The 67,830-nt window shown below is 39.6% G+C and overlaps 7 protein-coding genes and 1 non-coding gene across 9 annotated transcripts; 5 read left to right on the forward strand and 3 right to left on the reverse strand.

Moving 5' to 3' along the window:
• Positions 1–8,200: 8,200 nt before the first annotated feature.
• On the forward strand, positions 8,201–9,834 carry LOC117622708 (putative [ribosomal protein S18]-alanine N-acetyltransferase). The gene is made up of 2 exons (XM_034353472.1): positions 8,201–8,760; positions 9,311–9,834. Exons 1-2 carry the CDS (start codon positions 8,517–8,519, stop codon positions 9,541–9,543), a joined length of 477 nt encoding a protein of 158 aa, XP_034209363.1. The 5' UTR covers positions 8,201–8,516; the 3' UTR covers positions 9,544–9,834.
• A 189-nt stretch (positions 9,835–10,023) lies between these two features.
• TRNAV-UAC lies at positions 10,024–10,096 on the reverse strand. The gene has a single exon. It is a non-coding gene; the product is annotated as a tRNA-Val (tRNA).
• An 84-nt stretch (positions 10,097–10,180) lies between these two features.
• On the forward strand, positions 10,181–15,794 carry LOC117623461 (tetraspanin-19). The gene is made up of 6 exons (XM_034354454.1): positions 10,181–10,547; positions 12,419–12,518; positions 12,632–12,712; positions 12,825–12,929; positions 14,933–15,121; positions 15,492–15,794. The coding sequence occupies exons 1-6, from the start codon at positions 10,378–10,380 to the stop codon at positions 15,501–15,503; spliced, it is 657 nt and encodes a 218-aa protein (XP_034210345.1). The 5' UTR covers positions 10,181–10,377; the 3' UTR covers positions 15,504–15,794.
• Positions 15,795–21,350: 5,556 nt separating this feature from the next.
• On the forward strand, positions 21,351–23,782 carry LOC117623189 (expansin-B3-like). Its single transcript, XM_034354076.1, has 4 exons — positions 21,351–21,667; positions 21,972–22,272; positions 22,482–22,611; positions 23,234–23,782. Exons 1-4 carry the CDS (start codon positions 21,496–21,498, stop codon positions 23,429–23,431), a joined length of 801 nt encoding a protein of 266 aa, XP_034209967.1. The 5' UTR covers positions 21,351–21,495; the 3' UTR covers positions 23,432–23,782.
• A 17,306-nt stretch (positions 23,783–41,088) lies between these two features.
• On the forward strand, positions 41,089–46,674 carry LOC117623154 (UPF0481 protein At3g47200-like). The gene is made up of 2 exons (XM_034354024.1): positions 41,089–41,108; positions 45,333–46,674. The coding sequence occupies exons 1-2, from the start codon at positions 41,089–41,091 to the stop codon at positions 46,672–46,674; spliced, it is 1,362 nt and encodes a 453-aa protein (XP_034209915.1).
• A 231-nt stretch (positions 46,675–46,905) lies between these two features.
• LOC117622410 (clathrin light chain 1) lies at positions 46,906–48,992 on the reverse strand. Its single transcript, XM_034353073.1, has 3 exons — positions 48,403–48,992; positions 47,843–47,996; positions 46,906–47,720 (listed from the first exon to the last, which is right to left on the reverse strand). Exons 1-3 carry the CDS (start codon positions 48,876–48,878, stop codon positions 47,109–47,111), a joined length of 1,242 nt encoding a protein of 413 aa, XP_034208964.1. The 5' UTR covers positions 48,879–48,992; the 3' UTR covers positions 46,906–47,108.
• A 6,820-nt stretch (positions 48,993–55,812) lies between these two features.
• LOC117621336 (B-box zinc finger protein 24-like) lies at positions 55,813–57,388 on the forward strand. The gene is made up of 3 exons (XM_034351753.1): positions 55,813–56,168; positions 56,406–56,708; positions 56,951–57,388. Exons 1-3 carry the CDS (start codon positions 55,980–55,982, stop codon positions 57,200–57,202), a joined length of 744 nt encoding a protein of 247 aa, XP_034207644.1. The 5' UTR covers positions 55,813–55,979; the 3' UTR covers positions 57,203–57,388.
• Positions 57,389–57,754: 366 nt separating this feature from the next.
• Positions 57,755–60,687, reverse strand: LOC117621335 (protein YIF1B-like). Of its 2 annotated transcripts, none has more exons than XM_034351752.1 (5): positions 60,432–60,687; positions 60,106–60,278; positions 59,414–59,512; positions 59,163–59,314; positions 57,755–58,285 (listed from the first exon to the last, which is right to left on the reverse strand). In XM_034351752.1, the coding sequence occupies exons 2-5, from the start codon at positions 60,274–60,276 to the stop codon at positions 57,898–57,900; spliced, it is 810 nt and encodes a 269-aa protein (XP_034207643.1). In that variant the 5' UTR covers positions 60,277–60,278; positions 60,432–60,687; the 3' UTR covers positions 57,755–57,897. The 2 variants fall into 2 exon arrangements, with proteins under 2 accessions (XP_034207643.1, XP_034207641.1); XM_034351750.1 differs by having other exon boundaries at positions 60,406–60,654.
• Between the last annotated feature and the right edge of the window lie 7,143 nt (positions 60,688–67,830).

Here is a 67,830-nt window from a genome sequence, read left to right on the forward strand (position 1 = left end):
CACTTTCGGCGTTTTCAAGAATTATTTTCGTCAAAGCCGATCTTGCTTTACGGATTTCATGGAGCTACTTTTTCAAAAGTGTCCCGAGAATCTCGCAATTTTCCTATGGTTAATTTGAAATTCACCGGTTCTACCTATTCATTGTATTTGTGTATAAATGTGTTACTAACGAAATTTTCTTTGTAGAAGATATCCAATTTTCTTCATACCTAGTGATGCGATATCTACTTGTTTTTCTTATCAGTGAGCACTCAATATGCCCGAGAAGCAAGACTATCTCTGATCATCCATTCAGGAAGCGAGACTATCCCTGATCACGTTTCTGCTACATCAGGGAACTGTGAAGGCGACATTATGCTCTAATCTCCTAAGGTCCTTCTAGACTAGGAGAAATGAGAGCTTGTTGTTTGCTCCCACCAGCTTCCTTCCTTGATTGCTTACCTAACCTTGCAATCAATATCACAATTTTTGTATCTTTTCTTTCTTTTTATAACTCTCTGTTCATAAGGGATTTTATTTCTTTAGAATGAACATCCGAAGAAAGAATCCATGCAGTGATCCTAACTCTAAGGGTTATTTGTTTTTGACAGAGAGAAGAATTGTGACTTTTGCTCTTGCAGGATATAACTAGATCATCAAGCGCTACTTTATATTTACTGGGCCGATACGAGCTTGAATGATACTTGAGAAAAGTTTCTCCCACCTAAGGGTGTAAGCAATACTTGTGTTATTTTATGCTTATATACTTATTTGATATTTTATCTTGAAAGGTAACCAAATGGGGAGATAAGTCCGTTCCAAAAGAATGGCTTGTATGTATCCATGAATTATTAATGCAAAATTTTACAGATTGCAAGTTGGATACATTGATAATACACTGCACAGATTAAAGTCTCATAAGAACAAAATATGGGTATAGTAGTGATCAATATGATGCACGCCTGTTGCGTAGCAAATGATGTGGATTGAAGTCCCGAAAGGACAATCCTTTGACATGTCAATATTGATATTGTGCACGCTTAATGCGTAGCAAATTGTATGGGTTAAAGTCCCAGAAATTAATTGACATGTATGTATTAATCTGTAGCATGCCTGCAGCATGACAGATATATGGGTTCTAAATGTTCCAACTCCCTAAATGGAGATTATCCACGCCCTACTATAAAATAACGCTCCGTTGGAGGTTATAATCCACATTCTCATATAATAAAAACCCCTTGCAGTGGCTTGGGTACCCAAAAGCAAAGAAATGTTTATAATTGATGTATGCGCATGCACATGAGAATGGTGGGATCATGAATTGATGAATGACAAATTTTGATTTTGGAGTAGCTACTCAAATCATCAATGGGCTGTGTTGATTGGAACCACGTTCAATTATTAAATGTCGACAATATCATTAGCCAAAATGGAATGAGGTAATTCCATTATAGATAAGAATGAACATGAAAGAACAAACCCACAATACGAACCCCAAAATTTGTTAATACTGAAAGTTATACTTGGGTGTTCGGAATAGAAGGGAATATAACTACTTTGTATGACACAATGTTTTTGGCATAAACAAGGAATGTTGGGTTTTCACCATATTTACAAATTCAATTGTGCCCCCTTATTGCACATTTACGGAGACCAACATGTTTTCTTTAAAGGTTATTAAAGGCACGGAGCATATTGCCAGAAGCGATTTCCTAAAGATGTATAAATAGCTAGGTTAAAGCTATATAATGTGTCATAAAGTTTAATCCCTTTAAACAAAATCCTTGAAAGGATTGAAATTACATGAAGCAAGTCCCTGAATGACATGTGCCTGAAGCACAAAATCTGTACTCAATGTTAATGTACATAAATTGCCTCAGTGAGTATATTGATTATAATGTGTTTGCAACACATTAAAGCTTCTCAAGAGTTCCAGAAATATTTGTCTCGACTTAAAGATCGAGCATTATGCCAACGAGATTCTTGCTTATACTAAGAAAGTATTGAAGCATTTTTATGAGGATTATCCGTTGGACACTTTAAGGATTTTCCGGAAGTCTATTGGACCGGACATCATATTTTCTAGATAAGGCTCAACTCCATCACCATCATCTTGGGATGATGTGAGGTATATTTGATGCTATTTCCGCATAACACCATGTACGGGCATATTCTTTCAAGTGAACTTACAAATAGCCCAAGTTTTGTTGGAAACGCGGACTCTGAAAAAATTTTATGATTTACATAGAGATAGCTCACTGGAAATATATTTACTTACTCAACTACGAGAATTATTAATGGCTACATCCTCCACTCACTCCGAAAGATTCTCACTCCAAAAGATAGTCATGAAGACATCAGGGGGAGATATTAATTAGGGGGAGCATCCAGAAGTATGCTATACAGATTGTTGTACTCTTCTTTCTTCCTTCCATTAGTTTTCTACCTCACTAGGTTTTCTCCAAGCAAGGTTTTAATGAGGCAACCAATCTAGGGACATGTGGTCTCCAAGGGGGAGTGTTGTAAAGAAGAATGGGTGAAGCCCACATAGCCAACTAGCATTCAAGTTCAACACAAAATCAAACCACACACCCACCAAATCAAACCACACACCCACCAAACAAAACCACACACCTACCAAACCATATCACACACCCACCAAACCAAGCCATTTGCTTTGCCTATAAATAGGCATTATATTTGCTTGTAATGTGTGATAAAAAGAGAGAAGAGGAAGAGAAGGAAGAAAGAGGGTGAGTGAGTAGAGAGGAAAGAGAGCAGAGAGAAATTCTCCTAGAGAGAAAATTCAGTGAGCATACATATTGTAAATACTAAAGTTGTAGCCCTATTATGTTATATAGTGAAAGGTTACTGCTGCTGCTCTCCGAGGACGTAGGCATAGCCGAACCTCGTTAAATGCTATGTCTCATCTACTTTACGTGCAACTCAATATTCGCACATATCCCAGTTCATTTTATAACACATAATACATATGTAATGAAATCTTTTCCTTCTTTTTTTCTTTTGATAATCTACAAATTAGTTGAAAGATCCAGTGAACTCAATACTCATGGTGGTTTTCTCATGAAATTGGAGCCTGAACTGAAAATAAAGACCGGTTCGGTCCAGTCTAGTTTTGACAAAAATTCATAAGCAAGACCCAAACAACCCGAACTGCCCTGTTTTGGTTCGGTTTCTTGTGGTTTCCAGTTTTTGGCCTAAGCCTAAAATTGTATTATATAATTTATATTACAGATCTTCCCAAAATTACATTATATTATAGACCTGCCCAAAATATAATTATATTATAGACCTGACTAATTTGTTCATTATCAAATAGGCCAAGCCCAAATTTAAACTTTCACCAAGCTTTTAACACATCAAAATCAATCCAACTTCAGCAAATATAAATTACAATCCAACTTCAGCAAAACATAAACTACAATCCAAATTCATCAAAATAAGCTCCAAAATAAATTAAAATCCCACTGCAACAAAATATAAACAAAATACAAGCATGCAAAAACTCCACAGAGGCATGTAGTCCCAAGTGTTGCAACTTTATTAAATTCCTCATAACATTTAAAAGTAGTTGGGGCAAACTTGGGAGGTGTGGATGAACTCATAATATCTATATATAAAAAATATAAACCCATTAAAACATTAGTGAAACATACAAACTATATAATACATTGATAAAGCACATAAAATTACAAAGAAATACCTTATTCAATGGATTCATAGAACTCCATCTCTTGAATTGTTGGCTCATTTTGTAAATAGGATATGTCATCCGACCTTAACCAATTTTCAGAGCAAATTAAGGCCTCCACAATCTTAGGAGTCAAAGAAGCACAAAATCAATTAACTACCCGACCACCTGTGCTAAAGCATGATTCTGAAGTCACCGTTGATATCGGGATGGCAAGCACATCCTTTGCAATAACTGTCAAACTCGAATACTTAACCTCATTCAATTTTCACCACTTTAAAACATCGAATTCGTGAACCACATCTTTAATAGGGTCGGTGATGTACCTATCAATCTCATGCTCCAATATCACAACATCATTTGCTCGAGTCTCTTTTCTCCAATTTTCATTCATTTGCCTTCGTTTCTTTCCTACTCGGCTTAAGCTACTACTTGTTGTATTCATGCTAGTAGTATCACTAGAACAAAAACTACTACTTTGAGTCGATGGTGGTGGTGGTAGTGGTAGTGGCAGCATGGCATACTCCTCATGAAGCTTCTTTAAAATCTCTTTAATCTCATTCTTCTTCTTAACTGTATCTTCCGGGTTTTCAAACCAACTCTTCAAGATAAACTCCAAGTTCCCCAATTTGTATCGAGGGTCAAGAACAAGAACAACCATCAAAATTTGGTTCAATTTATCAAAGTCACCCCAATACTTTTTAAATTTCATCTTTATGTTGAGGGATCGGTACAGTGGGTAAAGGTGTTGATGCGGATGCGGATACGGATGCGGATGACGAACCAACTTCACTATTAGTAGTGGCATGCACCTCTTCAAATGAGTTCGACTCATTCATGAATTCTTTAAGAAACAAAAAACAGCAACTTAAACATGGTATTAACCTCAATTAAAAAAAAACATAAATTTAAACATTATACAATCTAACAAAACAAAACAAAACAAAATCTTAAACATTAATGCTAATTTCATGCTAATTTAAACATGATATTAACCAAAAACAACACCTCAATTAAAAAAAAACATAAACTTAAACATTATACAATCCAACTAGGGCAGAATCCTCAATACTCATGTGGCTAGGGAATAAGCAGTTCAACCGGGGGACTATTGCTCCCCAGACACGCACGGTAGAATCCTCAATACACGTGTGGCTGAATATCCCTCCTAAGCGCGCAAACTACCGGTCAAGACCTTCGGTACACCCAATCAAGGGTGCCTGGTATCTCGACACACCTCCGAAGTGTTACCGTGTATCTAATATATCAAGTATCAATAACATGGGAGGTACATATCATAGTGCACATCATGTACCAGGGGAAAACAATCCAACACAGTAATTGGTTTACTAGACAACATGGCAGAATCCTCAATACTCATGTGGCCAGGGAATAAGTAGTCCAATCGGGGGACTATTACTCCCCAGACATGCACGGTAGAATTCTCAATACACGTGCGGCTGAAACAAGTCTTACACCCGCGGAATGCCGGTCAAGGCCTACGACACACCCCGCCAAGGGTGCCTTGGTCATCAACATCGCACACGTCAGAAAATACCTCAACGCACGTGTGGTTATCATCCAAATAGAATCGGAGAAGGTACATATGATGGTGAAATTCACAGACCCATATTCCAATATTTTATATGTATAATATACATATACATAGCCCCATTTCCCACTCAACATGCAAGTCTTTATACATAATAATGATAACGACAATAATGGTAATAATAACAATAATAATAACAATAGTTATGTATTCCCAAGTCACAGTGTAAAAGCCATAACCAATCCGATAGCACATTTTCAAAACTCAATTAACCAAATACTAAATTCCAAACCATTCAGTTTTCCACCATCAAATTTGAATTTCAGGCTTGCACAGATAATATCCTTATTTAACATTAAGTCATGCATCAATTCACACCATCCCCATGTCCCAATCTATAACACAAATAACACACACATATATATAACAAAATTCCGAAAGCAATGCACACTTAAAACAATTGTCCAACTATCACAACTTAGTAAACGACCTCAGCCACGAATTAAAATTCAAAACCCTAGTTTCCGGAAACTTAACCTGTGTACACAACTTTAGAAAGATCCTAAGGCCATTCTAGTACTTTCCCCAAAGGATGAGATGGTCTCAAAAGACCCGTGGCCAACAGTTTGGTAAAACTTCCCCTTTTTTGGTCAACCTGGTCCGTGGGGCCCACCACCTCTAATTTCTTATCCGAAAGTTCCTATAGGTCCAACAATGTCTATTAACCAAGTCCCGAGGGTTTAGGCTCGATCGAGGGGTCGGATCTCTCTCAATCGCACATCAGAAGGTAGCCGGTTTACCTAACCCCAAATTCATTGACTCGGAGTTTCCAAGACTACGATTCTCAATCCACAAGTTTCTACACGATCCTAAAGATATGAGGAATGACATATTTGAAAATGAGACCGATCGGACGGTCCGACCCTATCAAACCCAGATATCACCTAACAGGCGTAATATCTGTTCAATCGTCAAACGGTATCAAATTTATAATCCGAAAATACGGTCATGCTCGGGACAACATGGAGAGTATTTTGGAACTCAATGAACCACCAAAAAGTGGCTCACGAGCCGCCACCAGCCACCGGCAGTGGTGGGTGGCTTGAATAAATTTTGGAGATCGGAAAAGTGGCCGAAGCTAGCAAAAACGCACCTCACAGTCAGACAAAAACCTAGGTTTTAGATCAAACTCTAAACACTCCAAATTGATCCTAACTAACCATACCATTAGCTAGAGCACATTGAGTAGATGAAGAATCATACCTTGATCAATGGATTTGGCCATCGGAGTCGCTGGAAATGGCATTGGAAGAACTAAGAACTGTTGGGCCTTTTTTGACCTCTCGGCAACGCTGGAGGGCCTGGGTTCGTCGGAAGAGGTGAGGGATGGGAAGAGGAGGCCGGCCTGATTCTTTTGGGTCTAGTCCCTTGGCTTGAGCTGGCTGGACGACGCTGCTCCACTCTTTGAAGCGCGCGGCTATCGCATGTAGTGAGAGAGAGAACAAGGGTCGGGGAGAGAGAAAAACAGAGGAGAGAGAGTGACACGCCCGTGATAGAGAAAATTGGGTATTTAAGGTTTTTTGGCAAATTTCAAAATTCCTTTTACTTCTTTTCGGTTTTCTGACCTTTGGGGGCTCATTACAACTCAGTATTGAGCATGTTGCCTGTCTACGAACTCGTATTGGCAAGCTCTACGCAACGGTGCCACTCAATTCCCTAAAATTCTTTCGGATTAACAAGTGATTAAAGTGACCCTACCCCTAAGGGCAAAAATTGTAATTTCACAAATAGAAATAAATTGAATATCAGGTGGAAGATTGGTGGTGTCTAGTGGGTAGCAGTGGATAAGTTTCCCATTCTTCGAAGGCTTCAGAATGATAAGGCTCATAATCCTCAAGAGGAGGGAGACGTATGGCCTTCAACAGAGGGCCAAGGTGAGCGACACATGGGTCGTCGAGGTCGATGGGAATCTGAATGGGGTTTTGGTTGAAGCTTAGAGATATGATCCCTACAATCTTTGTATACCTTGGTTGGGGCATGAGGCCGGTCCTTTGGTGAGGAAATTTGGAGAGGTCGTGACTTAGCTGCTTTAAGATGAAGGTGGCATTTGTCTTTGTCAGGCTTAGGCTGCGTTGAAGCGCTGTGCAGAGAGATGGCTAGTTGATTCAGTAGGGTATGCCCGACACCTTGGGTGTAGTCGTGCTAGGTTAACTAATGGCGAGTGTTCTCCCAGTTATGCTTCAAGGTTTCAACAATCATGTTCCAACTTGACATTTTTGGTGCTGAAGTGGTCTTAGTTCTCCGTCATTTTGGCAACATCGGCACGAAGTCGTTCCATTTTGGCCTGAAGATGCTCATCGATTGAAGGTTTCCTTCTGGACGATTCCACTAAGAGGCGTGATGTTGAGTGCCAAGACTAGCTTCGCTCGGCATGATGGAATGTGATGGATTGAAAAGATGACTAGTTTTATTATAGGCGAAGGAGCGAGCGAGACTAGTAGAGATGTGGGATTCAAAAGTCGATTCCCACAGACAGTGCCAAATTGTTGACGCCCAAAATCGGGCGTCAACTTAGATAGAAGAAATGTATGGTCTTCATTAGGATTAGGGGGTTAGGACCTAAGGCAATGAAGGGCCTTCGACCACAAATCGATCCTGCAGAAGAAAGATGGAAGAAGCAATCGTCAAACTTTGGGTACCGATGTGGTATCTGCCGAAGGCTCTACGATGCTTAAGTCATCAAGTGTGAGGTACATAGTAATTTTTGCAGAGTAACAGTAAAGGTGAAAAGTAGTTACTCCCTTTTACTTGGGCATTATTCCTCTTTTATGGAGAAGTGCAAGTGGGAATTTGTACAAAGTTTCGATGTGCAAGTGGGACTTTGTACAAATTCCCGTGGTGGCGACACGTATCCAAAGCTTAGGTTATGTAGTTGAGGGTTTCGACAACCACATTCGACATGCAATTGTCACATCAGAGGAATGTGTCTTCGGTAGCTGGGATTATGATGATGTCATCGGTGTTTAGGGATTCCCAAAAGTGTCTTTTCTTCGGTAGTCTATTGGTCTGTATGTGCGCTGGTCTCCCAATACCGAATGCGCTCGGTTGATTATGGTACTAACAAAAGAAAACCCAATATTTTAGTTGCAATTTGTTCACAATGCATATATATTGGATTTAAGACAACAGAACAGTTAAACTATAAGATGGCGATACCCAAATAAACCGTTGAAACAAGAAGAATACAAACACTCAAGCTCCAATTCTTCATCAATGGCAACGGGGGTCATTGTGGAGCTCCAAAGAAACTCTCCCAACTGGGGCACGGTAGTGGAAGACATAGTGAAGCTAGAGGGAAAGATCTTTCCCAAACATGAATCTCTTGCTAGAAGCTTTGATGCAGAACTGAGAAAGAAGAACAGTGGGTTGCTTTACAGGGAGGTAGATGGTGAAGTTGCAGGCTATGTCATGTATTCCTGGCCTTCTTCCCTGTCCGCTTCTATCACAAAGCTCGCAGGTTTGAAAACCCATTTACTTTCCTGAACTATTTTCATACACATCAGTTTTCTTCGATTTCTTCTTCAAATGCGATTTTTGAGCATTTACAGTCCAAGGTTTAAATATCATGTTCAAAAGACCTCTGATTTTTTTGCTTATTTTTCTTTGCTAGTTTGGCTTCTTTGATTTGTGTTGGTTTTGATGCCTTGTGGGTTGGTTTTATTTCTGTGTGGATATGAGATGATCAATATGAAGCTCTCGCTGAATGTGATAGAATTGTCCAAAATGCTGAATTTACGTTTTTTTTTTTTTTAAGGTAACCATGAAATTAATTAGTGGAGCGAATTTGGTATGCTTCCTTATTGGATTTCACTGCTTATTTAGTAGACACAATTTTAGCTTGCTGAAATTTTAAATATGCCCAGAAGCTATTTGATGAAAGTCTCCAAATAAAATCTAGAGATAAGTTGCTGCACAGATGTTTTTGCGGTTAGAGAGTGGTAAATTTTTACATCTCATATTCAGCAGACATTGATTTCTTCTGTGCATGTGGGTGTTCTCTTCCGCAGTGAGGGATGCTTGTAGGAAGCAAGGCTATGGAGAGGCACTGCTGACAGCAGCCATTCAGAAATGCAGAACCAGAAATGTGCAGCGCATAACGCTTCACGTTGATCCCTTGAGGACTCCTGCCGTGAATCTTTACAAGAAACTCGGTTTCAAAATCGATAACCTCATAGAAGGTTACTACTCTTCCGATCGAAATGCCTATAGAATGTACTTGGATTTTGATGCCAGCCAGTGAAATAGAGGTCATAATTTGTCCCAAGATATGCATTTTCTCATTTTTTGCTTAAACAAGCTGCTGGAACAATATTTACTTGTGGGGAAATTTTAGAAACAAGTTTTTTGTCTTTTGGTTTTAGTAGGGCTGGCACTCGTCAGCAATATGTGGACATTATGGGAATTTGAAGACGAACTAGTTAGCAAATGTGTTTGTTTTGAAAAGAGAATTTAGTTTGATTTGTAAGTTATCATATTAGGAATTGAGCTAAACACTCTTAACTTTGCAATAAGTCAATTTGATTACCATTTCAAACTAAATTAGCTTAACTAACTTCCTTGCAAGGGAAAAATATTATTCCGAGTTGCATTTTCGTCTTTCGGTTCCAATTTTAGTTTATGTGGTCCTCAAATTTGCTCCCCACAGCTTTAAAAATGAACAAAGTAATGTAATGAAAACTAATAATAAATAACAAATAATATTTTCTATGCAAAAAGGTAATGATGCTGCCCAGGATCGAACTGGGGACCTTCAGTGTGTAAAACTGACGTGATAACCACTACACCACAGCACCCGCTTGTTGAGAAATGTGAGGTTTTAATATATATATATATATATAATACTTGGTTTTATTATTAAAAAAATAACAATTTTCATGGAAGTGGGTAACTGCAAGACGAATCCACCTTGAAAAGCGTAAAATTCGGAAACCTTAAACTCATCAAAACCGAAGCAAATGACGATCATCCTATTTCCACAAACCCTCTTGCGCGCATAGTTCCTAGGTTCCAATTTTCAATTTAGGGTTCCCTGTAAATTGTTTTGGTGAATTTGGGTAGTGGGCAGAGAGAAAGCATGGGCGGGGTGGTAAGGAGCTGCATACAATCAATCCTCAAGTTGGTGAACTCGGTGATTGGGATGGTTGGGTTGGCCATGATCATGTACTCCTTGTGGTTGATTAGGTCCTGGCAAAGAAACATGGGTCACTTGTCATTTGATCATTCTCATCATCATCCAATACCTTGGTATGTTCATTTTCTTTTTCAATTTGCCATCGTGGGTCTGTTTGTTTCCTGAGAAAATGTGGGAAAGATAAGGGAATTGGGAGTTTAAGTTGTGGATGTTGTAGATATTCTATGGTCTGGGACCTGAAAAAAAGTATAAAAATCTATCCAGGGATCTTTGATTTACGAGATGGAAACAACTTAAAAGTACACAAATTTTCTTTTTCTTATTTTCTTAGACATTGTATCAGTGCCAAAGTCTTTTTTTTGTTTTTTGTTTTTTTTGAGATGAAAGTGTATATTGCTTGAAAAGTTAAGTACTTTGGGCTGTGATCATCTGTTCTGTTATGGCCGTTGAAGTATGGGGACCTTCCTTTATGTGGGCCAATTTCCCTTATTCTACTGAAGGTTGCCTTTTAGTATGGGGACCTTCCTTTTTCTTGCATTATTTTCTTAGGAGGTGGAAAGATGAAAGGAAAATAAACTTGGACGCTTATGCCTTTCGTTGTCTTGGTTTTCAACAATGGCCCTTAACTCTCTCTCCTTAGAAGCTCCTTCAGTGAAGTTAGTTCTTTCTGTTTTAATAAGAAACATAGAATTTTACTGAGTTTCAGAAAAAGTAGATGCAAGGACTAGGAGTCCATTGACAATCAATCTAAAGTCTAACATTGGTAACAAAATTCATCAACACTAATCAGACTAAAAAGACTACACAGCTAAGACCACAATGAAACTTTGTTCCACAAAAATTCCACATCATCCCCTGAAATCAGTCAAAGTCCTTCACTTTCATTCTAAATTACACCATCCAAAACACTATTGTCACACCACAGCTCCAAAGAACTTCTCCCTTCTTGACACCCTAAAAACCTTGAACTTGTCACAGAAAACTGCAGCACAACTTCCTGGAACAACCCTACTCAAATTAGCTTCCCTCAACAATCCTCACCCTAAATTTAATGCAATGGGAAAGTGAAGAAACAAGAAGGCAGAAGGGCAAGCATAAGGTGGAAATTAAGAAAAAAAAAAAAAAGATGAGTGTAGCCTGCCAAATCATAGAAGATGTGTACAAATGAAAAAAACCATGAGTTGTAATACAATATGCCTGCAAAGGACTTATATGAAAAGACTCGTTATGAATCCAACCTCCAGATCCCCTTATCGAGTCTAGACAGCATTAAGGGACTATAATCTAACAAAGAGAGTGAACAGAAAAGTTCCGCAGCCTCAGAGTCACTTAGATTTTTGCAAAACCCATTCCAATGGAAAAAAAGGATTTGCACATGTATTAGCGATAGAAACATTTTCAAAAGTCTAAAGTCTAAAACTAAGAGGAACAGAGATGAATAAAGGAGTTTCCTCCATCCAATTATATCCTCCCAGAGTCTTACCTTTTCCCCATTTCACACCAGGAAGCAGCAAGAAGACAAGAACAAATTAAATCCTTGAGAAGTGAAAACTTGTGTTTCATTACCAATTTATTGTAAGAACAGGTTTGTGTTCGTATGCAATGCAGAAGCACAAAAACAAAAGAGGCCTGAGATAATCTCCTCGGCTTTAATTATTATCTTATAAAGAAAGAAAAAATGAACTAAAATTCAAATTAATTTGGTTTTTCCTTAGTGATTTAGTCATTTATAGCAGTTGATTTTGGTGTAAAGGGTTTCATGTCCATTTGTTTTTGGTTTGTTAGATGGAGTAATTTTGATTTTGACTACTTGCCCTCGTCGTTGCATATTTGGGCATGAAGGTTGTGTACTGGATTAAGAATCTTTTCTTTTTGGTATTCACGACTTTCTGTGATGTATTAAGTTTTTATTTTCTAAAGATTTCACATAATTATTTTTTTCTCAATGCTGATTTTAGAACTACTTTTGTGGCATGAATTGCAGGTTTATATACTCTATTCTTGGCATTGGGATCACCCTTTGTGTGATCACATGCTCAGGTCATATTGCTGCAGACACTGCAAATGGTTGTTGCCTTTATTCGGTAAATTTTATTTTAGACATATAGTCCAGTTCCATGGGGCTTCAATTGTTTTACTATTTTCTTCATAAAAGTATTTGATACAAATGTCTGTATTTTACCTTATCTGCTTACAGTACATGGTGTTTGTCTTCTTATTCCTCATGCTTGAAGCTGGAGTGGCAGCTGACATATTTCTAAACCATGACTGGGAAGAGGTATATATTCAAAGACCAGTCTAGTTACTTTTGTTTAACCAGTTAATGACTTAGAATGAAGTGTATTGGCTGTTTATTTAGCTGTTTGCTAATAATTTCAATTTGTAACCAGGACTTTCCAGATGATCCAACTGGGAGATTTGATCAATTCAAAGAATTTGTAAGGTTGAACTTTGATATCTGCAAATGGGTTGGCTTGTCAATTGTGTGTGTGCAGGTCTCTCTCTCTCTCTCTCTCTCTCTCTCTCTCTCTCTCTCTCTCTCTCTCTCTGTGCGATGCATGTGTGTGTGTGTGTGTGTGTGTGTGTGTGTTTGCAACTTTGTGGCATCCTTTTAAGGAAATGAAAAGTTATATGTTCATTGAGTCTCAATTAATCTGTCTTCCCAAGACTGGCAGAAACAGTCAAGAGTTTAAAATATATTGCAGGGTCAGTTACCCCAATGCCCCTTGAGCTTTGGCCTATTTCTTTACTCCTTGACTTTCAATTTGAATCATATTGCCCGTGCAGTTCCGTTTTGACTGTTAAAATGATCCTTTCCTTGAAATCTGTTATATTTGCCATCAAAAAGGTTACGTGCCGAGTGCAATGTTTTCAAAGGTTTAGTTGTTAGTGAACCCTGTACTATATTGACTTGAAACTTAAAAATAAAAGATAAGATAACAATTTCCTCCCATCTCTCTCTCTCTCTCTCTCTCTCTCTCTCTCTCTCTCTCTCTCTCTCGGAACTAGACTCTAGTGTTTGATATTGCCTACAGACACAAGATTGGATAGTCAACTCTACAAGTCCCCAAACTTCTACCAGAAACATTGGAGAATGATTTGCACGGTTCATCAGCTAATTCACTACAACCAGAGACATTGGTATCATCCTTTTTTCAACACCAAATTCTGCAAAAATATAAGCTTTTTCCTTCTCATAATCTACCAGTAAACAAAACTTTCACTTCAACAAACTTATTGGTTTGTCCAAGTATTCAATATCAGCCAGTAAACCTTGAAATTATAAAAACCAAAGCCTTCCATTCCTCCTTTATTCAAAATCTTAATCACCATAAGGACCCTCAAAGTCCCCAAACGCATGTAAATTTTACACTGCCACTAGGTTCATATATTGACCTTTGTTGGAAATAGTCCTTTTGTTTCAATGGACTCAAGGCAAGCTTCCTTTCCCAATTGCTCTTTGACCCCATAATCAACTAGAGGGATCAGGTGAGGGTCAAGAATGTAATCACATGGTCCCTCAATTCGTCCTAAAGTGCCACAAAATTAGCCATTCTTTGCTATTTTATTGGAGTGCAATAGGGCTCCTTGAAACTAAGCCTTGCAGGTTCAGTGACTGTTGGTTGATCCAAAATGCAATGATAATAGTATAAAACTCTGGAATATATGTCTCCTTGTTTAGCAGTCCTAATAACTGTCTCCTATTGATAGCTTTTGGCAAATTTGTCTACCCATACAACCTTGCCAAGTGATCCCGTATTTCTTTGTCTGTAGAAAACTTAGCCAATTGTATTCCAGTAGACAATTTAAGTGGGTTGTATAAATTAGCCATTAACCGTGCTTTATTCTCTGTCATAGTTCAGTGGGAACTCTCACAACTCCAGATACGTATCCCATCTATATTTTCCCATAGAACCCTAGTATGCGTAACTTCTACAGAGACATCGTGTTGACCTGAACTTTTTATCAAGAAGAAATTGGAAAACCAGTACTGTACCAGAGCGAGTACACTAATGTATGAAACCCCGAGAGATGTGACAGAATTGCTGAGAAAGAAAATACAATTTTCAAAGAACAAGTATAGTTAAGTTGAAATAAAGAGAGGATCAATTTGCCTTGGTACCATGTAAACTTTGACTTTATTGCATACCATACCACTAACAATTAAAACATAGAATATGTGTGTGTAGGAAAAATAATAATCTGACATGGGAAATGTAAAAGCCAAAATCTCATGAGGAATACTAAAAGGCTCTGAACAGTTTCGAAAGTTTGTTGCTTTACTGGTGTTTGTTGCCTATGATCCATGCCCTCCTGCAGAACTTCAATTGCTTTCTTAAGATTTGCCTTGTTCTATGATTTTATTACTTCATTGTTAGCGTTGTCTATGATGAATAATTGCTCAATGTGAGGGGCTTTCTGGTTTGCAGCTCATGGCTATTCCTTTCCTTCGTTTCTGTTCTCTTTCTGTTGACCGTTCATTTGTCTTCTTTTGCAGGGACTGTCTTTGTTATTGGCAATGATACTCAAAGCTCTTGGGCCACATCAGTATTATGATAGTGATGATGAGTACGTTCCTGAGAGAGTTCCGCTCCTGAAGAATGCTGTTCTCCCACTTCCTTATGTCATTGGTGACCCTGTATATGGGTCCAAAAATGATGCATGGAACATAAGGATCAATGACAAGGTAGCAATGTTTGATTCTTTTAATGGGTCGTGTGCAATATTTAGGGAATATTTATCTCATTAAATCAAAGGTCTTGATGAGTTTTCTCTAATTCCAAACTTTGTTCATACCTTTTCTTATTCTTATTCTTGTGCGTCAGTCTTTATTACTCTTTTCACTGGAGTAATTAAGAATAATCTCCTCTCCATTTGGATGGCTAGCACTCAATCTCTTACTGATTGGATCGCTAGCATCTTTCAAGTGACTTGCAAGTGGAGAGGAGCAGGGTGTGAGGTGAGCTGTCATAGGTTTTGGTTGCTAAGTTGGGTTGTCACTACAATTATATGATTTTTCGTTACTCATTCCTTCTGTTTCCCCTTTTGTAAATCAGGCAACCAGGTAAATCTTTGCATTTGGAACCTGTTGTGGATGGATGTGCAGAGGCGCAATAAGAGGGTTGTCATCGGATATCTGTTGGCTGATTGAGCATTGAAGGTTTACGTTCATACACTTCGAACAGACAGAGGGTGGAATTAGGAATAGAAACATGTACATACCTTAAACTCTCTTATCATATACCTGAACCTCATGAAATTGACATTAAATCATCGTTGCATTTGTGCTTTAGAATGTTAGCGATGCATAATACATTGATTATTTTACTTGAAACCTCTATTCAATTATTTTGTCAACTTATGCATGTTTCATGTGCAAACATCCCCAAATGCAGGATTAGAAATGGTTTTTTCTCTCTCTTTTTTTCCCTTTTTGTCCATTTCACTGAAGGAACATGAGGAGTGGCAGTTGGCTTTGCAAGTACTTGTGCATGATTTTCTGGTCATTAGTTTACTTATCCATTTGAATCATTCTGTGAGCAACATCATTATTACAGGTGTAAGGATGCCTTCTAGTCTCCAGATAAGTTTTAAGATAATCGACATGAATGGTGTGGATATTAAATCTTCAGCAACTTTCTGATACAGCATTGTCTAGTTTGTGTGTTCTTTCATCATTACAGGTTGCAATGTCGGCAACATATGTACTCTTTGATATTTCGAATTTAGAAGGCACTGACTTTTTATGCAAGCTTAAAGCACGTCCTCACCGCATTTCGGCCTCACAACTTTTCATTTTTGTACGTTCCTTCTTTTTCCCTAGTTTATAAGGAATGATCTCGTCATTTTTGTACGTTCCTTCTCTCCCTAGTTTATGACATGATCTCCTTTAAGGGTTTAGTACCGGATTCTAAGCTAGCATTCTTCCCTGTTGCATATGTTGAGCTAGTAACTCGAGCTACGGCAATGGTATTTGACTTTAAGAAGAATAACGATTAGTTTACAATTTCACCATTAATTAAACACTTCTTAGTCTGGTATTCCTGCAAGATTGTTCCACATGCCTATCATTGTTGCATTATATAATTTCCTCTAATAAATTATACACAGCTTATATAAAATCTTACCGGATTGAATAATTGCTCACAAATTTTAAAAGTATTATTCTAACATTCTCCATGTTTTGATCCATTTCTTTGATGATATGCACAACTAACAGTTAAATGAACTTGCAAACCACATGCACAACTTCCTCAAGAATATGTGCATGTTGCCTCCCATGTACATTGTGAAAGTATATTTTGCATACTGGCAAATCACAAGTCAATCTCATAGGCAAATCACATTTTGATACGTGGGCATTTTTTTTCCTCTCTTTTTTGGTGCTTTTGATGACTTTGTACGTGTCAAGAAAACTTTGCTTTTGTAAAGAGGCATGTGGCAACAACTGATGAACAAAGAAATTCAACCCTTAATACAGCCTAGCATTGCAGACAAATTTGTATGAAACGGGGATAGTACTGTTTCATTATACTCAACCATCACATATTGTCACATAAAAAAATTATCACGTATGACATGACGCAATTAACTGAAAATAACAAAATAGTGTTATCTCCATTTTACACAAGTGTTTCTCCTAAGATTAAGCTCATATGTACAACCCTTAAAGCACCCTCAGCTTGAAGTCATAACCCACAACACAAAAAGAGGAAAAGATAAAGGGGGGAAAAAGTAAAGTAATTTTTATTAAAAGAGGTTCTCTCTTTCAATTTGCCTTTGGAGAAAACATGATGCAGCTACTCATTCTAAGGACATGCACCCAAGCCGTGTTCTTGAATATAAAAACTGGGTTGGGTTTTTTTGTGTCAGATTTAATCATTAAATAAATAATAATTGGGGCAGATTTTGTGGGTTTTGCTGAATGGATTCACAAAGTACCTTCTTCTACAGTTGCAACTTTAACTACCAGAAAGTCGTACTTGATAAAACAGAATCAACAAACGCACACTCTTTTTATAATAAATTTTAAGGGGCACCATTAGCTAGGAAATGCATCGTGCTTGCCTTTAATTATTTTTTGTCTTTTGAGAGGGCCTTTAATTATTTATTAATCTTAGTAATTTGTATTAAATTCTTTCCATTTTTTAGCACAAACGATTAGGAAATGAAGGTTTACACACAAATATTTATTGGGTGTTTGACAATTTCGAACTTATACGATGAAAGAACTCAACCAACTATGCAAGCGCTCCACGTTACAAATGAAAAGAAGTTATAGTATTAATGAAAAAAACCGACTTTTTATAGTATTTTTATATGATTATATTTGTTTGTTTAGATTAATTCTGTATGGTTGGTCAAAGAATGCTAAAAAAAGCTGAAGAAAATCTTCTTTTTAGAGCACCTAGCTAACTCTTCATTTGTTCGATGCGTTGTGTTTAAGCTTTATAATATTACAAAGATGTGATTTTGTAATGGTTAGTCCTAATTAACTTCTCAGTTACCGATAATCAAGGATGTTTGAATAATAATAAGAATGTTATCTATTGTTGGGTCTGGGCATCACCCAACACGTACTGATGCTTGACAGGATCCTGCTCGGCACGACTTTTGAACTGCAGATGAAGAAAATGCTGCGAATTGTTACCTATGGTTAAGCTCTAGCTCCATATCATTTGTAGTTACTAGCTAGACAAGGAAAATTTTGCTTGAATTGAATGGAAATGGTGTTTAATTGGTGTGACTGTTCAAAATAATAAGCTGTGTTTGTTCAATTTAAAGTGAAACGATACAACTTTTGACTCGTCGAGAATAGACATACTTTTCATATAAAAGCCACATATCACTCATTCACACAATCTAATTCATTCAAAGCCTTTTGAGAGTCACTTATAGAGAACTTGAATCGGTATAAGAGAGTCTATAATCTGAAGTGCAACTATCATAAAGACGTGTTATAAGAGAGTCACTTTTGTTCTTGGAAATACCCCAAAAAGTGGCCGGAAACGGCCGATCAAGGAGTCCGAAACTCGGCCAAATTTTAAGTTGAAAATTGAGCGATCTACAGCTAAAATCGATGAAAACCTATCCAACCATCAGCTAGAGCACGAAAAATAGGTGAGAATCCATACCTTACTCAAATGATTTGGTTGAGAATTGAAGGAGAACGAGAGGTTTGAAAATTGGGTAAAACCGATCGGATTTTTGGGTTTTCCAGCGAGCTCCGGTCGGCGCAAGGGTGGAGACCGGTCGGGTTATGACGGCGAGGGCGAGGCGGTTCCGTCGGTACCGGTGCCGTAGGTCGGGATGGACTGTGGCGACGGCTGCGTTGATCGGAAGGGAAGAGGGCGCGGATGCGTCGTGCGGGAGGGAGGAGAGAGAGAGAGAGAGGAGAGAGAAACTGAAGGGGAAGAGAGAGAGAGAAGAGATAAAAATCTTATTTTTTGTCCAAATTACCGTTTTGCCCTTCACGGTATTTTGACCGTATTTTCTTCGTTACAACTCCGATTCGAGTCCACTCCGTGTCTATGGACTCGTTTCGTCGTGCTCTACGCAATGGCGTAAGTGGAAGTGTCAAATTCCTTCTCGGTCAAAAAGTCAACTTTTTCCCAATTAAATAATGTGAGGGCAAAATCGTCTTTCTTCTAGAATAAATTAATAATTAATTTGGGATATTTTGTTTTGGGTTATTACACACACAATCTAATTCATTCAAAGCCTTTTGAGAGTCACTTATAGAGAACTTGAATTGGTATAAGAGAGTCTATAATCTGAAGTGCGACTATCATAAAGACGTGTTATAGTATCCTGAGAGAAAAGCTTGGATCAATTATGAGCATCGTAATGAGATATGAAAGAACAGAATGTCACGCAATTATACTAGTAGCTATACATAGGACGAAATTGAGTTCTGAATAATCTTATAAAACAAATATATTCCATATCTTGGCCACGTGACAAGTTGATATGTAGTCATTTACTAATTAGTGATTTTATTGACAATTGAAAAACGTAACAAACATGGGCCACCTTTCGCATTTGTTAAGACTCATAGAGAGGTTTAAACAATCTTTGTTTGAAATCGGTTGTGGATATTTTCCTTCTAATTTGGTAAGCAGCATTTTTCTTGTTTTTGAGGTGTTTTGTTCCTTTGGATCAATCACACAGAATCAAGTGCTAGAAAACAATTAAACAAACAAAACCCTAATTAATTAATTAATTATGAATAGGAACTCCTTGGTTGAATGGATGCAACTTCATCCACGAGATTACATGCATATTGGCTAGAAATTTCAGTGGAGTGGGGGAGGCAAGGCAATAACACCATCCACCATCAATGGAAACAGTAATTTTAGCTTTTAAGTGATTTGAAAATATGAAACAAGACAATGAAATTGCTATTTGCATGTGTGTTTGTTCCAACTTTCTTGTAAGTTTTTGTCATGTTTTTAAATTGATTAGAGGTCTATCCACTAGCTATAACTTTGTCTCCATTCGGTAGGATTGATAGGGTACAAATTTTATTAATGGACCAGACAAAATTTTGCCTCCTTGGGCCACACATTTATTAACGAAAATAATAAAATAGCCAAGACATCCTTGTGATGAAGACTTATCAGCAAAAGGGGAATTATTATTGTTTTTCTTCACAGAAACCATAATTGTGCTCCAATTGAAAGTCCTCAAACGCCAACCCAATTCACACAAACATTTTGGACGGAGAGGAGGGCATCGTACATTTAGCAATCACTTCAAGTTAAAGGTATATAGTTTCAACTCAAGGTAACTAAAAAGTTCAATTCATCTGTAATTTAACTGGTTAAGAACAATAATTTGTGTATCGAAAGTTATGTATTCAATTTCTTTTAATAAAGACGTGAATTTACTACAATTTTTATTATTATTATTAACTGATGTGACAATTTTATTTAAATAGAAAATCAAATTGATATTGTTAATCAAAGAGATTGGCAACATTCAAATCATCAATCGGGATGGCTCCCAATCAACGAGGAGCATAATCAAACCAGATGAAATCAACACTAATGAGACCTCCTCAAGACATCCCAAAAAGTGTTTGGCCTCATGAAAATGACACCCATATCTACTACCATAGTTAGAGCATCTCATTGAAAAGATTCGCCACACATTGTGCATTCAATTTCATCGAGGACTGAGTGAAACTACACAATAAAATAAAATTCAAGTTATCATAAAAGTTAGTGTAATAAATTGGTGTCTATCGTACTACTCTAAAGTTAATATGGTTCACCATCACATGAGAAAGTGATTGTAGAATGAAATGATAGATATGTATGTACTACATCAATTGATTTCATTTATGTGGAAACATATATTTTAAAATAAAATGTACCTCAACACACTATAAATGTGACGTTACAATTTACTCTTCTATATGGTATGAGTTCACTACGAGTCAGCAATAACTGCCAGCAGCAACTCTGATATCTAGGAGTAGAAGCGTAGAATGTGTCGGCCCTTGTTCACACTGCTGCATAATTTCCGAAGCGGCGTCGTTCCTGGCTACACTTGCCGCGCCAACATTAGTTTCGCCACTGCCCCTCCACGTGCTAAAGTTTAACGGCACACTGTTTACCAAAACAATCAAATGATAAAGAAAGAGGTTTAGCACATAACTTACGAGAAGAAAAAAGTTTAACGGTCCAATTTCCGCGACCAAAACACCCTCGTCCCTACTCAATGCACAGCAGACACGTGGAGGAACAGTCAGGGCGGAGTTAACGCCTTAACCGCCGGTGGGCCCCAGATGCAGTGGCATGTCCCGCAAATAATACCAAAGTCCATGGGCCACACGGTCAATGAAATTATTAAAGCCTTTTTTCTGTGGCAGCTTTTGCAGCTTATGCTAATATCCTATTCCTTTATAAAGAGCAACCCATAGACCAAGAGACCCAAAACCCCTCTACGCCTTGAAAACAGTTCATAACTGTCGGCAGAGCTTTGGGTTCACTGTTGACCAAAACCAGTTTGAAGTTGGTGACGCAGCCGACAAGACCCACTCAAGCTCAGCGCACAATGCAGCTCCTCCTCCGTCATGGCTCTGGGCTTCTGCTGGTCCTCCTGGTGGCCAATTGTTTGGGGCGGCTTGTCGCCTCCGCTCAAGTTCAGCACCCGGTGGGGACGCACACGGTATGGCTCCCAGCCATCGCCACCTGGTACGGCAGCCCCGAAGGAGACGGCAGCGACGGTAAGCGCCTACCCATAGACCCCATTTGGTTTTAGCACACAATGCAGCTTATTTGGACCGCTAGAATTGCTAATTGTACCATCTCAATTAATTATCTACAGAAATAATAATACGTCACATAGTCACATAATTAATTGAGATGGTACAAATAATTTTATTTTATTTATTAATTATGCGAGAGCTTTCTAATTGAAGTGAAATTACATTTATTATAAAAGATGCTACATTTTAATATATAGTCAGTTAAAATGGTACAAATAGTTTTGTTCGTATACTAATTGCGCTGGCCACGTAATTTTGGTAGGCGGAGCATGTGGGTACGGGTCGATGGTGGACGTGAAGCCGTTGAGGGCGAGGGTGGGAGCAGTGAACCCGGTGCTGTTCAAGAACGGCGAGGGGTGCGGGGCGTGCTACAAAGTGAAGTGCCTGGACAAGAGCATATGCTCGAGAAGAGCGGTGACGATAATCGTGACGGACGAGTGCCCCGGTTGCTCCAAGGATAGGACCCAATTCGATCTCAGCGGCGCCGCCTTCGGACGCATGGCTGTGGCCGGTGAAGGTGGCTTGCTCAGAAACCGAGGCGAACTCTCAGTCCTTTACCGACGGTGTGTACGAACTGCCATCTTTTTTGGCTTTAACGGTCTTTTTCAGTTTCTTTTTTGGAACCTTTTGTTTATTTGTTAATTAATTTTCTTTATTATCTTTTGGAATTGGCTCTAATTAATTTTCTTTATTATCATTTGGAATTGGCTCTTTTGTTTTTATTTATTTATTTATACAAATGTTGTAAATTTGGATTTGTTTGTATCCACAGGACACCATGTAAATATCCAGGGAGGCAGGTGGCCTTCCATGTAAATGAAGGTTCAACGAATTTTTGGCTATCCCTTCTGGTAGAGTTTGAGGATGGAGATGGAGACGTTGGATCAATGCATATAAGACCAGTACGTATACCTATATATTTCTCCTTCTCCTTTTTATATATGTTGTTATGTTTGAAATTTGTTGATGATTGTCATTAGTGAATTTTATGAATTGTACTTCACGTTAAATAATTATTGTCAACGGAAAAATTATGTCACGCCAAGACTTGAAAGAAACTGAGAAAAGCATTTCCGTCCTTTTTCTTTTCCGATTCTCATTTTCTACCAATAACTTTCTTTTAAGATTAACCTTTATGCCCACAGTGACACTAGATTTTTTTTAAAATCTTTTTTATTCCCTTGAACTACATTATTGTACCTAATAGGACTAGTCACAACTAGATCTCGAACCGTGTTGCATATATACATTATTCTCGCATCTATGTCAGTCGAACTTGAGTTCTCGTCCAATGAAGTTGATATACAAACTTTCACTAGATCTAAGATTTGTTGATGATAAAGTAGACATACAATATTCGTCTCTCTTACTTTCCATAAATCAAAAGATTCATATCAATATATTCTGTGCATGACAAATCAACAAAAAGGCAAAGATGGTTTCCCTTGATGAATAAATTGGTGAAGTATAATTTCCTTACTTATTTATAATGTTTGTTTACGAAATTAAAATTTTATGTGGCAGGCAAGTTCTAGTGAGTGGATACAGATGAACCATGTATGGGGTGCTAATTGGTGCATAAATGGAGGACCCTTAAACGGGCCTTTCTCAGTGAAGATAACGACGCTCTCAACAGCCAAAACTCTCTCTGCCAGAGATGTGATTCCAAGCAATTGGTCTCCAAAAGCCACTTACACTTCTCGCCTAAATTTCCACTCCTAGCTAACTAATGGCAACAGCACTTTCGCAGAGGTGTGGTCTTGGACAAAGAGGTCAAGATGTAGAAGCACTTTTTTTAAGTAAGCACTTTCTAGTCCCACAGAAAAGGGCTTGTCCCCATGACCCAAAAGTAGCCGTTGGATTGCACTAATTATAATGGCATCCAATGCTCTTTCGTTTTTTCTTTTTCTACTTTGTACTGTTCAACTGGTTTTGTTTGTAGATGTGCACTACTGATGAGGTGTAGCCCTCTCCAAAAGGAGAGAGAGCGTGTGTACTTTGCTTCACTAATGCTATGTAAGTTGTGGGCCCAATGGGTTTTTAATGAATCTAAACCGTTGGATTGCTGTCTAATGTGTTCAATCTGCGCACTGCGCACAAGTACTGGATTCTGGGACCTTCTGCAGTGTTTAATAATTTGCACGTCATCCTTTGAAATAATTTAATCGAAATCTAGTTATAATATTCGTATTATATAAACATGTACGAACATATTAAATATTCGTATTATATATGTATGAATATATATTTTTACAAATATAATGTAAATGACAAGTTTTCTTAAACTCAAACTCGATCTCTTGGACCACAGTTTTAAAAAGTTTCTTAAAATGAGTGCAAGAGTGAGTGAATCGTTGAATTTACATCTAACGGTGAGTGACCACAAATCTATTGAACCCTTATAGTCCAAGAGATCGGAATTAAATGCACGTATTATATGCGTGCCATATCTTCCACGTTTGATACACATTTAATATATTATTGAATAAAAAGACTACATTAGAAACTTATTTCGCCAACATGTGGTTATTGAAACGGATGCATGAAGTGTCAGTTTTAATGGTATTTGAGCGTGTAATCCTCCTAGCACAGCCGGGGTTTTTTTTTTTTTTTTTTTTTTTTTTTAAGTCCAAAATTTCTAATACAACCCACCCAAGTGTCACGGCCCGCATGTTCAAGACCCAATTCAAGGCCCAACCCGTTGGATTGATCATGTTGGACCTCTTAACCCCTATGTCCAGATTCGTTGTACCGTAGTAGGTGGATGGTATTAGGTGAGATTGAATCTTAGCCACCAACATGTTAGGTGAGATTGAATCTTAGCCACCCAACATGTTAGGTGAGATTGAATCTTAGCCACCCATTATGGTGGTAGGTGAGATAGGAAATGTATATAAGGAGGATGTCACATTGTGAATCCTCACCTCACAACTTGTAAAGCATTGAGTAGCAATACAAGCATATATTCTCCCAAACATTCTTGAGTGTTCTTATTGTGTTCTTGAGTGTTCTCTTGCTCTTGCAAGTGTTCTTTGCTTGTTTCGATCTTATATTGTAGGAAGGAGGCTGACTTAGCTTGTTCGAGAGGCGATCAAGTCTAAGGCCGCACGGAAGGAAGACTCCGAAAAAGTCATCCCGTGACACAAGTCTATCCATAATACTACTTCACATGTAACCCCTTCCCCTTCACGTAAGGTGAATTTAGCTCATCCCATTTTGAAATCTCGAGTCCATCTCTGACTTTTATGATGGATGGTGCTTTAAGGGTAACAAGGCCCAATGCTATCGTTTTTTTTTTTAATAACTTTTATTTATTTATATATATATATTTTTTATACAAGTGATAATGAGAAGGGGGAAATCGAACTTGAAACCTCGGTTGCTTATCTAAATGCTTTTAACCATTTGAGCTACAAGTCCCGTACTATCATTCATGGTTGTGGTAGTTAGTGTTCTTTTATGGGTTTTAGGGCGCAAACCTCACATGCACCCTTCATAGGCTGTCAAAACATAACTGGAAATCAATTGATACGGAGGATAAATTATTGTATGGTACTGGAATATAGTAATATAATACACCTCTTTTATGTGTGATAACAAGACTGAACAACAAATGTTCCTTCTTAATTTCAGGGTATAATTTGAATAAATATCCACCTAAATTAAAAACGTGGACAAATTACAATACGTGACCATACTCTACCTTGATATAATGTTGGATTTTTTTTAAAATTACTTTATTTATAGAAAAATCAGAATTTAATTCATGAAAAACTGAAAACGTGGGTTAGGCTAGCTGGTAAGGGCAGTGAGTCCACCCTCTTGCACTCAAGTTCGAATATTATTACCCGTATATTAGATTAATTTAGATTATCACTTAATAAATTAAAAAAATAAAATATGGCCAAGTCTAGAAATTAATTTTATCTCCTTAAGACAAAATTACCCTATATCTTCCAGAATACAATGACCTCCTTATGGTTGCACTCCAAACCACGAGAATAATGAATGCACATTGTGTTTGAACTCTCTCAATGAAGCACGCTTATTCTAGAAGAAATAAAAAAAACAAAAGTTTTCTTTCTAAAACAAACTCCAAAAGTTCGACACACAAAAAAAAAAAAACAAAAAAAACAAAAAAAACTCTAAAAGGAATTTGCTCCGACAAAATGATATATAGGACACCTCTTTCAAAGAGACGTGATTGAATTATAAACTATGCAACACTTCAACTATAAAGACAATATATGCAACACTAAAAAAACGTTTCGCAAATAGTAAGATTTTTTTTATTTTTGATTTTAATCAAATAGAAACTTCATTAGATAAACTTCAATGATACAATCAAAGACATCAAACATCTAAAATACCAATTCCAAAAGGACAACAAACTAACTTGCTAAAAGTAAAACTAACGCGGATAAAAGCCGCACTAAAACTACTAGCCCACATTGTCACAATTAGCCATAAGCCCAAACAAAGCCCACCAATCCAACATAACCAAAACCCTAAATCAACCCATGAGCCTAAACAAACCCTACCACCACCACCTGAAGAAGTGCCATCGCCGCCATATCCACCACCAAATCCGTAACAGATCTGGGGAAAATATGATTTCCAGCGATCTACCTGCGCAAAAGAGCGAACAAATAAACGAAAACAATAACTTTGCCAAAGAACAATTGGGTGACTTGCAGCAACCTCCGTCAAAGATGGATGTAAAATCAAATTTAAAGAACATGAGCGGCGTTAGGGAGCGGGTTTTGGGAGTATGATTTGATTTAGAACATGGACTAAAAGGAGTGATAAGGAACTTCAATCTAACCATGGCTTAGAAAGAAACCACTACAAGAGGCTTTTTATTCAAACTAACTCAGTGAACTTATTCACTAACCTAAAAGGAAAAGACAAGAATAGAAGAGGGGTATAAGAGGCAGTGACATATAATGTCTTCCCTTAGCTTTCCATTCTTATTTACTCTGCAAATACTAAGATGGAAAAGTTTTAACTTTTTTTATTTTTTATTTTTTATTTTATAGATAGAGCGATCAATTAATCTAGGGGTGGGAGTCGAACACAAAGAGATTAAAAACTGGTGCCATGGGGTTTGCAAACAAACACCTCTACCGCTGAGTTAAACACCCACTAGCATAACTTTTTAATTTTATACATTCACAGAAATAAGAAATATTTGAATTTTTAAATTTTAAATTTTTTGTAGGGTTGCATGCACGGGCATGGTCACTGTTGCAGCAAGCAAGGGGCCAAGAATTATTCCAAGGAAGCAGTCCAATAGAATTTTAGGCTACTTTCGGTTACATAACAATTATCGGAGAGGGATGATGGAGTTTGTCTTTGACTTCAAACGTTGCGTTTTAGGCAGGCTAAACCTAATAGGGCTTAAGATGTCAGAGGTCGTAAAAGCAAAATCACATGGTCACCCACATGCAATGTAAATGTGATGAGATGGATGATGGGTACTCAAGAAGGGTATGTGCCCACCACATGTGGGAGGGGGGACCCTTTAAAATGTTGGTTGATTGTCTATTTTTTACTGTACCCCCCCAAAGATACAGTAAAAAATAGAAAATAAAAACCTGTTGTAAATGTTGAGGTGTGGACAGTGGATGGGCCCACGTGTTGATGGTAAGGAAAATGTATTTATGAAAGATGAGAGACTATGTGCATGGTGGTGAACATAAACAGATTGGAAAAAAAAGGAACAACCAACTTCTGACATAAGAGAATCTTCAGCAGAATTGTTATATTGTTATTAGTAAGTCATCTTGGTTAGAATGAGTAAAAATTTTGGAGAACTTTTTATTTGAGTTTGGTGACTCTCTATATTTAGAGAAGAGTAGAGAAAAATTGTGAAAGGACCCGCCCTGAATTCCCCCTTAAAATTCGTGACGAACCTTCTCCCTATCCGACACCAGGCATAGGTCGACTCAAATTATTAGAATACCATTCTTGCCCTAATTTCAAAACAACTTTAGGGCTTGACTTCTACCAGAAAATCAATAGAGTCTCCCTTTAAATTGGCTCAAAACCCAAAAATCTACTTACATAACAAACAAAACTATACCACAAGCATTCAGCAAGCATAATATATAAACCACACATCAATTAGCAAAATTTTCAATGGGCTTCAAGCCCCCTTTTCCAACATAAGAAAGTCAACAAAAACATCTTGACATACTGAACATAACAAACAAATCTTAAACTTGCGTCTGCAATTAGGTTGCCTACGTACCCATACTGAGGGATCAAGCACGTAATTCTTTCTACTATAAATCACAATTAAGATAATACAGAAATGTTCAAAGTGAAACCAACAATAAAATTATAGAATCATTATTTATCTTTATTTCAACAAACTATATAATTGAACGTCATGTCTTGAAATTATGTATCTAACTGTTCAATCAGTTTATTATTGTACACCAAAACACACATGTACCCACACCTTTTACCTGAAAGCTATAACTGCGGCCGTTCGCATAGTGCATATGTCTTGCAATCACCCGCCAGAGGGTATATGAGAAATATCATTAAATCTGAAGGTAACCAGGGAAGGGGAAACTAGCTAACCACCTGTGTAGACAAGTTAAGCAGGATGGCTAGGGATCTTGGCCGACCTAGTGCAGATAATATTTGTAGGGTGGCGAAGAATATCCTGTTAATTGTACCACACATTGGTACTGCACTATTCTTCACATAGATGTACCTCAAACATAATCTATCAATTCCAAGTGCTACACATGTGGAATGCCCAACTCCACATGTGTGTCGCATCCTAGCAGAACTTAAGGACACGAGGCCAACCTAAGAAGGCAAATAATTCGTCAATTCCCCTAACAGGACTCAAGGAGATATACTCAATCTGAGAAGGCAAATAATGAGTCAATTCCCCTAGTAGGACTCAGTTTAAAATCAAACAACCAAACCACAGACACTTTCTAACCAAAAGGTCTCAACCGGGCCGGCGAGGCCCACCATCTAGGTCAATTAGTCCCGCAAGGCCTACGACCTCAGATTTCCCATCCAAAAGTTTCTATAGGTCCAACAAAGTCTACTAAACAAGTCCCGAAAGTTTGGCCTTGATCGAGCTGTCGAATCTAAACCAGTCGCAAGATCGGACGATGATTGGTTCGCCTAACCCTAGAATTCTTAACTCGTAGTATCAGGGACCTAGATTCTCTATCCACAAGTTCCTACACGATCATAGAGGTATAGGGAACAACATCACTAAAATTGAAACCAATCGAACGGTCCGAACCTATCGAACCTGGATATCGCATAATAGGTGCAACATCCGTTCAATAGTCAAACGGTAACCAAATCCAAATCCAAGCATACTGTCATGCTCAGGACGATGTGGGAATAATTCTAGGTCGAAAACAAGTTGTCGACATAGGGCCCATGCGTCACCACTCATCACCATTGACAGTGAGTGTCTTGAGAAAATTCCGGCAGTGGAAAATCTCAACAATATCGGATAATACCTATACCAAAACATTCAGACTAACACGGGGAACAACTTTTGGTCTCGGACCCTGGCCAAAACATTACCGGAGCTAGATGAAATCACGGCCAAACAGTCGGCCCTATATGGATATTTTGATAAATTCCCCAAACTCAAAAATCAATCTAAACCACCTACATAAACGGATAGAGCACAAAAAAAAGGATAAAAAACCATACCTCACTCGACGAAAACGGTGGCCAAAGTCCCCGGAAAAAAAGGACAACAGCCACCGGAGCTATTTTTCATTAAATGGGAGAAATCCTTGATGGTTGGCATCGATTAACTAGTGGAATAGGTAGAGGAGGAAGAGATGAACATTTTTTGTGAAAGTGACGTGGCCAACAGGTGCACGACAGCGTTGATTGGTGGTCGGGAAGTTGAATAGTCACTGTGGCGAGAGAGGTGAGGAAGAAGAAAATGTTGGGGTGGGTACTGTAACGCACAATAACAAATTTGAAAATTGCCATTACGTCCTTTTCGTTTCTAGAGCTTTCCTCTTTTGTTACAACTCGAAATTAGGTGTGTCACCTATCTACGAACTCGTAAGCTCGAGCACTACGCAATGGAACCAAAAATTTTTTCAAAACTAGCCCCAAGCAAAAAGTCAACTCTAAACCACCAAGGAACCCTAAGGTTAAAGTCGTCCTTTGATTTTAGAATTTTGAAAATTAAATTAAATTTCGGCACGGGATATTACAAATTGAGTGTTTTTAGTTTCTTCATCTTCTTTCTCCCTAGGCACACAACCCTCTCTGACCTCTTACTTTTTGATTTTTTTTAATGAACTTTAATTTAGAGAGGGGGAGAGAGAAATAATAAAGTATTAGAGATTAGCCAAAATAAAGAACATTGCCAGGGGAAACACCTTTTAAGTGGTTTGCTATAATAGTTTTCTAGCTACCATTTTAGCTAGAATTTGGCTAAAATTGAGAGACTTTCCAAGAGATTTCTTACCCTATTGCTTATATAACTTGAGAACCAAACAACAAATTCAGTAAAGAAATAACATAATAACAAATACATAACACTTCAAAAATTCGTGATGAAAGAAAAACAAAACCCACCCTTTCATAAAATAAACGACCAAAGAAACAAATATGAGACTTTTTTTTTTTATTTTTAGAAGAAGGATTTCGTTCATATAACCGAAGTAGCATACATAGAACGACATGAAACAGTGGCCTCATTAAAACCTTTATAAGGGACAAACCCCATGGTAGAAAAGAGTACCACACATGTCATAGACTAATAAGAAAGTCTGTCGTAGGACCAAAGCTAACACAAGATAAAATAAAACAACAAACTGACACATAAACCTTCGACGAGAACACTACTACACAACCCGACTGTTAAAAGAATCCTACTATGAGATCATAGTCCTTTGCACAGCCACAAAATAGTGAGAGCATTCGACAGGAAGAAAAAGAAACAACCACAAACACACCATCTCTAGCCACCTCCAATAGCGAATGGCGATGAAATAGGAGAAAGTTGCAAAGAGCACCACAAAGAATAGACAAATCCTGCAAACAGGTCAGGAAAAGAAATAAAAGGTCCCCCAAGCACGCCGAATCATCTCAACACTGACAAAGAAACGTCCTATAAAACCATAGTCCTTGAAACAGGCAAAAATAGAAGAGATGTAAAGGGGTGAAAAAAAGAAAACACCACGCAATAATACCAAAAATTGGCTTCAGCTACTTAATCTACTCACTGGGAACAAGCTTGAGAGCATTCGCCAGATGCCAAGCCCACGAATACTCGATAAACACATTAAGGGATGCTCCCAGGAGACTCCACTGGACCGGTCTCCATAGGTTTGTCAGAAGGGACACCAATGCACAGTCGCTTAGAAGCCATGAAATCCACCCCAGAAAAAAAAGTATCACTGACAGAAACAGGTGCAACTAAATTATTACGCTTAGCATTAATCATATGAGAGGCACTACGGGGAACCACCCCTTTCTTGTGTCTGACACAACCCCTTTTTGGTGAATGACATGCAGAGAACTGAATGATGGGCATAATATCAAAAGGATTAGAGGTTACTAAATCTCAGAGAGCAAGGGGAGGCACCTGGAAGATGGGATCTTTTAGTGAGGGGATCACGGGGACCATCGAGGCATTTGGCACAGTTAGCGAAACCAACGGAGTACGCGCCGCCTTGGCCGATATCCCAAACTGGTGCTGAAGAGAGGCCACCGCATCAAACACTATGGAGTGAAGTGGAAGAGCCGAAGGGGAGATGGAATCCTCTATCTCAGTCCGTTCACAATAGGACGACAGCAAAGACCGAGTGTCAGAACTACTACGATCACCCGGACCATCATTGGTCCAAAGACCCTCCCACTGAGGAGAATGAACATGGCTCTTATATGGGGGGTGAGGGAGCAGAAATTCAGCATGCCAAAGAGCCTATATAGTTGCCCCGCAAGTATGTATCACCTTCGAGATCAACAAGAGCAAAGGAAAACTTGTATAACAAAGACGGATTAAGAGAACCTTAAGAAAGTTCATATTTATCAATACACACCTGGGATGGATGACCAATTTTGCCACACACAAAGTAGTATTCTGGAAGATATTCGTATTCAATATCCACCATTCGCTCGCCCAGTTCTGGGAATGTAACAGGTGTACGACGGATAAGAGGCCATGTGACATCAAACGTCACATGAATACGAATAAAATGACCTACACAGTCAGTACCGTCATGATTATCCACCTAAAGAACTTCTCTGAGAATAGCCCCTATTGCTTTAGCAACAACGACAGTCATGTAGAAACCAAGGACACCATGAAGTTGAACCCAAAAAGTACCAAGGGATGTTAGCTAGCAATATCAATGAACGCCCAAAGGTCCAGGGCTCCATATCAAGGACCCGTTTCTTGTCTCGATCACAAACAAATTGCACCCAATATTTGTTGGAACCAATTTCTTTGATAAAGACATCTCCAGAGCCTTTCCAAAGTTACGTAAAGGTTTTAATGAAGCCATCACGATTGATAGGTTTATTGATAAGGACTTGAGCTGCAAGACCATATATAAAACCAACAAAATTGTATGCGACGTCAGAGGAACCAATAATCAGGCTAGCCTGTTCATATGGCGTGAGTACCAGACTACTACAAAAGGATTGCTCGATATCTACAACAGATGTAGACATCCCAGCACAATAGACTATACACCAAACAACAAGGAATTCAAAATCGAGAACAATCGAATCAGGCCCTAAATAATGGGAATGGTCACAGCGATGGCAGACGGGGGGATAATGGCTCAATATCGATACCGAGATTGCAGATGAGGACAAACAGGAAGGATGGAGACGAGGAGACGCACCCTGCGAGGTCGAAGAGGGAGGACAACGACGACTATGGCGGTGGGATTTAAGAGTGTGACTGAACGCAATTGGGGAGGAGGCTGAAAGAGTTAACCACTGATCGTGAGAAGACGACCTCACGAGAGAGAAAAGGCTGCATGGACTGTGTTTACACCATAATGAACCGAGCAGACCCAGCATCAAAGCGACTAGCACCAAGGCAGCCACGCCTTCTCCTATGCCGAAGGAAGACACACTTCCGAGGTGCCAGACACCTGCCGAAGCTCTCAGCTGCTAAACCTAATCTCCAGGACACGTGTCGCCACCACAACGGCTTGCACAAAGTCCCACATTGGAACTTTGTGTAAAGCTCCCACTTTCACCTCCCTATAAATAGGGAACAGTACCCAGGTAAAACCAAGAACTACTCTCCCATTTTTACTGTTACTCTGCTAGAATTATTACCCGTAACTGACTTAGGCATCGGAGAGCCTTCGGCCGGTACCACACCGGTGTCCGAAGCTTAACGGTTGCTTCTCCTCTTTTTGCCTTCTACAGGTCTCTCACCAATCCATTTCACCAAGGGCCTCAGCCCTCTTCCCTGCTGAAGACCCAGCACATCTAATCACTAAGTTGGACTCAATATTGGCCGGGCCATTTTGAGCATCAACAGTTTGGCGCCGTCTGTGGGAATCCGACACTTGAATCCCCCCTTTCTCTATCAGCCCAGCTGGCTCCCTCACCCCTCAGGCCCCGTCGCCTCTTCTTCACCCCACATTCTGCTATGCCGACCGAGGATAGCCGCGATACCCAGCACCATACCCCCCACGAGGGTACTTCCCGAAGGAAATCTCCGGGGGATGCCACTCTCCAGGCAGAAGTGGAGCGCCTCCGTGATAGTATGACTAAGATGTCGGAGAAGTACGAGCATCTTCATAGCCGGAATGCTGAGCTAGAGCATGACTTTCGTGCTCTAAAGCGGAACCAAGAGAGGACTCGCGCCCAGGATGCCCAACAAGACCTGACCCAGAACGTTGGGCATACTCAGCCGAACCAGCCAGCACATTCCAGCCACAGCGCCCCGGCCCAATCTAGGCTTCGCAAGGGCAAAGACCACCTTCATCCGGAGCAACCCCAGTCACGACCCCTTTGCGTTCCCCCACCGAAGGCCCGGCCCCATGAGCTAGTCAGGATCTACCAAGATTGCCGGGATCGCATCTCGGACCGTCAGCCAAGGCCGATCCCTATCCCTGTCAACCTCGAGGACCCACGGGTGACACACCTGGGCCCATCGCCAGCCCCCGTCCGCGTGCCTAACGGAGAAGGAGTCGGGGACTCAGGCAGTTGGGAATTCTATAATTCAGAGATCTGGCCAACTCACCACGCCGAGACGCTGGAAGATTGGGAACATTCCCCAGCCCCTGTCTATCCCACCCCTGGGCCTTTGGCACTTGAAACTCTTCCTCATGCCGACCCGGCTATGAGGCTTCTCTTCGAAAAGGTCCGGCGCCTGGAGAGCGAGCAACATCGCAGCCATCAACCCCTCTGGGCGAAACCACGGCCAAGGCCCTTTACTGAGCGTATCCTCCACTACCACCAGGAGAAAGATATCCAGCCACTCCGCATCGCTTTCTACACTGGCACGGAGGATCCTCTCACCCACATCCACTCCTTCCAGTCTGCCCTTTGGTGCAAAGGCCTCACTGATGAAGGCATGTGCCTCCTCTTCCCTTCCACCCTCAGCGGCGCGGCCCTGAATTGGTTCTATAGGCTCCACCCCCGCACCATCAACTCCTTTGATAGTCTCAAGCAGACGTTCTTGGATCATTTTATGATCCAGACTGATCGCCTATACTCGGCTGACGACTTGTATATGCTTCGGCAGGCTGAGGACGAACCCCTTCGGGAGTATGCAGCTCGGTTCAGTCATGAATACTCCCGTTGCCCAGACACCGATGATCGCGCTGCCTTCGGCGCTTTCAAGAGCGGCCTCTGCGAGTCCAATTTCCGCTACCTGGTTCATAGCAATAGTTGGAACACATACACAGAGCTGATGAAGCAGGCGGCGATCCATGCTAAGGCTGAATACTTCAATTCCAAGCGTGGCCCAGCCAACATGGCGCGCAACACTTTCGCCGATCCTCCACCTGCTTCGGCCAAAAATTATCTTGAGAAAATGATTATTCCGAAAACCCATTTTTCATACTTAGTCAATATTTTTACATAAAACAACTTTTCATGTATGGTATGAATGTATGAAGGAACCTAAGGTCAATTTAGGTAAAAAGCCTTAGATGTTCAATCCACTATGGTGTTAAACCCTATTTGGTTTATGTTAAAACTTATTGAAAATTAGTATATGGAGCTACGAACTAGCTTGGTTTATGTGATGTAATGGTTACTTTTATTTCTAGAAAGACTATATAAATTGTAAGTACCAAAAAACATAATCATTAAATTTTAAGCTAATAACTTTAGCTAGCCCACACTACTACATTTTACTCTTTGCGCGACGAACAACAAAACGTCGCGCAAAGTATCATCTAGTCGCACTAACTTCAGCGCGACCACAAATTCGTCGCGCACAATCCGTCGCGTGAAGATCGTGAAGAAAGCCTTTGAGCGACGAGGTACAAACCTTCGTCGCGCATATCTGTGCGACGGGTAAACCACCGTTGCACCAACGGTGTGGAGACGAAACAACTTTTCGTCGCAGAAATATTTGCGCGACGATAAAGTATTCGGCGCACGTATATTTACGCGATGAAAGGAATAGCGCGACGAAAAATAATTCGTCGCGCAAAACTTGTTGAGGAGACGTATATGTTCGTCGCAGAACTATTTGCGTGATGAAAACGCGATGAAAACGCTTTCGTCGCCCATTTATTTGCGCGACGAAACATATCGTCGCGCAAAACATATTAGCGAGACGTATTATTTCGTTGCGCAAGAATAAAACGTCATTACAAAGTTGATTTTTAATTTTTTTTTGGTTACATATGGGTTTGCGCGACGAAATGTATTCCGTCGAGCAAAAATAATATTACAAATTTTTTTTATTTTTATTTTTGTTTTTATTTTTTATTTTTAAATAAAATTTGTTTTTTTTTATTGATTAAACAATGAAATTGCAATAAAAATAAATTAGAACAAAATTTTGTTATAAAATAAAATAAATGTTTTATAAATCAAAAATAAATGTTTATAATGAAAATAAATACACAAATCAAATAATGATGCAAAATCAACCGGGTCGTCGCCAGTGTGCGCCTCGGAGGTCTGGACGTCCACCGGGACAGTGGTCTGGGCGTCCACCGGGGCAGTGGTCTGGTGGGCATGCTCGGGGTGGACGGGCTGGGAGGTCGACGCACGAAACTGCGGGATAGGAAAGCCTCCTTGTGCGAGGGACTGTAGAATCACCGACATCTGACCCTGAAGCTCGGCCACCTGTGCTGTCAAAGTAGTCACCTGACTGTTTGACTGCGCCGATGAACGAGGTCTAGGTTCCCTCCGCCGGGCATTCCCCATCCCTCGACAATATGTCCACGGCCTCCTCCCGAGAGTCTGATCCAACGTCTCCGTCAAGATCTGAAATCCAGCATCCTTTGGAGGAGCCACAGACTCGATCGGAGTCTCGGGAGGAAGCTGGGAGGCGGACTCCTGAAGAACCAACTGGCTCCTCTCCACCATCGTCGTCTGTTGAACATAACATAAAATATAAATTAAAACATGCATATAAATTGAATGCATAACATAAGAATTAAAATTAAATAATATTTACATGAAGGGACTCGGCCAACTCATTCCCGGGTCGAACATAAACGTCACCAAAGACGTCGATCTCTGGGAACTTGGACCCCTCCTAAATTGAACAAGAGAAGAAAAATATTAGTATGAAAAAAATAAATTAATAAAAATGACATTAAAAATGAAATAAAAATTTTGTGATTATTACCCGTCGCCGTGCATCCATCCTATACGAAAAGGGTCTGGAGCCGAATGGTGGAGAAGGGTCTTCTTCTTCCTATTACCCTTATTCACTTGGGCTTTATTCTGTTATACAAAAAATGAAACGTATTAGTTAAAATATAAAAAATTAAATAATAATGAAATAAAAAAAATAAAATAAACATTAATAAGTAATAAGTAATAATTAAACAAATATAATTAAAAAAATACCACAAATTCGGGCGCTTGAAAATGAGCGCAGAGCCACTCCCAACTATCCTCCCGCCCCTCAAACTCCTTCGGGCAACCCTCCTGAAGAGCGACTTGCGGATCATCAAAGGCCAGAAAATGGTGGTGCAAGTCGCTCTTCCACTGTTTGTACCTCTCAGCGAAGAGTCTGTTGACGTACGTCAACGACTCTTCGTCGAGATCCTCCAAGTTATAGTTCGCCTGCAATCAATTAATTAGATACGTTAAGTAATAGAAATATACACAATTTTAAAGAAAAATAATGAAAATGTAAGGTACATACCGACAACTGGCCGCGAACCTCCACCTTGATCTCGTCAGGCATGACCCTCCAAGACTTCCATTGCATCGGGCAATGGGTCCGCACGACGTGGCCAATGTCGTGGGCCAAGGAGCTATGCAACTCCGCCGTGGGTGCAGCCCGATGGCGCTCGTCGTATCCGATGCTGATACGACTGTTGGTCACCCGGGTGACCTTCGCCGTCTTCAGCTGACGACACGGCCCTCGGGTGTTCTTCTTCGCTGCAAAGAAATAAGGTATTAATGTTAAATAAACAACATTGTCAAATTTCAATATAAAATTAACAATACAAAAGTGTAGTTATACCTTGGCTGTGATCCCGAGGCACCAGTACCGTCGGTCGATGTCGTGTCGATGGTGTCGGTGGGCCGGTGCCGCCGCCTAGCACTAGCTGGCTGCGCGACGGATGACGCAAATGACGCAGGCGCCTGGGACGCCCCGGGACCAACCACCACGTGGTCCAGCAAAGCTGGAGCAGTGGCAGCAGATGCCGACTGAGCCGGGGGATCCGAACTCGGTGCAGTCGTCATCGACCTACCACGCCTAATCAAGTCTGACATCTGCACATATAATTTCATTCAGAATTTAAACTAATTAATTAAAAGCATAGCATGACCTAGGGTTTGGAATTTCGGAGTATCCGGGACTCCGATCAACGATCGGTCGAATCCTAAACGATCCTAGAAACACAAAGGTACAACTACGTGAGTTTCAGTTCGATCCAACGGTCCGAACATATCAAACCTGGAAATCGCACAATAGGCGAAATCCGATCAAGACTCAAACGGCAACCAAATTCAAATCCGAGCAAACCTACGCGCTCGTGACAAACAGGGGATTGCTCTGGGACCCAATGCCCCACTGCCACAGTATCCCACCCGCCACCACACGCGCCGGCAGCGCGTGGGTGTCCAAAGCGATAAAATTCGCCGGAAAATTCTAAAAACTAAGGGCCAAGGTTCCTACCCTAGGTTGAAAACATTAATTGGAGCCACTTTTGTTCTCGGACCTACCCCGAAAAATGGCCGGAAGTGGCCGGATTTGAAATTCCCAAACCGGCCAAAACCTAGGGTTTTAATTCCTATTTCCTACAGCGAAAATTCAGTAAATCCTAACCAACCATCAGCTAGAGCACAAAAAATAGTCGAGAAATCATACCTCAGGCGTCGGAAATGGTGGCCGGAGAAGAGAGAAATCGGCCGGCGAAGAATCGGGAAAAACCGATGAATTTGCGACGGCTGAGGTGACGGCAGGGAGGTGGCTGAGGTGGCTGAGGTGACGGCGGAGAGAGAGGGCTGAGGTGACGGCGGAGAGAGAGGCAGGGAAGGAGGAAAACCAGAAATGGGGAAGAAGGAGGCCTCGGGTCGTTTCTGCAGATTTATTCGACTTTGCGCGACGAATAATAAAATGCGTCGCGCAAAATAGAATTAATGAATCTTGCGCGACGACATATCCATCGCGCAAAATGGCATTAATGAACCTGGCGCGACGGGAAGGACTGTATTCGTCGCGTAAAACACTGTCTGGCCGCCAAAATTTTGGGATTTAGGGTTTAGCGGGGGGCTGAAACTGAAAGGTCTGTGCCTTTTGCGCGACGAAGGAAGTAAGCGTCGCGCAAGTGTACCCTTGCGCGACGGGAAGGACTCAATTCGTCGCGCAAAACACTGTCTGGCAGCCAAAATTTTGAGATTTAGGGTTTAGCGGGAGGCTGAAAAGGACAGGTCTGTGCCTTTTGCGCGACGAAGGAAGTTTGCGTCGCGCAAGGACATCCTTGGGCGACGGGAAGATCTCTATTCGTCGCGCAAAACACTTTCTGGCCGCAAAAATTTTGGGATTTAGGGTTTAGCGGGAGGCTGGAACTGAAAGGTCTGTGCCTTTTGCGCGACGAAGGAAGTGTGCGTCGCGCAAGGACATCCTTGCGCGACGGGAAGGACACTATTCGTCATGCCAAGCACTTTCTGGCAGCCAAAATTTTGGGATTTAGGGTTTAGCGGGAGGCTAGAACTGGTGCCTTTTGCCCGACGAAGGTATGTTATTCGTCGCGAGAGTTCCAGATTGTGATTCAGATGAAATTTTCACTAAGTGTTCAGAGGGTAGAGGGATTGCGCAATATTTTTCACTTAGACTTTGCGCGACGCATATATCTTATTCGTCGCGCAAAACCTAAAATGTAATCCCTCAGCCCTAAGCCCTAAGCCCTAAGCCCTAAACCCTAAACCCTAAAATAGTTTCAATGATCCAACCGGCAAACTTAGTTTTTTATACTTGGAGATCGTATACGCCAAAAATAAAAAAGAACAAACATTCAGATATCAGGGAACGGGACAAAATATTTCGACGGTTATAAATGAAAAGTCATGATTTAACGGTTATTTGAACTCCGATTTTGATCATTTTTTACAACAACATTTGTTGACCCTATATGAATAGAATGACTGAATTTGATCTTCAATTTCAGATTTTTACACTAGGGGATACCACATAAATGTTAAGTTACATTTGTGAATGTATGAACAAATTATAAGGTTTTTGGTGAATATATGATTTTGATAGCACACACAGTCTACGTAACTAGTTTCAGTCATCCAGCCGTCAAACTTGTTTTTTTATACTTCGAGATCATAGACAGCAAAAATCGGACAAAAAAAACATTCAGAGATTAAGTAACGGGGTAAAACTTTTCGACGGTTCTAAAGAAAAAGTGATGATTGAACGGTTATTTTAACTCCGATGTTGATGATTTTTTGCAGGTACAGTCCTTCACTCCATATGAATACAATGAACTAATTCGATCGCCAATTTTAAATATATATGTGTGTATATATACTATAACGTTACCCTAATATATATTTGCGCGACGAAGGGCCCCTTATCGTCGCGCAAAAAGACCATACTCGACGGAAGTATATTTTGTCGCGCAGTGTTGTAACTTTACACGACGAATATATATGCGTCGCGCAAACTATGCGCGACGAGGTCTATTCGTCGCGCAAACTTTACGCGACGAATATATATGCGTCGCGCAAACTATGCGCGACGAGGTTGATTCGTCGCGCAAGGATCTGGCGCCATTTCCTCATTTAGTTCAAATTGTGTATGCTTTGTATTTTTTGGAAAGGTTTTGTGTTCATCATTTTTTAACTTTGTATAAAGAGGGTTATATTATTTGTTTTACCGATCTTGTTTAACTAAAGATTTTTTCATTTTTGATTTTGTTGTATGTTTTAACAATGTCTCACGCGAAGGAATAAACTTTAATAAACTCTTGAAAACTTTAATAAATTTTAACAATGTTTTAACAATGTCCTTTTTGTTTTATAAAGTGAAGGAATAAACTTTCATAAACTCATGAAAACTCAATCAAATTTAGAATTGGCAATAAACCTCATTACGTCAAATGTTTTGTCAATAAAATTTTTCAAATTATTATTAAAAGGGTTTTATAACTAGATTTATTTAACAATGTTACATTTGTTGACATATATAAGGATTGGATATAACAACTACATATATTCAAAGATTTGTATTACACAAAATGAATACACTAACATAATAAATTTACAAATAAATTCATTATTCATCATCTGAACTATAATAACTTTCGTTATCGCCGCTATCATCACTCTCGGTCTCCCAATCTTCTTCCTCCTCCTCCTCCTCTATAACTGCATCATCGGCGTTGCTAGGGCCCACTGCAACATTGTATCGGGGAAGATCACCGAGGTCAATTGTAATTGACTGAATCGGTATTTCGACTGAAGACACTCCTTCTATTTGAAACGGTTCTTGTATAACATTTGTATCTCGAAGTGTTTCCGCATCATTTTCCATTGAAGATTCTAAACGTTGGTCAGCCACATTGTCGACGTCGTTGTCACTTGGGTCTAGTTCTGGTATATCATACACGCTCCTATGATCCATCTTCTGCACAACTTTCCACCCGTTTCCGGCTTTAGGGTCATCTAGATACACAATTTGGGACGCCATGTTTGCCAAAATGTACGGGTCGTCATCATACCAAGTTTTGTTAATGTTCACAGACAGTACTCCATGGTCGATTTTAACACTTCCCGCCCTATTTGGGTTGGTATCGAACCATCGACACTTAAACATGATGACTTGGTATCGATCTTTGTAAAGCAATTGCACGACAGTTGTCAGTTTGCCATAGAAATCAATGTCCGTACTTTCGCCTCCCCCTGGGACATGGACACCGCTGTTTTGCATACACAACTTGTCATCTCGTGCGGCCCCCAAAAATTTGACGCCGTTAACATTACAACCCGAGAACAATTCAGCGCGAATTGGGCCGAACGCCAAGTTATATAACTCATCACTGTAAGTGGGGGAATTAGATGATTTCAATTTATTCACCTAATAGTATACAAAACCATTGACATGTTAGTCTGACAAAATTAAATACTACAATTTATATTTGTCAATTACAAAACACTTATAACTTACAGAATCCAAAAACCATTGTGGAAATAATTCACGGTGTTTCCGGGCAACCAAATGTGATGGATGTTCTCGCTTCATCATCTGTTCATGCTCATCTAAGTAGGCCATTATCTCATCACAATTGTTCAGTACGAACCAATGCGCTACTTCCATGTCATTTGTAGAAAACGACTCTCCTCGTCCAGGATCTCCAAAGGGCCGTGCGCTTTGGGCAAAAACAGAAAGTTGTTCCTTTCTCATACCTCCGTCGTTATTACGTTGAGGACGATTGAAAGCCGTCTCCACATCTTTTAAATACATTCCACAGAAAGTAAGCGACTCATATTGAACCCAAGCCTCTATAATTGATCCTTCGGGCTTTGCCCTGTTGCGTACACTTTTTTTCAGCTCTCCGAGAAGCCTCCCAAAATAAAACGATATGATACAAATTAGCAAAGTGTCGATAATGATGCATACACAAATGATAAAGATTATATACCTTTCTATTGGATACATCCAGCGATAGTTGACAGGACCAGCAAGCAATGCCTCTTCTGGCAAGTGAACCATCACGCGCATCATACTTGTAAAGAAAGCTGGAGGAAATATCATCTCAAACTTGCATAGGACTTGGACAATGTCATGGCGCAACTGAAACATGTCTGTCCTTCGCAATGTTTTTGCCGTCAGTTGGGAAAAAAATCTGATAACAACATGATTGGCTTCACCACATCTTCCGGCAGTAGGTGTCGAATACCCACAGGAAGTAGGCGTTGCATAAACACATGGCAGTCATGGCTCTTAAGTCCAGTAAATTTAACCCCATCGACATTCACGCAACGTGCGATATTAGAAGCATACCCATCGGGAAATTTGACAGACGATACAAACTTTAGAAACTCTTTTTTGTCATTCGGTTTCATAGAAAAGAATGCAAGATCCCTTCTAGCTTTATCACTGTCCCTATTCATCCATAAACCCCTTCGTATGCCCATTCTTTCCAAATCAAGACGAGCTTTGATCGTGTCCTTCGCCTTCCCCTCGATATCTAGAATCGTGCCCACCAATGTGTCGAATACATTTTTCTCAACATGCATCACATCTAGATTGTGCCTCAATTTCAGTTTCGACCAATATGGGAGCTCAAAAAACATAGGCTTGTGCGCCCAGTTCAAATGTGTAGAAGGTCTGGTCCGACTCACTGTTTTTCCGAACGGAGCAAAATCCAAACGGTTCAGCTGTTCCAAGATCTCATCACCGGACCATTCTCTAGGTCTGAGGCGACGCTCTGTGTTCCCGTCGAACTCTTTATCTTTTCCCCGCCATTCGTGGTCCCATGGCAACCATCTCCGATGACCAAGGTAACAAACTTTTCCTGCGTGCCAACCAGAAGTTACATCTTCCTTGCATACATGACATGCCATATAACCCTTTGTGCTCCACCCAGAAACCATTGCATATGCTGGGAAATCATTCACAGTCCACATAACTGCTGCCCGCAAAGTGAACATCCTCCCAGTTGATTTATCGTACGTGCGAACACCGCTTGTCCATAAATCCTTCAGCTCATCAACCAGAGGCCTTAAGTACACATCAATTGACCTGCCAGGATCCTCCGTTATCAAAACAGTCATCATCATGTATTCTTTTTTCATGCATTTCCAAGGCGGCAAATTATATGGGAATGCTAAAATCGGCCAAGTGCTGTGGTGTTGGTTTAGAACCCCATACGGATTGAATCCGTCAGTGGCAAGTCCCAATCTAACATTTCGGGGATCAGCAGCAAACTCGGGGAACGCTCGATCGAACTCTTTCCATGCCTCCCCATCTGCAGGATGCCGCATCACATCATCGTCTACCCGTTTTTCCTTATGCCATCTCATGTCTCTGGCAGTATGCATCGACATATACAATCGCTGCAACCTAGGTTTAAGGGGCAGATAACGCATGACTTTTTGTGGTATCTTAGTCGTTCTATTCTGGGATGTCATTTTGAACCTCGACTCATTGCATATAGGGCATGTATCCAACGTTTCATGCTTTTTGTAGAATAACATGCAATTGTTTTTGCAAGCGTGGATTTTTTCATAACCCAATCCAAGACCATGCAACACCTTCTGTGCATGTTTATGGTCTTTCGGCAAACAATTGTCCGTCGGAAGCATTCTCTTGAAAACCCCCAAAAAGTAATCAAAACACAAGTTCGACATACGATACTTTATTTTTCCGTGCATTAGCTCCACAATGGCAGTGAGAACGGAAAAGCTCTCGCACCCCGGGTATAACTCTTGGTTGGCATTTTTTAACAGTTTTTCATACTGTTCAAACTCCGCACTGTCTATTGGTGTAAGCACGTCATCTTCCCCTTCCCGATTGATGTTGGTCGATGCGAATGGAAAAACATCCTGTATAATACCCATGACTTGATCATTAGGATCCACAATAGGTTCAACATTGTCCACTCTTGGGGCATTTGAAGACTAAGCATGGTCTACTTGTTCGCCGTGAAGGTTCCAAATGCTATATGTTTCAATCATTCCATTCCTTACTAAATGAAATCCAACATTTTCAATTGTCTCCCACAACGTGTTGTTACACCTCCTACAAGGACAACGGATTCTAGTTGCACCCGGGTTCTGTCTACGTGCAAACTCAATAAAATCCTCGATTCCATCCAAGTATTCGTCTCCGCATCTATTCGGGTTCTGTATCCACCTTCTGCTCATAATTCCTGAAACCACAATCACGACACAACAATCAAAACAACTTCATACGAAGTTATAATGTCACCTTATGCCTCCGGTAAGGGCCCTATCCCATTCGGGAATGCATAGTCCTGTCACGTAACCTACGGTTACATGAGATTAGATTTCGACGTGGATTAATTTCGGCAGCATCTCGACACAGTTCTTGAAGTGGGCATAGGTATAAATACCTACGTACCATCCGAAGAACGTACCGAGATGACACCGAAATCTCCACAATCAAAACCTAATCCTGTAGCCGAAGATTATGTGACAACACTATGCATTACCAAACTGTCCAAATAATGGGACAATTCAAGAATTAATTGGACCGCAGTCATGCCTTACGCATCCATGCACGAAATCCAACTAATCTCGAACGGGAAACTACGTGTTACTAAACATAAAAAATAAAAGTACGAAGTTAATTTCAATTAACTTCGTACATCACAACACATTGTGCTACGTCACGCACAATTTCACAACATTATAAACATATAACTTCACAAAAAAATTACAAACATAACAAACAAACTTTTACAATAACATACCTTCTCAATCGCTCTCCACCAATCACTTAAGTTTCCCTCGTTTTCTTACGCGACGGTAGATTTTTTCGTCGCGCTAAGTTGTCTTTTGAGACGAAAATTCTCGTCGCGCAAAATTTTTTTACCGCCATAAAAGGAGCCAATTTTCTGTCCATCTTTGCGCGACGAATAGTAGGAATTGTCGCGCAATATTGTGACGCGCGACGATCTCTGTCGTCGCGCAAGATTTTGGCGCCAAAAAATAGTTTTTTACCACATTTGCGCGACGAAATATATTTACGTCGCGCATAGTCTGTTTCCGCGACGAAATTATTTGTCGCGCTAGTTTTCTGTTGTATGCCCCACGGAATTTTTTTTTGTCGCAACAGTGCTTCTTGCGTGACGAAAGTTTGTTCGTCGCGCAAATAGTAAATCGTAGTAGTGCCACCTGTTGAAATTTTTTTGATTCCGCCCTTGCCTATATGTAACTATTTGCGTTTCTTTTTCTTTTGAATAACAGCAGAGTTACTCAAATTTGGATTTGAAAAGGAGTTTACGATGACAGAGAGCAATGCAAAAGATCACTCTGTGATGGAGAATAGACACGATCACAAGGAAAAAGCAGATAATGTGGGCAAGCAAACGTTGAACGGAAACAAAAATAATGACAAATTATTAGCATCCTCGATACAAGGAAAACTTCGGAAGGAATCTCCATTACCAGATCAAACTTGCATATATAGAGTCCCTCATAAACTGTTTAGGCACAACGAAGAGGCTTTCGTCCCAAGTTTGGTTTCAATCGGGCCGTATCATCATGGAGAAAAGAAGTTGCAGGCCATGGAAGAAATGAAGCTATGGTACTTGCATGGCCTCATCGAACGAAAACCAAATCAGAACACCAGTTTGGAGAAGTTTGTGACAGAAATTAGAAGTATGGAACAATTTTGTCGTGATTGCTACGACGAAAAGTTTGATCATATGAGCAGTGATATATTTGTAGAAATGATGGTGGTTGATGGTTGCTTTATTATTGAACTTTTCCGGAAAAACAGTAGGTTCTTGGACGACTGTCCAATTTTGAATACGGCATGGATGTTGTCGACAATTACAAATGACTTGTTGCTACTTGAAAACCAAATTCCTTGGAAAGTGGCCGCCTGTTTGTTTGACCTCACAGGGGAAGAGAATGAAAATCTTCATTACGTTGCTCTGCTTTTCTTTGGAAACGTATTCGGCAATTTCTCACATCCAAAGGAACATATATCAAGCGAAAGACATTTCCTGGACATTGCAAGAGGTGCTGCCCTTGGACAACCATCCAGGGAAGATAATTGTTTTGGTCACTCGATTCCGTCAGTGACAGAGCTTTTGGAAATCGGAGTGGATTTTAAATGTCGTATAGAAATGATGAAATCTGATCTGCTTGACATTACCTTAGAAAATGGGGTGATGAGAATCCCTTCATTGTCAATTGGAGACAATGGAGAATGTTTCTTAAGAAACCTCATAGCCTATGAACAGTGTGCCGCAAATTACGCAGATTGTTACGCTACCTCTTATGCAAAGTTGTTCAGTTGCCTTATTAAGTCTACCAAAGATGCCGAGTTTCTGATGGAGAAAGGAATTATGAAAACGCAGTTGAGCAAGGAGGACATAGCCTGTTTCTTCACTAGGGTTTGCAAGGACATTGAAATTGAAGGCGACTCGTTGTACTTCGGTGACCTCGCCGGTTCTGTGGAAATGTATTGTGAGCGTCGCTGGCTAAGGAGTTGGCTCACAATGATCAAACGAGATTATTTATACAATCCATCATCAATCTGGTCTGTTTCCAGTGGGGTCGTCGTTATTCTCATTCTTACCATCACACAGACAATTTATACTGTTCTCTCCTACTACAAGTAAATCTGCTGATGTTTCCATTTCTTTTTTTTCTTTTTCTTTTTTTTCTTTTTTTTCTTCTTTTTATTTTTTTGTGTCTTGATGAAGGAGTTTATTTTGTATTTCCTTACGACTTAATAACAACGCGTGATACTAATAGAAGGAGAAAAATGGTATTTTATACCTTCTTATTGAAAAATTAGGTTCCTCGCATTATAAAGTATTGGATCATAGGACGAACGTAACTCAAAAAGCTAAAAAACATGAATGCCAAACACTGAACGCAACAAAGTAGCTAACCTACAAAACCCTAAACACCAAGTCAGGAAGAAACCTCTGCAGTCTGTACACTCCATGCTGCAGACTCTGGATCATCGATAAAGATTGTGCTTATTCTTCGTAATGATTTGTAAGAAGGAGAATGAATAAACTAAAATAATTTAAAAAATGATGGGTCATCACTCTGCAGGGGTTGGCCTGGTTTCTGCAGGTTGCTCACCCTCGTGTTCCGCCAGAGTCTCTGCTTTTGATGAGTTGGGAGTGGTATTAGCGGTAACATCTTTGGCAGGTGAAACAGGTGCGATTGCAGCTGCAGCACCCGCTGCAATGGGCGAATTAGTTTTTCCATTCTTGGCATCCTTTCCTTCCTTGGAATCCTTTGAATCATTTGCATCCTTGGAATCCTTTGCATCATCTCCTCCCTTGGCATCGTTTCCTTCCTTTGCATCGTTTCCTTCCTTTGCATCTTTTGCATCCTTTCCTTCCTTGGAATCCTTTGCATTCTTTCCTTCCTTGGAATCCTTACCATCTTTGGCAGGTGGGGGAGGAGGCATCATGTGCGGTGGAGGGTTCTGTTTCAGCTTAATGAAAATTTGCCGCATCCTTGAAAGATCAGTTGGTTTCCCAGGTTTTGGACCCTGGATGATCAGCACCGAAGGCTTCTTATCAGGATCTTTCTTCCCTCTCTTCTTCTCAATATTAGGGACCTCACGAGGAATCAGCTCCGCTATTGCTTTCCAATAATGTTTGTCAGCTTCTTTGTGGAACTTCTCTTGGTTGACCAGGTAAAGCTGCACAGAAAGTCAAATTCATTTGTCTTAGATATGAAGCATGGAAAGGTAGCAAGGGAGAGAGAGAGAGAGAGAGAATCAGGATGAGGGAAAACATGGAAAATGATGAGTTTTAGTACTACCTTCTCCCTTTCTCTGTTGTGAGCCCTGTTAGTCTCACAATTGAGCTTTCGTTTCTCATAAAAAGCCCGTTTAAATTCCTCAGCTTCCTCAATAATCTGGTTCCGCATCTCCCTTTCTCTTTGCTCCTTTTCTTCAAGATGGATGACATTTAGACTGCAGAAATGGACGCCTTCATCAGGGCAGATGAAAACAATGGAAAACAAAAGAAAAACACTAGATGGTTTTTAAATGCTCCTTTCTTTCCAAGATTTATTTAAGATCATGCAAGCAAACCAATCATTATTTCATCCAAATAAGCATTACCCGTTACTAATTCAGACCTCAAGCTTAATAGAAATGGCAATGAACACAGTTACACAGATACAGAAATCAAATTAAGGCAGATGCAATTAAAAGCCTAAAGAAGACCATGCATGCACAACATCATATACAGCTTCTTCTTTTTTAAACTCAATTTGAATCAAACAATGCCATTCAAAATTGCCACATTTAATTAATAATATGATTTTCAACCAACAAAAATCCACACCACACAAATCGGAAAGAGATCTGAGCTCACCGACGCCACTCGCGCCGAGCAAAGCCTTCCTCTCGCATCTCCTCAGGTGGAGGCAGCACCGGCTCACTCGAGGCGAAAATGTCCCCATCGTCACCGCCACCACCACCACCACCACCATCACCGCCGATACCACCTACGTCATTGTCCTCGGGCACCGCCGAATCAAACGGCGACACGTAGTCGGGGTTAGGGGTGGAAATGCCGAAGCCGTAGATTTCGGGCGACTGCTGGTCTATGCTATGGCCGCCGGGGAGAACGACGTCGTCTTGGAAATCAATGTGGAGGGGAGGGGGCGCCGGGTCGACTGCGGAAGAGGAGAAGTCGTCGTCGTCGTGGGTGGGAGGGTTGAACGACGCGTCGTAGCGCTGGGAGGAGAGGCGGGGGTCGTAGCCCATGTAGCCATCGTCGTCGAAGGGGCGGGTGGTGGGGTCGTGGTGGGTTTCGTCGTCGTTGGGGAAGGAATCGAAGGACGACATGTTTCGGAGGATAAGTGGTGTTGTCGTAGAGGATTAAGATTATGGAGTTAAGCTAAGCATTAAGCATTAAGCAGCGTTATTATGGCGTTAATTATTGGGTGTGATTTTTGGTTTTGTTAGTGTAAGATCGGAGGGTTCGGATCCAGAGAGAGTGCGTGGCGGTGGATGATTCTTTCAATTGCTACGTGTTGGGAAACCATAATTGTTGATGCAATGGAGGCAAGCAACACACACAGGTGGCGTTTTTGTTTTTGTTTTTCCTAAGGTCACATGCTTCATATTTTCGCAACCATAGCTTATTATTAATTGACTTGCATTTTAATGCCCCTCTTACACATGTGCAATAGGTGATTTTTTTTTAATCATACGTGCTACGCGACTGTCAAAGATTGTTTATGCAGAAAAAAATTTGTAAAAGATTGTTTATGCAGAAAAAAATTTCCTTGTAAATGTACAAGATGATCTGACTATTATTTAAGAGATATTTAGTGATATACCCATTTCTAGCACTAATATTATAAATAAACCCTACACAATTGAATTCCTATAAACAAACCCAAAAAAAAACCAAAAAAATGATAGCTAGCCTTATTGAATTTAATATTGATTATTAAATTACTTTGATGCCCTATTGAGTGCTTTGGGTATTTTTATGAGATTTTGGGGTTGGCCTTGTTTTAAGAAATTGATGGCAGTTTTGTAATTTATAAGAAGTTAAAAGCTTTTTTGTTATGTTGTAAATGGGCTTTGGGTGTGTTTCTAAAGTCCATTTTATATAGGGTATTTTTATAATTTGGGCCCCCATATTGGGTATAATAGTGAATATGTCTTCGTCCTTTTACTTTTATTTATTTTTATATTACTCCATTTACTTGAATTTACAATGTAAATAAGGAAGTAACCCCCATTTGGATTCAAATAAAAATACTAGAAAATCAAATTCCCACCAAATCAAAATATGAAAATTCGGTTTTAGTGCAAAATACGATTTAGGCTAAAAATGATGGCTCATTAAGTCAATATATACTTCATACTAAAATCCCATAAAATCAAGTTTTCTTATTTGATGTATAAGGAATAAAAGCCGCCAAAAATTATCTTGAGAAAATGATTATTCCGAAAAATCATTTTTCATACTTAGTCAATATTGCACCTCTGCTAAAAAATTTATGGGTCCGCCAGTGCTTGTCATCTCTATCTTCTGAATCCCTCTATAAAGCTACACCATCAACTCATACCTCTCACACCATCTCTTATATATTCCTTCATTTCTCAGATTTTACAAAACACATTCTACTTTCAATGTTAAACTTGAGGAGGGTGTTGGAGAGGCAACAGAAAGAAGAGGAAGAAATTCGGCAAAGACGTGCTGATGAAGATCGGGAGGCCAATCAAGAAGAGGAAGAAATGCTTGCAGCAACGGTGTGTATGCTTAATCAATCAAGGCAACACCGCCGTCGTCGTGCCCCGAATGTGGATAAACGTGGGGAGTCTCGGGGTAAGAATTTCTTGAAAGATTACTTTATCCCAAATTCGTTATATCCTATTTCTAAGTTTCGAGAGAGATATATAATGCAGCCACATTTGTTCCCAAAAATCATGCATGATATTTGTAATTACGACACATACTTCATTCAAAAGTATGACGCTGTTGGAGTTTTGGGTCTTCTCCCAAAGCAAAAACTTACAGCTGCTTTGCGGATTCTTGCTTATGGGGCATCTGCAGAGTAGTTGGATGAGATTGCAAGGATGGAAAAATCAACTATCCTAGAGTGCTTGGTGAGATTTTGTGATGCAGTGAAAAATTTGTACACAAGGGAGTACCTTCTCAAACCTGCACTGAGGGACCTGCAAAGGTTTTCCAGGAATGATTGGAAGCATCGATTGCATGCACTGGCAGTGGAAGAATTGTCCTACTGCTTGGCAAGGAGAGTACGGGAATCGGAAAGGCCAAAAAAGTATAATTTTGGAGGCCGTAGCTTCATTCGACTGTTGGGTTTGGCATGCCTTCTTCGGGGTTGCCGGATCTCAGAATGACCTCAATGTCCTTGGTCAATTCCCTGTGTTCGACGAGGTATTGCGAGGTCATTCCCCCCAGATCACGTACCAAATCAACAATATCGTATACTCTGGTGCGTACTACCTTGCCGACGGAATTTATCCTAGGTGGACGACATTCGTGAAAACAATTCCGAATCTCCAATCCTAAAAGGAAACAAGCTTTGCTTCCTTTCAACAAGGTTACAAGAAAGACGTGGAAAGGTGTTTCGGTATCTTGCAAGCTCGTTGGGCAATTATTAGGGGTGCTGCTCGGATGCTAGATGAGGAGGTGCTGCGGAGCATTATGATTACTTGTATCATCCTCCACAACATAATTGTGGACGATGAGTATGATTATGATGCTCCAAAGGTGTTTGAACCCGATCCCATGAACACAGCGTTGACAAGAATATATGAAAGGCCGATGGGACTGTAAACACGAATTTCCTACAACAAATGAGACAAGAACAAGTGTACAAAATAATATTTTATTAATGAATTTTAGGGTTACAATCTCTATATTAAATCCTCTGATTTGATCTCCAAAATGTTTAAAGAAAATTTGTGTTTGATACAAGGGTCGTAGAGACTTGATCTTGATCAAACGGGTAGCACGAAGCTTGTTTGGTGTTTGGGATTTCTCTATTGTGAAGGAACCTGTAAGATCCCACATCAACCAACGGAGAGGGGGTGATGTGCCTTATATGTGCACATTCGCATTCATCTAGCACGAGGCCTTTTAGGAGCTCACTGGCTTCGGAGTTGTACGAACTTCGAAGTTAAGCGAGTTGGGGGCTAGAACAATCTCAGGATTGGTGACCCACTGGGAAGTTGCTCGTGAGCTCCCAGAAACAAAACCGTCAGGGCAGAGAGGGAGGCCCAAAGCGGACAATATCGTGCTACGACGGAGCCGATCCCAAGGTGTGACAGTTTGGTATCAGAGCCACTCTGCCGTGTGGTGCGAGTGTGCCGACAGGGACGTTGGGCCCTTAAGGGGGGTGGATTGTAAGATCCCACATCAACCAACGGAGAGGGGGTGATGTGTCTTATATGTGCACACCCGCATCCATCTAACTTGAGGCTTTTTTGGGAGCTCACTGGCTTCGGAGTCGTAGGAACTCCGAAGTTAAGCGAGTTGGGGGCTAGAGCAATCCCAGGATGGGTGACCCACTGGGAAGTTGCTCGTGAGCTCCCAGAAACAAAACAGTGCGGGCAGAGAGGGGGGCCCAAAGCGGATAATATCGTGCTACGGCGGAGCCGATCCCCGGATGTGACAGAACCGGCACGTATTTGTTGTGCTTGGTGGCTCTTCCAAAGTAGGGTGAAGAATGCAGAGAGTTTTCTGTTTCTTCTGAGTGCTAGGTTTTTTCTGACCGCTTCTTTCGTCTTGAAGCCTCCTATTTATAGACTCTTGTAGGATGCTTGACCTAAATAACTTTCCCTATTTAAAACCTTGTTTTGTTGGATTTTGATTTGATTTAAATCAATTCCCATAATCTGGCAATTTAACCAGATTATCTTCAATTGATTGACCTGATTAATATTTGATTTAAATCAAAGTCAATCACAGAAGATTCTTTCCTTTAATTTTGTCTTCATCTTGAACCGTTTGATGCACTCCGTCGGATGTCGCCATGTGTCATTTTTGACAACTAATCCAATTTTGATGAGTCATACGCCACATGGGCGAATTACGGGGCCCAAGATTTAATCCACCGAACCCTAATTATTTTCTTGTCCAATGGAATTTATTGCACCAAAATTTCTTTGTCTACAGGGACCAAATGGACATCCAATGGAGCCCGAACCGTTACTTCGGGATGGTCGAGACAACAACCCCATGATTGATCGTTATCAAGAAATGCAATCTTCATATGTTCACAAGAGACGTCAACTTGACTTGATTGAGCACTTATGGGAGATGAAAGGCAATCGCAGTGGATGAAGTCAAGATTAGTACTTTGTTTGGAATTATGCTTTATTTTGTGTGTGGTGTTTTTGGAATTATGCTTTTTTTATTTATTATTATTATGCTTTTAAGTATGGTTTGTTTTGTGTGTTGTTTGCAATAAATTAAGGTTTGTTTTTAATTAATCTTTGTTTTGATGCTCAAATGTTTTTAATAAATAGTCATATTATTTAATGTTTTTTTTATTTAATGAAAAGGAAACAATACAACAAATTAAAGGATAATACAACAATACAACAATACAACATATGGCAAAGGTGTTTCAATACAACCTAACGGTTTTTATCATTTAACCAATCCATATTGCTAGGTCCGTCGTCATGGAAAAGTTTTCTTCTCATCACATCCCTTTGTCTATGCTTCCAATAGGCCTTTGTTTCAGGAGACATATGGCTCGTATCCATGGCCATGATTTTCATCTCTCTATCATCCATGTCTTTTTCTTGTGTCTACTGCTGTTGAATTGCAAATGCTTCTTGTCGTGCCATGTATGCATCATCTCTTTTCAAGTCTCTCTCAATTCTTAGTGTCGTGTTCTTAGCTATTTGCTCCAATAATTGTACACATTCATTGTTTGAAGTGCTCCCTCTCTTAGCCTTTCACCATGCAAATGGTGACTTTTTTTTTACGGAATAATCTTCTCACAACTTCCCAACATTGAAAAATGCAAGAAATTTTTTTTTGCTCTGCCCCAGACCGTAATGATCTATTAAAAAATAAAATCGAAGTGCAAAAAAAAAAAAAGATTATGCAAAAAATATAAACTATTTTGAAATGTAAAAAAAAATTAATGATTATGCAAGAAAATATAGACAAATTGGAAAAAAAAAAAAAAAAAAAAAAAAAAAAAGATTATGCAAGAAAAAGAAAGAGAGTATGCAATAAAAAACAAAGTTACATTAAATTGATTAAAATGGCAATTATAAATATTTTACCTCATCGGATAGATTTTGACCGCTTCGAATGTTCTCCCTTGCTTTTGTCAAGACATTTTTCCATTTCCCTAACTCTTTATTTAGAATTTTCCATCGACTAGACAAGGCCATTTTGGTCCAAATGGAACCCAATCTTTGACAAAATTCTCCATGAATTTTGCTCCACATATGAGAGAACTTCATTTCATTGCCCGTGACAAGGCAATGACTAACGATCACCAAAGACTGACACAACGAAATATCTTCCTGAGTTGTCTACGGGCCTCCGGCTTTGACAGAAGATGCCATTTGTTTTTTGATACAACTGAAAAGTAGTAGAAAAATGTGAGTGTAGAGTAAAAAATATTGGAAGGAGAAGAGTTTGTATGAATAATTGGTGTGGAAAGTGAATAATGTGAGTGGAGAGTAAAAAATATTGGAAGGAGAAGAAATTGTATGAAGATTTGGTGTGGAAAGTGAATAAAATTGTTAGGTATTTATAGGGAAAAAATTCAGAATTTTTTTGAATTTGTTTAGCCAAAAAAAGGAGGATCGTCGAATTTCTGGAAAAAAACCGATCAGAGCGGTCTGGGTTGCGACACGTGGCTTATGCTCGTTGGATTCTGTCAGGGATGACGTCAGTTGTGACGTCATCAAGCGGAAGTCAAATTTTCAAGCGCCAACGATAATTTTTTTTTTGAATTCGTGCTCACTGACGTCAACGCAACGTCAGCGCCTTCGGGCTGAAGCCCAGGCAAATTTTGCCCATGGGCTAACCCAAGTTGGTGGGACCCACTGCTTGCCCGGGCCTCTTCTCTCGCGCTGGAGCCGTTTTGGGCTTGCTCTGGGGGCCTCTTGCCCGGTTTGATGGCAGCGGTGGAGATGCTGTAAGAGCTAAAATTACTAAAATGCCCATATTACATCACAAAACTGTAATGGACATAAGTAGTAAAGTGAGAAAATTTTAGCAATTTATTTTGAGATTTTGCGAGTTCAGTGAGAAAATTTCAGTTTTATGAGATAAAGTGAGACCGAGAGTCCGTTTTAGGGGGTAAAATAATAATTCACTTATTTTAAAATATCTGTTGAAGTACATATGTTTACGAGAGATGTTGAAGTACCACACAAGGCATCAAATTTAAATTTGATGTTTGAATTTTGCCATCTTCAAGGGAGATGCTCTAAGGTTAGGTAATTGTGATGTTTTGACTAGACATTGTTTTCTCCTTGTCTTTATGCCTGGTTCATCAATTTTAATGCATTGAACTTAGATGCTTAATTAGTAGTGAGTATTCACGTCGACAAATTATCTCACACCCTTAATTTGAGAAACTCGTCACACTCCCTCATTCGATCAATGTCTCTGAGTAAGTTCATTTTGATAAATACGTTATAAATAGAGTTTTTTCCTGACAACGAGCCAATTTCATTGGAAATGCATCCATGTGATACTTGGAACTGTTAGTTGTTAACTTCAATGTTGAGCATGATTTAATTCATAAAGAACCAAAATTGACATTTATTCAACCTGGAAAGAAAACCCAAAAATAAAAATAAAAAAAAAGGCAGGAAAAGTTCCGTACTGAACGGTTTGAGACACAAAATACCGGTTAATGGTATAAATTTTGGCCTACTAAAAGTGTGGTATGATTAATGAGTTGGGCTGTCTCCCAAACCAAACGGATTCATACTATTCCTCTGGCCTCTGGTCTGGTTAATAGGTTGGTGAGGAATGTTATATCCGATACAATATCGGACGGCTGGAAATTTTGGGGTTCAATTCGCGTTTCTCTTTCCAAACGCATGATCAATCAAACGGCCCAGAACGATGTTTGTGAAATAGACAGCAAGCAAGCTGCAGGCAAGGAATGTCGGTAGCCACAAACGCATGCAGGGATGGTAGCCGTGCACGCAGACAGACAATCCAGTGGCTCTACAGCCACAAAACATAAGCAGGTGGGCCCCACAAAACACAGCTTCTGCAATTCTCCACCAGTTACTTTACTTGGCCTTCTCTCTATCTTCCCAGAATCAATCCATAATCATACAAACAAACAGTCATCACTCCAATAGTTGGTGGTGAAGGGTTTAAGAGGTTTTTCGAAAACTAGCTGTTTGTTTGTGCTTTCTTGGAAAGCTTTGATTGTTGAAGAAGGAGCTTTTGGAGAGAGAGGGAAGATGAAAATTCAGTGTGATGTGTGCGAGAAGGCACCGGCGACAGTGATTTGTTGCGCAGATGAGGCGGCGCTGTGCGCCAAATGTGACGTTGAAGTGCATGCAGCAAACAAGCTTGCAAGCAAGCACCAGAGGCTTCTCCTTCAGTGTCTCTCCAAGTTGAACAAACTCCCGAGATGTGACATTTGCCAAGTAATTTCACTCCCCACGTTCTTTGTATTGTGATTTTGATTTTCCTTTTCTGTTGGACTTGTTAGTTTACCTGAAATTGCTAAGATAAACAAGCTTTCCCGTTCAATATGAAGCTTAATCAGAGACGTGAGTTAGGCTAGTTGGTAAGGCACTCAACTTCGAGCCCCCTCCGAGTAAATTAATAAAAAAGAAACTGTTGTTCATTCTCTCTCTCACATATTATTTTCTGATTTGCAGGATAAGCCAGCTTTTATATTCTGTGTTGAAGACAGAGCCCTCTTTTGCCAGGATTGTGACGGATCAGTTCATTCGGCCAACAGCCACTCTGCCAACCACCAGAGGTTCCTCGCGACCGGAATCCGGGTGGCATTGAGCTCCAGTTGTACTACTAAGGACACTGAAACAAGTAGCTTGGAGCCACCCAGTCATGGCTCGCAGCAGATTTCAACAAAATTGCCAACACCTCAGCCTTCTGGCTTCTCATCCCCTTGGGGGGTTGATGACTTGCTGCAATTATCAGATTTTGAATCTTCTGACAAGGTTAGAAAGATACCGGAATATATATTGGAAGTTATGTAGCTTTACTCATCGCAAATATTCTTACAAAAAGGAAAGAAAACTTTTGAGTTTTTAAGACTCTCAAAATAAAACAATCTTGCAAAGCTTTCAACAAAAGAAGCTCAGCTAAGATGATTCTTTCTCCTAAGATATATGTGATTTGCATATTGTTTCATCTATTCATGTCCTTGAGATTAAGAAGCTCTTGTGTGTGGTCATTTCAGAAAGGGTCGCTTGAGTTTGGAGAGCTTGAATGGATAGCAGATATGGGTCTTTTCGGTGAGCAGTTTCCGGAGGAAGCCTTGGCAGCTGCTGAAGTTCCTCAGCTTCCGGTATCACAGCAACCCAATTTTACCTCATATAGACCCCCCAAATCGAACAATCCATACAAGAAGCCAAGAAATGTAATGGCAGAGGATGATGATGAGCACTTTACTGTTCCTGATCTTGGAGATTTTAGACATGTACCAACTTGATGATAGGTTGAAGTATATATATGTTCATACTGAGTACATACCGGTATGTATTTATGTATGTATGTAAGAATTTATGATGCATTTGGGGGATTTGCTTCTTTCGTTTTCGTTTATTTGATCCATCAATATGTAATTTTGCCTACTTGACAATAAGACCATATGCAATAGAGGAGCCTTGTTGAGCCAGAAGAGTTGAAGAAATTCCTTAGCAAATGGGCAAGCTGATGCCTCCCCTGTGCTCGTTTCTGTACGTTATATTATTACATTCACATATGTTCCAACTCCTCATTAATCAGATTTCTTGGACTGGAAACACAGCTTCAATTCGAGTGCCCGATGCTTAGGGAAATCACTTGCAGTGACATTTGCAAATGGCTTGCTTGTGTATTTAGGAAATATTTATCAACTCTGTTAAGTCAGGCGCATTTTTAGTCAGGCGCATTCCTTGATCACCCAACATGGAGACTAGGGTTGATTTCCAATAAAACTAACTAATTAACAGAAGTATTTCTGGGAATGCAAAACAAGTAGAATGATATGATATCTCTGTCCTTCAGTGACGAATTTCCAAGTAAAACTACTTTAATGCAGGAGCAAACGTGGTGGACCAAATTGAATACAAAGAAAATTGTATACAAGATTTCAGAAACTGCTATAAACAAGAATTGGTTCTACCCCATATAAAATTAGCTGTCTTATATAAGCCAATTAACACTAACGTTGCCAAGCCATGTAAAAAGAGGGAACTGCGCCAAAGCGATAAAGAGCAAAAGATAATGATGCTTGCTTGAATCATAACTCCTCACCTCTGCAAAAAGGACTCTTTTCATAGTCTTCACCAAGAAAACTCCCATGCATAAACAGGTCCAAGGCATCAAAAAATAGTATGAGTAACTCAACACAATCCGTCCAAGTACGGCCAAGCACAACCCTGTGAAAGCATAGCCAGCATATGCCACCATGTCCAGCAATGGTGCCTCACCACCACCCAAGGAAAGCAATGTTACTTTCAGTAGTGCAACTTGCATAAACCAGCCAAGCAATCCCTTGATAAACAACCAGTTTAGAGCTTCAGGACTAAACCTGAGAGGCAATAAACAAAAAACAATTTTAAAATACCATGAGTTTCTAACATTGAAGGATTGAAATAACAAGAACATGAATAGATCTGAATTGAAACCATGATGAAGTTCAGGAAGCTACAGACAGGCCATCATACATTCAAAAATGCAGTGATAATACAATCTTGGCCTTGGAAATAGTTCATTGTTTCACTTTAATTTACAAATATAAATTCATCTGTCGTGTATTTATATAGAAAAGATAAAGGAAAAGGAAAAGAAACTGGTGCATCAACATGCGGTTAATGATTTCTCTGAAAAAAAACTGCTAAATTTGGCCACATCATGAGAACGGTGTGAGCTGCTGAAAAAGTTTTTGGTCCCAGTGCAACATACCTCTTTGGTCATACGTAATAGTCCAACTTACGGGTCACATGTATAATCTAGGAAAATAATGTTATTTTGAGCATCATCTTCGATGAATTTTTGCAAGCACTTCTCTTGCGTTTAAGCCTTAAGCAACTAGAAGGTACTTCGATAAAGGAAGACCATGAACAAGGGAAAAACTAAATGCAGCTACAGTATATTACCCAAAAGGAACCAATACATTGTGTTGAAAGTGGACAAGGAAGAAGGTGCAAATAGATTGGGTACTAAATAGAACTCTTTTTCCAAAACTGGGGGACTAAAGTAGAAATTACAAACTAATAGTAGGCTAATAGTAGGATACTGAATTGCAATAAGAGGAAAATAACAGAAAAAAAAAAAATTAAAAAAACAAGAAGTTAAGACAAAATGCAATCATCGTTCTCATATCATAATGTTTTCCCATCACAGGATTAATATGAATAAAAGAGGAAACTGCTTAGAGTAATATCTAGAAATTTCACAAAACTTACTTTCCTTGAAGACCCAATGAGAAGCCAGCCAGTACCACATAGGTACCAAATGCCATAAATGGAATGTACAGGTCTGGTGCATTGATGTCATAGATTGGGGGTTTATAAGACAGCCTGCCTCCTACTGGTTCAGTTATTCTTGTCCAGTGGCCCTGAAAAAACAAAAGAGAGGGCAGGGGGAATGAGTAAGTTCTATGGCAGGATAATCTGATTCCACAAGGAAAATTTCAAAATGTTAGCGCTTCGCTTACCCTGTGAAGAAATGGAAATAGAACAACCTTCAACTTGTTCCGGACATACTGGTCATTCACTTGGAAGTAGTATTGAGGATCAGAGAAATACCTACTGATCTGCTCATTTCAACACAAAATATCAGAATAAAGCTCAACTACCTCAAACAGACTTAAGAAACTCTAACAGGTAAGAAGTAAAGAACTTCGAAAGGGCCTAATCTAGTCACTTGATGGCAATCATACAAGGCCATTATCATGCTTAAAGTACGTGAATACAATTTACACGAGTGGGAGATCAATGCAAAATGTTATAGAAGCATCTCCATAAACCAGTTCCAACTTACGCATCAGGCCATAATGTACAAAACAATATACCAATCTAATTAATATGGATCATCAAACTTTCACCCAAACAAAGAATAAAAAAATTTGAACAACCAAAATCAAGCTTTTCCAAAATGGTTCATTCAAAAATGCCAATCATCATTCTGCCAAATTAAAAGAGGTCAATTTCATAATGCAAGATACAAATTTTTTGACAATGATTCATGAAACTTATATGCTATAATAAAAATCTTCCAAACTTTCATATGATTTACAGTTAAATCAAAAACTTTATAACTTGACCACAAAGGGGAGTAATAAGCTAATGGTGCATATCGTAAACTTCAATAGCTGAACCCAGATCATAACAGTGGTCAACTACTTACATTGCTTTGTACATACTCAGAACTTGATCCTAAAATTTTCTCTCCATACGCGCCCAATCCACCACGGATAAGTCCTGAACCGGCACCGTAAAACGTATTTCCAAACGGATTTGGCTGCGAAGTTGCAGGCGGTATTGGCACTCCAGGCTGGGCTCCCACATTATTGTACATTTCTGTAGTTCAACACACACAGAACAAAAAAGTCAGATACAGATTGTTTCAATTACAATGCACCCAGAACAAGACTTCATTGGTGATAATAAATATATATTTTGAAATCAATCAAGAATCCAAGACCACCTAAAAAGAAAGAGAGATGAGTAAACCCTAGATCTGGAGGTTGAGATGGAGAGACTAAGGAAAAGAGGGAAGTCGCGGGGGTACTGCTGACGGATGAGAGAAGAAGCTGGTGGTTGGAGGCCGCGTTGATTTCTGCTCTAGGTTGGCAGAGCCGGCTTCAACTTCTGCCCTAGGTTGGCAGAGACAGGATCGATTTGAGAGAGAGAGAGAGAGATAGAGAATGGGACGAAGTTAAAAAAACTCAGGAAAAGCCTGTAGCCTATTTATTATTTTTTTTTTTTTGGGTCTGGGTTAAGGCACCGTCTATACTATAGTGCACCGGTGCACCCATACAACGTTTTTGTTTTGGAACCTGTCAACCGGCTCTCAAGGTTTACTATATTTTTTTTTTTCTCCTTAAGTTTCAAAAATGTAATAATTAATCGTTTTAGTGTCCTAAAAATACTCCATAAGTTTTTGTTTTTATTTAATCAGAAACAAGTTTCCTTAATATAGGAAGGCAAGAGCCAATTACACCAGGGTGAACTTAAAAGATAAGCTCAAATAAGTTCAACATAAAAAGCATAAAGCCCACTACACTCATAAACCTATTACAGACAGAAAGCCCACCAAAGAATCGGAGTGACATTGGAAGAGAAAAAGGGAGGAACAACAGAAACTAGGGTGGAGAAAATTGGGGAACAAGGGACCTAAACAACGAGGGATGGTCATGTGGGGATCTAGAGAAAGGATAGAAAATAGAGGCATAATTACGATCAAAAGAAGTTCAGTGGCACAATTGTAATTTTTTCGAAGTTTAGTTTTTAAAACCTAGATTTTTTTCTTCTCCTCCTCGCGATCTGCACAACCAGCCCACTTCGGATAAACATTTCTCCTCTGTCCAAGCACCAAATCGGGTGCCACAACTTGCAAAAGCTTCATCTCTCTCTCTCTCTCTCCTCTTTCCATACACATCCATATCCAGCCTTGATTCCAAGTGAATCCACCAGAAAATCGAGCCAAAGTTGAACCAAAAAGGGGCCCAAACTGCTGTGCGAAAATCAGCAGCGCTTCTTGGTCTTTTCCGACTGTTTTCGGCCACCATTTCCGGCAAGTGAGGTATGGTTTCTCATATTTTTTTTGAGCTCTGGCTGATGGTTGGGTAGGATTGGATCAATTTCTAGCGTAGATAACCCAAATCACGAATTGAAATTTGGCCAATTTTCAGGACGAGATTCAGGTCACTTCCGATCATTTTTCGGGGAATGCCCAAGAACAAAAGTGACTCCAAACGAGGTTTTACACACACCTAGGGTAGGAAGCTTGGCCCTTGATTTTGAGAATTTTCCGGCGATCATTATCGCTTTGGACACCCACGTGTTGGCGGTGCTTGGGCACTGTAGGAAAGGGGTATTGTGTCCCAATGCGATCTCCTAGTTGTCACAAGTGAGCATGCGTGCTCGGATTCCAATTTGGATACCGTTTGAGCTTCAAATGGATTTTGCATATTGTATGATTTCCAGGTTTGATAGGCTCGGACCTTTGAATCGAACCCAAATTTATGTATGTTGTACCTTGTATCTCTCGGATCGTACAGAATTCGACGGATCGTAAAATGAATTTCAGGGGGAATCCAATGCAGGTCTTGTAAAGTTGTATGTCAAATGTAAAGATTATAGCATTGAATATTAAAATACAAGCTGAAAATTAAGATATTATAACCCCACAAAAAATAAAGAAGCATTTGGTCAACAAAATTAATATTTAATTCAAAATTGAAAACAATAAAATTTTGAAAACCCTTTTAATACCAACACGTTGAACTCTTTAGAAACTGATTGAATAATGTTGTTCTTTATTACATCATGTTCACAATATGGTTAGATCAAGAGTAGTATAATAAATATATTTATGTAAAAGAATGGGCATCGCTATTTAGTGCTTTAAGCTCCATTTCTTGGTGTGTCCCCTTCTTGGTTATATGTTGTGCTCCGGAAGACTTATTTTAATTTACGACCACCACCTCTGCACTCCTTCCCTTTCTCACAACCTCTGTTATAAGAGTTGGATGGTGGAGGCATGCACCGTGACTCTCTGCAACCACCTGGCTGATCACGACGTATTGCCCCATTACTGATACCTTTTGCATTCGTCGTTTCACTACAAATCGAGCACACCAAGAGAGCAACAATGCAAATTGTAAATGTCTTGGACATGGCCATTTGATCTTCAAAACAAATTACAAATGGCTCTAGACTTGGATAATGAGGATTATGAGAGAGAGAGGATTTTGGAGGAGATGATGATTACGAGACTGAGAAATCTTCCATTTAATGTGATGTTCTTTGCTAATTTTAGGCAATTTTGCTAGGGATTGGACCTGAATTGTTATTTTTTGTTATTGATTATTGGTGTGGCTCAAAGAGACATGCTGGTAGCATTGGACTTGTAGTTTAGAAGAGCTAAATTTAGAAATTCCCTTCAAGTTTTTCGAATTGTTCTTTGGCAACTAGAATGAAAAGGTTCTACCAAGTTGATTGCTGATCTACCTAAGAAAAATTCTTACACTGATCAGAAAAGTTAAATAAAAATATTTGCTTTAGTAATTGGTCAAATGACTCAATATGAACACTAAATTTGTATACATGGGCTTAACCAAGTTGGATAGAGCGGATGTGCTCTCCACTTTGCACTCAAGTTAGAATCCTCCTGCTCGTAGTTTATGTTAAATTAAAATAGATTATTGCTTATATAAAAACAAAAAACACACGATAGACCACTGCTGACCATGCATGGCATGGTTTCGGATGGTCTTCCATGTCCACCAAATGAAGGTAGTTAATGAATGAAGTTTTCGACATAAAAAAAAAATGACTTGATTGTTTCAATATTCAATCTGCTTCTTTCAGCATAATTGCATCTATTCCATTCACTACTACAAAAAAGCAAAAAGACGACGGTAAATCACCGTCGTGTATTAAGATTTTCAGTGGTCGTGGAATCCACCGTCATCTTTCATAAACCACGACGCTAAATCACCGTCGTTGTTAAAATATACAACGTCATCAACAAACACAAAACGACGTCTTTGTACTGCAAAAAGAACGAAAAAAGAAGTCGGGGATGAGAATAGACGACCAACTATCTAAAAAAACCGTCGTTAAAAGGAAAAATATGACACATATTAACAGAACAAGGCCGCAAGATAGACATACAACGACGAAACTTAAAAGAAGACGCCGTTCAATATAATTTTCACGACAACAAAAAATGACGTCTTTAAGAACATTAGAAGGCGACGTTATTGATTCCTACTACGTCGACCATATAAAAACAGCCGTCGTATAATACATTTTCCACTTCGACTTTTCTATAAAAGATGACGTGGAAATAGTTGTCAGTGTCATTATTTACGACGTATTTATTTATAGACTAGACGTTGAAATAACAAACAACGTCGGTTACGAATATATGAGAGTCGTATTACAAAATTTTTACGTCATATTTTCAGAAACAAACAACGACGATAAATATTAGACGTTGTTAAATAAAACAACGTCGAAAAAAAATAAAAACAGACGTGTTTAGTCTTCATAAGTTTTAAAAAATAGTCGAGGATGAGAATAGGCGACCAACAAAAACAAATCACCGTCGTTAAAAAGGAAAAATATGACACATATTAGAAGAACAAGGCCGCAATATAGACATACAACGACGATAAATAAAACAATACGCCGTTAAATATAATTTTCACGACAAGAAAAAATATGACATCTTTAAATACATGAGAAGCCGACGTTAATGAAAAATACTACGTCTCTTATTTACAAAAGACCGTCGTGAAATAAGTTTTCCACTTCGATTTTTCTAAAAAAGATGGCGTGGATATAGTTGTCAGTGTCATTATTTACGACGTATGTATTTATGTAGTTGACGTTGAAATGCGAAACAACGTCGGTGTAATTTATATAGTCGACGTTGTATTTATATGTATTCATTACTCACGACGTACTTATTAATGTAGGCGACGTTGAACTTCTAAACAACGTCATTATTTACGACGCATTTATTAAACCACGTCGGTTCCAAATTAATGTTCAGATAATTTATCTCATTTTTTAGACGTCGGTATTATGGGATTGGAGTCGTGTTATTTTGGATTACATGGCGGTTCTTAATCCTTCCCCGACGTGATATCCTGAATAATTGCTTCACAATAGCGTCGTGGTTCTTCATTGTTACGTTGCTTTAAGACGTCGGTAAATATGCTGAATAAATGGTCAAACATAACGTCGTGTTTTATTTGAACAGAGGTTTTTTATGCGGAATCTAATGATGTAATCTAGATCCAGTATTTTTTGCACTGATTGTTTTGTGGCCAAAACCTGTATAATGAAAGTGAAGAAATCACATTACAATATATTATAAAATGAATGTCATACCCTGCCAATTACATAAGCATCATTCAATCCATATATCTTCACACCCATCTCGAATATTTTGACCACCTAACTCACCCACCAGTTCATCAAATGTGTCAACATTTGGCATCCCCCTAGTAAATGGCTCACACTCAATTATCACATCACCTAAGACTTCATCACCAATAACATCATTATATTCTCTATTAGGCATTGATAAAACTACCGACCAACCACAATGCATCGGGTCGTCAACAAAAAATATTTATTTGACTTGAGAAGCCAAAACAAATTGGTCATTCCTATGTCCAATTTTACTCAAATCTACAAGGGTAAATCCAAGTTCGTCGACTACAAGACCAGAACTATCTATCCAATCATCACACCTAAAGACTGGGATTGTAAACTTTTGGTAGTCAAGGTCCCAAATTTCTTGAATGACACCATAGAAACCCATATTTGAGAGAATTGGGTTTTTATCCTTGGCACTAGCAACTTGCATGGTTTGTGCAAGTAAATAAACTCCACTATTTTGAGTTGTCCGCACATCATCTTGTGCCTTGATATTGAATTTAATACCTTTAATAAGATAGCTCCTATATAATGGCACTGCCATGTTTGGACCAGCTGCTAGCCACCTTAAATTTTCTGATACGCCATGATTGTCTTCCTCAAGTTCACTTTGAACCTGCAAATTAATCAAATCTTAATTCAATCTAACATAGAAATAAGAAGAAAATTAAAAGAGAAATATGTTATTCAACAACATATACCTTGAAGCGTAACCATTGAATGAAAGTGCTATTGTGCTTATCCTGCAGCCACTTTGTTCTCTTTCTAAATTTTGGATAAGCAGTCTTGATGTGGATCATATGTTGCCTACATGACACGAAAAATTCAAGCATTACGGTCCCAAATATATAAGATAAACATAAGAAATAATTTAAAATGGAAACTTAAAGAATAAAACTCATACGTACTCGATATAAGGTAGGACTTCCTCCGTATTCTCCAAGACATATAGATGTGCTTGATTCAACAGGTCCTGATCAACTACGCTCACTGTGCAACCTGATAATGGCTTTGAAACTCCCATCTTTTGGCTTGAAGGCACTCCAACTGTACTAACATCAGATAAATGCTGAGTACAAAACTCTACCGCTTCTTCAGCTATATACCGCTCAGCAATGCAACCTTCGGGACGAGTACGATTCTGAACATACCCCTTCAGCACTTTCATATATCTTTCAAACGGATACATCCACCTAAAATATACTGGCCCACATAGACGAACTTCTCTGACAAGATGTACTACTAGATGAACCATGATATCAAAGAATGAAGGGGGAAAGTACTTCTCAAGCAAACACAGAGTAACTACTACATCTTCTTCCAACTTATCTAGCTTGGAAACATCAACAGTCTTTGCACATATAGCATTGAAGAAGAAGCACAAACGAGTTATTGCATACCTTGCAGGCTTCTCCAAAACAGAACGAATTGCCACAGGGGAGCAATTGTTGCATTAAGGTATGACAATCATGTGATTTAAGGCCAAGAAGTCTTGAATCTTGTAAAGATACAAGATTTTTAATATTTGAAGAATAACCTTCAGGGACCTTCATACCATAGAAAGAATTGCAAACCTCTCTCTTCTCTGCTCTTGACAAATTCCAAGGCCCAGGAGGCAAACGAGTACGTCTTTCTCCATACTTGGGTTGCAAATCAGTTTTGACCCCCATGTTCAATAAATCTAATCGAGCAGCAATCCCATCTTTATTTTTTCCAGGGATCTCCAGCAATGTACCAATGATACTATCGCAAACATTCTTCTCAATGTGCATAACATCTAGGGCATGCCTCACAGGAAGGTATTTCCAATACTCGAGATCAAAGAATATTGATTTCTTCTTCCAACAAACTCTGTCACCATTTTCAACCATATGCAGCACTTCTTCTCCGGTTAATGGCTCGGGAGGTATGCCATATTCAGGTTTCCCATTAAAAGCTGCACGTTGCCTCCTATATGGATGATTGATTGGTAACCATTTTCTATGCCCAATGTAACAAATTTTGTGGCCATTTTTCAACCTGTGACTAGGTGTATCATCGCCGCATATTGGACAAGCTTTATATCCTTTAACAACACAACCAGATAAGTTTCCATAGGCGGGAAATCATTAATTGTCCACATTAATGCAGCTCTGAGTGTAAAGTATTCTCCATTATGTGCATCATACACTCCTCTAATCCCAACCCACAAAGATTTTAAATCATCAATCAAAGGCTCCAAGTAGACGTCTATATCATTTCCGGGTTGTTTAGGACCGGAAATCAATAAGGTTAACATCATGAACTTTCGTTTCATGCACAACCATGGAGGGAGATTATATGTAACTAAGATAACCGGCCAACAACTATATCTGCTACTTAGAGAACTGTGGGGATTGAATCCATCAGATGAAAGAGCCAATCTCAAGTTTCTCGGCTCATTACCAAACTCAGGCCATTTATCATCAAGAAGTTTCCAAGACGGGGAATCCGCCGGATGAGACATCTGACCGTCAATTGATTTTCTAGCAGCATGCCAAGTCAAACTCTTAGCTGTCTCATGTGATTGAAACATCCTTTTAAACCTTGGAATTGGAGGAAAATACCACACCACCTTCGCTGGCACACCCTCTTTCAAGATTGAATCTTTGCCTTGCTTCCACCTTGAGATACCACAAGTAGGACAATTAGTTGAATCCTCATACTCCTTCCTATACAAGATGCAATCATTGGGGCATGCGTGCATTTTCTCATAACTCAGCCCCAATGCACACAAAGTCTTTTTAGCCTCATACATAGAGGTTGGTATTGTATTTCCTTCTGGAAGCAAATCGCCTTGAAGTATCAATAATTCTGTAAAACAGACATCACTCATCCCATGTTTTGCCTTCAAATTATACAACTTCACTAATGCCGATAACTTCGTGTACTTTCTACAACCAGGGTACACTGGTTGATCTCCATCCCCAATCAC

Source organism: Prunus dulcis, chromosome 3 (genome assembly GCF_902201215.1).
Source record: "Prunus dulcis chromosome 3, ALMONDv2, whole genome shotgun sequence".
NCBI lineage: Eukaryota > Viridiplantae > Streptophyta > Magnoliopsida > Rosales > Rosaceae > Prunus > Prunus dulcis.

Bases quoted from the DNA above. Each gene is read 5' to 3' on its own strand.
- LOC117622708 (XM_034353472.1), top strand. From the start codon at position 8,517: ATGGCAACGGGGGTCATTGTGGAGCTCCAAAGAAACTCTCCCAACTGG. The intron at 8,761-9,310 runs GTTTGAAAACCC...TCTCTTCCGCAG, and splicing joins TTCTATCACAAAGCTCGCAG to TGAGGGATGCTTGTAGGAAG.
- LOC117623461 (XM_034354454.1), top strand. From the start codon at position 10,378: ATGGGCGGGGTGGTAAGGAGCTGCATACAATCAATCCTCAAGTTGGTG. The intron at 10,548-12,418 runs GTATGTTCATTT...CATGAATTGCAG, and splicing joins CATCATCATCCAATACCTTG to GTTTATATACTCTATTCTTG. The intron at 12,713-12,824 runs GTATATATTCAA...ATTTGTAACCAG, and splicing joins TAAACCATGACTGGGAAGAG to GACTTTCCAGATGATCCAAC.
- LOC117623189 (XM_034354076.1), top strand. From the start codon at position 21,496: ATGCAGCTCCTCCTCCGTCATGGCTCTGGGCTTCTGCTGGTCCTCCTG. The intron at 21,668-21,971 runs GTAAGCGCCTAC...TAATTTTGGTAG, and splicing joins CGAAGGAGACGGCAGCGACG to GCGGAGCATGTGGGTACGGG. The intron at 22,273-22,481 runs GTGTGTACGAAC...TTGTATCCACAG, and splicing joins CTCTCAGTCCTTTACCGACG to GACACCATGTAAATATCCAG.
- LOC117623154 (XM_034354024.1), top strand. From the start codon at position 41,089: ATGTTCACAGACAGTACTCC. The intron at 41,109-45,332 runs ATGGTCGATTTT...GTTTACGATGAC, and splicing joins ATGTTCACAGACAGTACTCC to AGAGAGCAATGCAAAAGATC.
- LOC117622410 (XM_034353073.1), bottom strand. From the start codon at position 48,878: ATGTCGTCCTTCGATTCCTTCCCCAACGACGACGAAACCCACCACGAC. The intron at 47,997-48,402 runs GTGAGCTCAGAT...CCATTTCTGCAG, and splicing joins GCTCGGCGCGAGTGGCGTCG to TCTAAATGTCATCCATCTTG. The intron at 47,721-47,842 runs GTAGTACTAAAA...CTTTCTGTGCAG, and splicing joins ACAACAGAGAAAGGGAGAAG to CTTTACCTGGTCAACCAAGA.
- LOC117621336 (XM_034351753.1), top strand. From the start codon at position 55,980: ATGAAAATTCAGTGTGATGTGTGCGAGAAGGCACCGGCGACAGTGATT. The intron at 56,169-56,405 runs GTAATTTCACTC...TCTGATTTGCAG, and splicing joins CGAGATGTGACATTTGCCAA to GATAAGCCAGCTTTTATATT. The intron at 56,709-56,950 runs GTTAGAAAGATA...TGGTCATTTCAG, and splicing joins ATTTTGAATCTTCTGACAAG to AAAGGGTCGCTTGAGTTTGG.
- LOC117621335 (XM_034351752.1), bottom strand. From the start codon at position 60,276: ATGTACAATAATGTGGGAGCCCAGCCTGGAGTGCCAATACCGCCTGCA. The intron at 59,513-60,105 runs GTAAGTAGTTGA...TGAAATGAGCAG, and splicing joins CTGAGTATGTACAAAGCAAT to ATCAGTAGGTATTTCTCTGA. The intron at 59,315-59,413 runs GTAAGCGAAGCG...TTGTTTTTTCAG, and splicing joins TATTTCCATTTCTTCACAGG to GGCCACTGGACAAGAATAAC.